Source organism: Rutidosis leptorrhynchoides, chromosome 5, assembly GCF_046630445.1.
Source record: "Rutidosis leptorrhynchoides isolate AG116_Rl617_1_P2 chromosome 5, CSIRO_AGI_Rlap_v1, whole genome shotgun sequence".
Classification (NCBI taxonomy): domain Eukaryota; kingdom Viridiplantae; phylum Streptophyta; class Magnoliopsida; order Asterales; family Asteraceae; genus Rutidosis; species Rutidosis leptorrhynchoides.
Window position 1 is genome coordinate 227,736,331 of NC_092337.1, and position 72,089 is coordinate 227,808,419.

General features: G+C 34.5%; 1 long non-coding RNA gene across 1 annotated transcript; it reads left to right on the top strand.

Annotated features, from left to right (window-relative positions):
* The first annotated feature begins 27,983 nt into the window (after positions 1 to 27,983).
* LOC139847928 (uncharacterized) lies at positions 27,984 to 29,781 on the top strand. Its single transcript, XR_011759745.1, has 3 exons — positions 27,984 to 28,110; positions 29,194 to 29,260; positions 29,725 to 29,781. It is a non-coding gene; the product is annotated as an uncharacterized lncRNA (long non-coding RNA).
* The last annotated feature ends 42,308 nt before the right edge of the window (positions 29,782 to 72,089 follow it).

The following is a 72,089-nucleotide window of genomic DNA, read 5'->3' on the forward strand; positions in this document are numbered from 1 at the left end:
CCATGGTGATGTACTTGGTCGTATAAAACCACGCTCTAAAATTTCTTGTAGTTGGCTTTGGAGTTCTTTCATTTCACTGGGTGTGAGTCTGTATGGAGCACGAGTTATTGGTGCAGCTCCTGGTATGAGATCTATTTGAAATTCAACAGATCGATGTGGAGGTAGTCCCGGTAATTCTTTCGAAAATACATCGGGAAATTCTTTTGCGACAGGAACATCATTAATGTTCTTTTCTTCGGGTTTGACTTCTTCGATGTGTGCTAGAACGACATAGAAACCTTTTCTTATTAGTTTTTGCGCCTTCAAATTAATAATAAGATTTAGCTTCGCGTTGTTCTTTTCTCCGTACACCATTATAGGTTTTCCTTTTTCTCGTACAATGCGAATTGCATTTTTGTAACATACGATTTCCGCTCTCTCCTTTTTCAACCAGTCCATGCCGATTATCACATCAAAACTCCCTAACTCTACTGGTATCAAATCGATCTTAAACGTTTTGTTAACCAGTTTAATTTCTCGATTCCGACATATTTTATCTGCCGAAATTAATTTACCGTTTGCTAATTCGAGTAAAAATTTATTATTCATAGGCGTCAATGGACCACTTAATTTATCACAAAAATCTCTACTCATATAACTTCTATCCGCACCCGAATCAAATAAAACATAAGCATGTTTTTCATCGATAAGAAACGTACCCGTAACAAGCTCCGGGTCTTCCTGCGCTTCTTCCGCATTAATATTAAAAACTCTCCCACGGCTTTTCCCATTATTATTTCCCTGGTTTGGACATGCAGTTTTTTAGTGGCCCTTCTTCCCGCATCCATAACAAATAATGTGGGCATTACTTGTTTCTTTACCCGATGGTCCATAAATTTCACACTTCGTTGTATCATGACCCTTTCTATTACAATTAGTACATGTTACTGGACAAAAAGTAGTTGGATGGTACCCTTAACACCTCAGACACGGAACTTTTTGATTTTGATAACCAGTGTTGTTATTGAGATTGTTGTTGTGATTTTTATTGTTGCGGTTGGTATTATTGTTGGGATGATTGTTGTAGTTGTTGTTGTTGGAATGGTTTTTGTTGCATTTGTTGTTGCGAAAAATGGTGCGATTGTGGTTGTGATTGTGGTGTTGATTGTTGAAATTGTGACTCTTGTCACTGGGTTCTTCCCACTTTCTCTTGACTTGTTTCATTTTGGCCTCCTCGGCCGCCTGCTCTTTAATCATTCCCTCGATCTAGTTTATAAGTTTGTGAGCCATTCGGCTTGCCATTTACATTGAAGTGGGCGCGCTTGCACTCACATCCTCCTGAATTCTCTCTGGTAACCCCTTTACAAATGCATCGATCTGCTCTTCTTCATATTCGAACACTCTTGGGCACAATAAACACAACTCGGTGAATCGTCGTTCATATGTGGTGATATCGAATCCCTTCGTTCGTAATTCTCTAAGCTCTGTCTTGAGCTTATTGACTTCATTTATGGGACGGTACTGCTCGTTCATCAAGTGTTTGAATGCTGACCACGGTAGTGCGTAAGCAGCATCTTGTCCCACTTATTCGAGATAGGTATTCCACCATGTTAATGCAGTACCTGAGAAGGTATGCGTGGCGTACTTTACCTTATCTTCCTCAGCACATTTGCTTATAGCAAACACAGATTCGACCTTTTTGGTCCATCGTTTCAGTTCGACTGGTCCTTCAGTTCCATCGAATTCCAGAGGTTTACAGGCAGTGAAAGCCTTGTAGGAGCATCCTGTGATGACCCGGAGATTTCCAACCAAATCTAAACTTAAACTTTATATGATCTCGACACGATAACCAAAGTCTATTAAATTGAGTCTCAAAACATTTGAACTGTTTACATTGATGCATTTGACCTTGACCACTTCCGACGATTCAACGACAATTGTGTGTAAATAAATATGTAAATATATATAAAAAGTTTATATATTAAATATTCAATATATGTCACATATAATTAATAGTGATTACTAAGTAATAATATTAGTATATTTAATTACAATATAAAAATATGAATGTTATATTATTTATTTTCACTATTAATATTAGTATTAAAATTAATATTAATATTAGTAAATCATTATAATTGATACATCTAATTTGTGATATCATTATAATTAGTAGTAAAATTTATAATTTTAAGTTGTTATTATTATTAACTTTATCAATATTATTATTATAATTATTATTATAAAATAATACAAATTATTAATAGAATTATTAATAATAACTTTATAAACACTATTATAACTATTAGTATTATAATCTTAAATATTATTATGATAATTATTATTATCGGTATTAATATGCTATTATTATTAGTAATATTTTAGTATTTTTATTTTTAATATAATTATTATTAATATTAAACAAATATATAAAAGATTATATACAGAGAATTTGGAATCAAATCTTTACATGTAACTATCTAACTGTGTTTAATTTGTCCTTCAATCACTAACTAGTACAAATTACAAATTCAATCATCAACTCAATTCCAAAATCAGTTAAATGTCTGTTTCACTTTTACTTTTTTATTTGTTTCTTCTGCTTAGAATTGTCTGATCGAATATTTACTTGACAACCTTTAATTACAATAAAATACGATTACATACATGATTAGATAAACTCTACGACACTCTATCATAGACAATGAATCATATCCACTACATAATTCATATTCATATATATAAATTCATAGTACATACACAGCCTGGACGAAACCGAAACCCACTTCCTCACTTTTAATTATCTATCTTTATCTATCTACATTCTATATATAAACTTGTACATATTTGCATTTGGAGAGAAAACCACACATCAAGACCACCTTGCATTATCAAACAACGTTCTTCATAATCATCAAAGCTAACCATCTGCTATCACCCTTATATCTCTACACCATTGAAGACTCATATTACTGTTTTAATGATTCAAACCACCACCTTGATCACAATCATCGAACCATTTATAACCTACTCAAACCAACCTGCTATACTTCTGTTCAATCACGACTATCACCTTTCATTACTATAACTATAATCCATTGATCATCATCAACATCATGTTACCATTCGATCACCATTAACCCACTTCGTTCCTTCTATTTTTCCATGAACCAAATAACCACCTCTCCTTCCACCATCCTACAACCACCATCAACAACTCGATCACCATATCATTCAAACTATCGTGACTATTATTACTCGCTCGTATTTTTGTTATGATAGATACAACCCATAAGCCACGCACCACAAACCAAACCTAAACAACCACTCTCTCTCTCTCTATATACAACCTCTCTTCTTTGTTTGAAGAAACACCATCACCAACCGTATTAGTTAATATTTTTTCTCCTTTCCTTTCGAACAGCAATTTCTGCTCTCTATCTGCGTTCAACAAAACGCTCTCTTCTGTTCTACCTTGTTTTTCTAATTTGATCAGTTACTATTCGATTTTTAGAGAATGAAGATGACAAAGGAAAAGAGAATGATGATGATAATTATGTTGGAGAGTAATATGATAACCAAAGACCCCACCTTTTTTTTTCTACCTAAATCACGCTATCAGATATTGATATTAAATCAATTGAGATAATTTTTTTTAATGAATAATTATATTATGAACCGAAAACCCCACCACTATTGCTGGTCGACTGATTTAATACAAATCTGAACAATAAATCGTTGTATACATGTTCTTGGACGGTCACAATAGCATGGAAGTGGACAGCTGTACAGAAACCTTTATAGGCCACCCGTTATTTATTTTCTTTTCATTGGGCCGAATACAAATTGCTTATACTATAGTTGGGTCGAGCAATTCAGTTGCAGTTGGGCTGTGATCAAGTTACTATACTTGGGCCGAAATCCTAATTGTATCGTTGGGCCATGAACCGGTTAGAGTAGCTGCTGAACGACAATAATGATGACTGTAATAATACATGATTAGATTAGGATGAAGATGATGATTGATGATGTTTATGTTGATGATGATGAGGATAGTTATATATATAATTTTTTTAATATATTCAACGATGATGATGAATTTTTTTTAAAACGAATGGTATGATGATTATGATTATGATTATGACTATGATTATGATAATCATGGTGACCATGATACGAATGATATGATTATGGTAGTAATGATGTTGATGAATGGAAACAGTTACGATGTTGCAGAGAAGGAAGAAAGTGATGTTCTAATTGATTTATTATGATGAGGAAGATGGTAACAGAAAACGTATTAAAAGAAATTAGGATCCTATATAAATAAGAAATATAACAGATGGAGTAATGGTTGGAAGAGTGTGGTTGTTTATCGGGAGGTCGCGGGTTCGATCCCGGGCAGTGGCATTTTTTTTAGAAACTGCAACCCACTTAATTCTTAAGCTATTATTATTATTATTATTATTATTATTATTATTATTATTATTATTATTATTATTATTATTATTATTATTATTATTATTATTATTATTATTGTTATTATTATCATTACTATTATCATTATTAAGTAAAAGCATTATTATTATAAATACTATAACTATTATTATACATATTTTATTATCATAAAAATTATCATCATTATTAGGATTATCATGATTTTTATCATAATTAGTATTATTTTTATCATTTTTATTATTAACATATCACATAAAGATTTTCTATATTAAAATATATTTACTATATAAAACATAACCATACTAATATTTTTGTAATAAATATTATTTAGTAATTTAAAGTATATAAAAATAAATACATCTAATTAAGTTACTAATGAAATATATAATTTATCAAAATAACATTTATATTCTTAATAATATGAAAATTTGTTCGATTACAATTATATGTGTTAATCTATACATAAATGATATAGGTTCGTGAATCCGAGGCCAACCCTACACTTGTTCATTGTCGTCATATGTATTTTTACTACAAAATACATTAGGTGAGTTTCATTACTCCCTTTTTAAATGATTTTGCAATATATATTTTTGGGACTGAGAATACATGCGCTGTTTTTATAACTGTTTTACGAAATAGACACAAGTAATTGAAACTACATTATATGGTTGAATGATCAAAATCGAATATGCCCCTTTTAGTCTGGTAATCTAAGAATTAGGGAACTGACACCCTAATTGACGCGAATCCTAAAGATAGATCTATCGGGCCCAACAAGCCCCATCCAAAGTACCGGATGCTTTAGTACTTCGAAATTTATATCATGTCCGAAGGAGGATCCCGGAATGATGGGGATATTCTTATATGCATATTGTGAATGTCGGTTACTAGGTGTTCAATCCATATGAATGATATTTTTGTCTCTATGCATGGGACGTATGTTTATGAGAAATGGATATATGAAATCTTGTGGTCTATTAAAATTATGAAATGATTATTTATGTTAAACTAATGAACTCACCAACCTTTTGGTTGACACTTTAAAGCATGTTTATTCTCAGGTATGAAAGAAATCTTCCGCTGTGCATTTGCTTTTCTTAGAGATATTACTTGGAGTCATTCATGACATATTTCAAAAGACGTTGCATTCGAGTCGTAGAGTTCATCAAGATTATTATTAAGTCAATTATAGTAAGATATATTACGAAATGGTATGCATGTTGTCAACTTTTGATGTAATGAAAGATTGTCTTTTCAAAAATGAATGCAATGTTTGTAAAATGTATCATATAGAGGTCAAGTACCTCGCGATGAAATCAACTGTTGTGAATCGTTCATAATCGATATGGACTTTGTCCGGTTGGATTAGGACGGGGTATGACATGTGGTATCAGAGCGGTGGTCTTAACGAACCATGTCTGCATTAGTGTGTCTAACTGATAAGTCGTTAGGATGCATTAGTAAGTCTGGACTTCGACCGTGTCTGCATGTCAAAAGGTTTGCTTATCATTTTGTGTCAAAAATTACCTGCTTATCATTCTTAGAGAATCACTTGCGTATCATTCTTAGTCTAGACATGTTTTACTGCATTGACTGCATGAATAGTGTATAGAAAAAATTCATATCTTAGCGTATCTGCTACTTCATATCTTAGCGTATCTGTTACTGTAACTTTGCCTGACAACTTCCGTAGATTCCTCCGTAACTTATGGGATTTTAGTATTATATATGCATATGTAAATTATGTATTGCAGGGTACTAATCTACATCCTATAATCTATTTCTTATCGAAAATCCTTCATCTGATCGTACGAGATGAATCCTGCAACCAGTTCAAGTCCCTCAGATTCCGATAGCTATTCTGATAGCTATTCCGACAGCTATTCCGACATAGACGTTCACCTAAGCTCCGAAAACAGCGTCATCGGCATGAATCAACCAATCAGCCATTATCAATTCATCTGATGGGTTCGTAGTCGACTTAATTAATGGAAACGTGCAGAAGGTAATCCCTTCCACCAACCGAATTCACCTCTTGATAATGAACCTGAAGCGTTTACCGGCGAACCTGTTCGAGACACCATTTTCAGTCTCATTTCCAGGGTAACTCGACAAGATTATATTCTATCCACAATTTTGAACCTTATTCATCCGCTCGTTCCGACCGACAATCATCCTGGAGTAATAAGTCAACGAACTTCGCACTCGAATAATCAATTCGGAGAATATGGTGCAAAATGTACCAGCTCCAGCAACATCACCGGCACCAACAGTACCATCAATAACAGCACCAGTACCATCAACAATCCATGCTTCAATATCATCATCTGTACTTTGAGTATGATCTTCGTTCTACGTATCGTTCTACCTCATTTATCTTCATTCGACATGGTGAATATGTAATCTCTAAAGTTTTAGAGATTATTTATTCTAGTTCCAACCGAAAAGCAAATGAGTTTAATATCATATTAACTCATTAAATCCATGAATACATCTGAAGAAAATATATATGTATATATGTTTTCATAAAGATTGTAATTAAAAATTCTCTTGTACAAACTGTTAATGGTGAAAATATTTTAACGGGTAGGTAATACCCGAGGAATATTTAAATTTCACATTAATAAGTTACATTGTACGTTCTTCGAATCTGTTTCAACAGTCATATACTATCCTACTTACATCCACCGATATACAAATCCGTTCACCACAGAATAACCATATTCATCCAATTTCATATTTGGATTTTGATTTATCAGAATCCAACAAGTGGCATAATGAAGAAAACATTTGATAAAATAAAATTTGTTAGAAACAAACAAATTAACTATGAGTAATTTTGTTAAGAATCCACGCTAACTGTTCCTAGCTAATTATTCCTAGCTAATTGATTACATTTTATTTATCACAATTTATTTATCGCAATTTACATTCTCTCAATTTTATTTATCATCATTTAATTTCTGTTATTTACTTTACGCACATTATTTATCGTCATTTTATTTCTGTTATTTATTTTTACGCACTTTAAATATCGGGACACGTATGCAAGGTTTTGACATATCATATCGACACATCTATATATATTATTTGGAATCACCATAGACACTCTATATGCAGTAATGATCGAGTTCTCTATACAGGGTTGAGGTTGATTTTCAAATAATATATATACTTTGAGTTGTGATCGAGTCTGAGACATGTACACGGGTCACGATATGAATTAATTAATTTGAATATATATATTAAACTATGTATGAATTATTGAACTGTTAACTATGGACTATCGACTGTGGACTGCCAACATTGGACAATTAAAATGAATTAAAATACTGATTATAACATATGAAACTAAAAAATTCTTCAAGTTTGCCACTTGATTTCATCTTAAACCTCATTTGTATCTTGACAATTCTAATCTGCATTCAAACCTTTCATGGTTCTTAAAAACACCTCAATTGAAAGGATGAACCAACCGCACTTCATTTGCGGGAGAAAAGATTGATGCATATAGTTATGCACCTGAAAATACTCGGAACCTGAGTAAACATTTAACATGTAGCTGTGCTAATTCCTTTAGCGTTATTATTACCGAAAATAACTTTGCATCTGCTGTTCGAGATAGCCAGTTTTGTCACAGCTCCAGCAAGACAACTTCGACTTTTCGTACGAAACAACCTTATTATAACGTTGATATATACGCGTGCTATTTTAATGTTACCAGGGAACCTTTCATATTCCAACATATTACCATCAGCGTTTAATCATCTAAAAACACAATTTTCCTGAAACTACCTCGGATTAATAACCGATGATTCAGATATCATAGCATTAAATGCAGAGGAAACAGAAAAATAGTAGATGGTCTAAACGACCAAAAGTTTGATGATAAAGAAAGGAGTGTTAGGAACGCTCGATAGAAAATTGGGTATTGAAAAAACAGATTGAGCTACCCATGAAGGAGACCAAGGACAAATACAAGGACCAAACCCTATATTCAAAGGATTCAAGTAATTCTGGATCCGTTGAAATCTTTATAGAATATCTTGCTCCGAAGTCATGTTAAAATCTTGCGGAAAATCTTTCTCCATCAACCATCGAACTTAGAAATTCCAAAATATCATCATCAATATCTTCGATATTTCTGAGGATATTTTCATAAATATTCTCGTCCAAAATTATATAGCTCCTCGTGCTTCCTGTATATCATTATAGTGGAAACATTCAATAGAAAATTTAGTACCGAAAAGCAGATTATGCGAAACTAGGAAGAAAGCCGTGGACAAATCACAAAGAATAAGTTTGACTTCAAAGAATCTAAATGATTCAATGTCTGCTAAAGTCTTTAGTGAATATCTTGCTCCTTACTCTAAACCCTTGCAGATAATAGTTTCTATCATCCTCTGATCTTAGATATTCCGAGATATTATCGTATCTTTCATTATAAATATCCTCCATATTTCTGGAGATATTTTTATAACTATTCTTATCTGAAATCATTAATCTCTTCGTGCTATCAGTATTACATCATATAGAAACTGTTAGTCTCTATATTCTATAAACTTTCGAGCTTAAAATATGAATGTTATTGAAGTAATGTTGGGAACTGATGCATGAGTTAGTATAATATAATGACACTTGATCAACTTGATTATATTACAGTAAGTCATGCTGAGTTTCTAAATGGAACATGATGATTCACAGATTATAACATCATCATGTGTCATGTTACACAACTCTTTCATTCTGCTTAATCTCTGAACGTATCAAGAAATTATATTCTTGATAGTTCCATTCTCAGTAATTCTAGTAATTTACCAAATCAAATCGTGCTATTTCGTTCCTTCTTTCTTAGAACAGGATGATCAATCAAAACTTCATACCTACGAATTCTGGACCATTATTCGCTTGATTCGAAGTCGGGAAGGGAAAACGAGAGTATGAAACTCCGAAATATAAGGGAAGATATAAAGCCCGATAACAGCGTATAAATTACAAACCGTATAGCAATATAAAGACACGGGAAAATTAAAAACATTATAACCCCAAAGGGCGAAGTAGAAGAAAACAGATTCCTCCGGTGGTAATTGGAAAAGGAGAATGATTGCTGCGATAGTGAGGATCAGAACAAGAATCAGAACTGGATTAAGCATTTTCACAATCTTTTAGATGTATGAACTAAGGAAGAAAGTATAGGAATGGTGAGAATAATGGAACGGAAGAGCTTAATTTATAATAGACATATCAGACAGAGTAATCAAGGCAGATCACCGTATTTAAATATAGAGATCTTAATTTCCTTATTCGCCAAAGAATCAAATCTTTTATATTTCGAAGATTTTCTTTAAATCCCTTGAATTCCGGAATTCAACCTAGATAACGTCTAAAGTTAAGACGCACCTTACTATCTAAATTCAATCGCGACTACGTCAAAAGTTATGAAAAATCTCCATTTCTTCATCTCGATCTTTTGTGATAGCTTCATTCACACGCTTCGATTAATCGAATTGTTTTATCTATATTACTCAATAATGATAAAACTCTATTATCAACTCATATTCGTCATGAAAACATTTTTATAGTTAGCCATGACGACCTCGAACAAATTTTGGGAGGAAATTTCTTTTAACGGGTAGGTACTGTGATGACCCGGAGATTTCCAACCAAATCTAAACTTAAACTTTATATGATCTAGACACGATAAGCAAAGTCTATTAAATTGAGTCTCAAAACATTTGAACTGTTTACATTGATGCATTTGACCTTGACCACTTCCGACGATTCACGGACAATTGTGTGTAAATAAATATGTAAATATATATAAAAAGTTTAAATATTAAATATTCAATATATGTCACATATAATTAATAGTGATTACTAAGTAATAATATTAATATATTTAATTACAATATAAAAATATGAATGTTATATTATTTATTTTCACTATTAATATTAGTATTAAAATTAATATTAATATTAGTAAATCATTATAATTGATACATCTAATTTGTGATATCATTATAATTAGTAGTAAAATTTATAATTTTAAGTTGTTATTATTATTAACTTTATCAATATTATTATTATAATTATTATTATAAAATAATACAAATTATTAATAGAATTATTAATAATAACTTTATAAACACTATTATAACTATTAGTATTATAATCTTAAATATTATTATGATAATTATTATTATCGGTATTAATATGCTATTATTATTAGTAATATTTCAGTATTTTTATTTTTAATATAATTATTATTAATATTAAACAAATATATAAAAGATTATATACAGAGAATTTGGAATCAAATCTTTACATGTAACTATCTAACTGTGTTTAATTTGTCCTTCAATCACTAACTAGTACAAATTACAAATTCAATCATCAACTCAATTCCAAAATCAGTTAAATGTCTGTTTCACTTTTGCTTTTTTATTTGTTTCTTCTGCTTAGAATTGTCTGATCAAATATTTACTTGACAACCTTTAATTACAATAAAATACGATTACATACAGGATTAGATAAACTCTATGACACCCTATCATAGACAATGAATCATATCCACTACATAATTCATATTCATATATATAAATTCATAGTACATACACAGCCTGGAGGAAACCGAAACCCACTTCCTCACTTTTAATTATCTATCTTTATCTATCTACATTCTATATATAAACTTGTACATATTTGCATTTGGAGAGAAAACCACACATCAAGACCACCTTGCATTATCAAACCACGTACTTCATAATCATCAAAGCTAACCATCTGCTATCACCCTTATATCTCTACACCATTAAAGACTCATATTACTGTTTTAATGATTCAAACCACCACCTTGATCACAATCATCGAACCATTTATAACCTACTCAAACCAACCTGCTATACTTCTGTTCAATCACGACCATCACCTTTCATTACCACAACTATAATCCATTGATCATCATCAATATCATGTTACCATTCGATCACCATTAACCCACTTCGTTCCTTCTATTTTTCCATGAACCAAATAACCACCTCTCCTTCTACCATCCTACAACCACCATCAACAACTCGATCACCATATCATTCAAACTATTGTGACTATTATTACTCGCTTGTATTTTTGTTATGATGGATACAACCCATAAGCCACGCACCATAAACCAAACCCAAACAACCACTCTATCTCTCTCTCTCTCTCTCTCTCTCTATACAACCTCTCTTCTTTGTTTGAAGAAACACCATCACCAACCGTATTAGTTAATATTTTTTTCTCCTTTCCTTTCGAACAGCAATTTCTGCTCTCTATCTGAGTTCAACAACACACTCTCTTCTGTTCTACCCTGTTTTTCTAATTCGATCAGTTACTATTCGATTTTTAGAGAATGAAGATGACAAAGGAAAAGAGAATGATGATGATAATTATGTTGGAGAGTAATATGATAACCAAAGACCCCACCTTTTTTTTTCTACCTAAATCACGCTATCAGATATTGATATTAAATCAATTGAGATAATGTTTTTTTAATGAATAATTATATTATGAACCGAAAACCCCACCACTATTGCTGGTCGACTGATTTAATACAAATATGAACAATAAATCGTTGTATACATGTTCTTGGACGGTCACAATAGCATAGAAGTGGACAGCTGTACAGAAACCTTTATAGGCCACCCGTTATTTATTTTCTTTTCATTGGGCTGAATACAAATTGCTTATACTATAGATGGGTCGAGTAATTCAGTTGCAGTTGGGCTGTGATCAAGTTACTATACTTGGGCCGAAATCCTAATTGTATCGTTGGGCCATGAACCGGTTAGGGTAGCTGCTGAATGATGATAATGATGACTGTAATAATACACGATTAGATTAGGATGAAGATGATGATTGATGATGTTTATGTTGATGATGATGAGGATAGTTATATATATAATTTTTTTATATATTCAACGATGATGATGAATTTTTTTTAAAACGAATGGTATGATGATTATGATTATGATTATGATTATGATTATGATTATGATTATGATTATGATTATTATTATGATAATCATGGTGACCAAGATAAGAATTATATGATTATGGTAGTGATGATGGTGATGAATGGAAACAGTTACGATGTTGCAGAGAAGGAAGAAAGTGATGTTCTAATCGATTTATTATGATGAGGAAGATGGTAACAGAAAATGTATTAAAAGAAATTAGGATCCTATATAAATAATAAATATAACAGATGGATTAATGGTTGGAAGTGTGGTTGTTTATTGAGAGGTCGCGGGTTCGATCCCGGGCAGTGGCATTTTTTATATAAACTGCAACCCACTTAATTCTTAAGGTATTATTATTATTATTATTATTATTATTATTATTATTATTATTATTATTATTATTATTATTATTATTATTATTATTATTATTATTATTATTATTATTATTATTATTATTATTATTATTATTATTATTATTATTATCATTACTATTATCATTATTAAGTAAAAGCATTATTATTATAAATACTATAACTATTATTATACATATTTTATTATCATAAAAATTATCATCATTATTAGGATTATCATGATTTTTATCATAATTAGTATTATTTTTATCATTTTTATTATTAACATATCACATCAAGATTTTCTATATTAAAATATATTTATTATATAAAACATAACCATACTAATATTTTTGTAATAAATATTATTTAGTAATTTAAAGTATATAAAAATAAATACATCTAATTAAGTTACTAATGAAATATATAATTTATTAAAATAACATTTATATTCTTAATAATATGAAAATTTATTCGATTACAATTATATGTGTTAATCATACATAAATGATATAGGTTCGTGAATCCGAGGCCAACCCTACACTTGTTCATTGTCGTCATATGTATTTTTACTACAAAATACATTAGGTGAGTTTCATTACTCCCTTTTTAAATGCTTTTGCAATATATATTTTTGGGACTGAGAATACATGCACTGTTTTTATAACTGTTTTACGAAATAGACACAAGTAATTGAAACTACATTATATGGTTGAATGATCAAAATCGAATATGCCTCTTTTAGTTTGGTAATCGAAGAATTAGGGAACAGACACCCTAATTGACGTGAATCCTAAAGATAGATCTATCGGGCCCAACAAGCCTCATCCAAAGTACCGGATGCTTTAGTACTTCGAAATTTATATCATGTCTGAAGGAGGATCCCGGAATGATGGGGATATTCTTATATGCATATTGTGAATGTCGGTTACCAGGTGTTCAATCCATATGAATGATATTTTTGTCTCTATGCATGGGACGTATGTTTATGAGAAATGGATATATGAAATCTTGTGGTCTATTAAAATTATGAAATGATTATTTATGTTAAACTAATGAACTCACCAACCTTTTGGTTGACACTTTAAAGCATGTTTATTCTCAGGTATGAAAGAAATCTTTCGCTGTGCATTTGCTCATCTTAGAGATATTACTTGGAGTCATTCATGACATATTTCAAAAGACATTGCATTCGAGTCTTTGAGTTCATCAAGATTATTATTATTAAGTCAATTATAGTAAGATATATTACAAAATGGTATGCATGTTGTCAACTTTCGATGTAATGAAAGATTGTCTTTTCAAAAACGAATGCAATGTTTGTAAAATGTATCATATAGAGGTCAAGTACCTCGTGATGAAATCAACTGTTGTGAATCATTTATAATCGATATGGACTTTGTCCGGTTAGATTAGGACGGGGTATGACACATCCTACACGGTTTCCTGTGGAGTTAACTCCACTGCTAGATGGTGAGTTATTGTTGTTTTGCATTGCAGCCTGTACTGCGGCTATATTTGCTGCAAGGAAAGCACGAAAGTCTTCCTCACTCATGTTCAAGTTCTGACGAGTAGTCGGGGCCATTTCCTTCAAAAATAGCCAAAAGAAATTAAGTTAATAATATAGAATATTAAGAGTAGTCAATAGTATTCCGTAGCATAATATGAACTCATTTATAAAAGCTTTTTCTTCATATTAGCATTTTATAAGTTTTTAATTCGGGTTATACCTACCCGTTAAGTTCATACTTAGTAGCTAACATACAATTCAACTACTACAATTCTATATGATAAACTGATTATAATAATATTTCACATTCAAACTTTTATACAATATTTTGCAAACTTACTATACCGCTATTTTACATATAGCATGAAATATAGCACATAAAAACTCTGATACAAAACAGTTGCGAAGACAATTCTAGTTAATACGCAAGTCGTTCAACAAAGGCAATAAAGACACGTAATTCATACGTCTAGAAACAAGTCATGCATTCTGGTTTTACTAAGACTACTTCCTATCTTTGGTCTTGTGGAACATAACCGTTGTGACCGTTGACAAGACAACATGTTGTAATGTCGTCAAAAGGATGAGGGTTTCGTAATGTCCAACAGCCCCGTAATAATCTAAAAACCTTGTTTCTCACCCCAACTACTGAATCTGTTACTTGTGGGAAGGTTTTATTTAAAAGTTGCAATCCGATGTTCTTTTTCTCACTTTGGTAAGAAGCGAACATCACTAACCCGTAAGCATAACATGCTTCTTTATGTTGCATGTTAGAAGCTCTTTCTAATTCACGAAATCCTATGTTGGGATATGTTGAGTCAAAATAGGTTCTTAAACCGTAGCGTAAAATTTCATTTGGGTTCCCCGCATTTAATGCTTTAAAGAAAACACGGCGTAACTTACGGTCTCCCCAATGTGATATACCCCACCTATCAAAGGAAAGCCTTTTATAAACTAAGGCATTTTTGGAAAGTCTTTCAAATGTTTGACAAGTTAATTTTGCCATAATTAATTGTGCTGATGAACTCTGACCGACTCTAGACAAGATTTCCTCAATCATATCCTCTGGTAGATCTTCTAAAATATTCGGTTGTCTACACTTAACGTCCATTTTGTTTTTATACTGTAAAATAGACAAGGATTAGATTCGTAAAAGATAATTAACAAACAATACAAGGAATTTTTACATAGAACATAAAAGTACAAGCACACTACAATACATATAATACACAACATGATTACAACCCTCTAATCTGAATCACTAGTTTCTTCTTCTTCGGACTTGGTTCATTTTCCTAATTTTCTAGGAATATATGGTGTTCCTCTAATACGAGTCATCGTTTTCTACAATGGTTTAGAAAAACCTGGTGGTTTAGAGGTTCCCGGGTCATTGTTACATTTTAGGAAATACGGATGTTGCCGATACATATAAAGTTCATCGGGGTTGGAATCGGATTTCTCTATTTTTATACCTTTACCCTTATTATTTTCTTTCGCTTTATTAAATTGGGTCGAGGTAATTTCTATAACATCATCAGAATCCTCATCGGGATCCGATTCATCGGAAAATTGGTAATCTTCCCAATATTTTGCTTTCTCGGCGGAAACACCATTGACCATTATTAACTTTGGTCCGTTGGTTGAGGATTTTCTTTTATTTAATCGATTTACTATAGATATCAATATTTCTTCCTCCGGAACCTCTTCTTCTTCCAGTTCCTCCTCTTTCGGTTCCTCTTCTTCCGGTTCCTCTTCGGGAATTTGTGAATCTTCCCAAAATATATTCGACTCTTCATTATTATTAGGTTAATCGATGGGATTTGTACTAGTGGTAGACATCTATCACACAATATCAAACACATTAAGAGGTTAATATATCACATAATATTTACATGTTAATAATATATAGTTTCCAACAAAAGTGTTAAGCAATCTTTTTTAAAGAAAACACGGTCGAAGTCCAGACTCACTAATGTATTCTAACAAACTCGATAAGACACACTAATGCAAATTTCTGGTTCTCTAAAACCAACGCTCGAATACCAACTGAAATGTCTCGTTCAAATTGATTATAAACGTTCCATATTAATTGATTTCTTTGCGAGGTTTTGACCTCTATATGAGACAATTTTTCAAAGACTGCATTCGATTTTAGAACAAACCATACCCTTTAAAATATTACGACGATTATCAAATAATGATAATCTAAAATATAGTGTTTTTCACACGACCATTACATAATGGTTTACAATAATATTACACGTCAACATAAGTCTTCGAATGCAGTTTTTAAACAATATTATACAAGCATGGACTCCAAATCTTGTCCTTAATTTAGTATGCAACAGCGGAAGCTCTTACTAATCACCTGAGAATAAACATGCTTAAAACGTCAACAAAATTATTGGTGAGTTATAGGTTTAACCTACATATTATCAAATCATAATAATAGACCACAAGATTTCATTTTTATAACACATCTCATATCAGGCATTTCGCAAACTGTATAGAGATAAAAATCATTCATATGTTGAGCACCTGGTAACTGACCTTAACAAGATGCATATAGAATATCCCTATCATTCCGGGACTCTCATCGGATATGATAAATCGAAGTACTAAAGCATCTGTAACTCGAATGAGGCTTGTTGGGCCAAATAGATCTATCTTTAGGATTCGCGTCAATTAGGGGCCATTTCCCTAATTCTTAGGCTAACAAGCTAACAAGAGGCAAATTCGGTTCGATAATCCAACATAGAAAGTATTTTCGATTACTTGTGTCTATTTTGTAAAACTTTATAAAACTGCATGTATTCTCATCCCAAAAATAATAGATTTTTAAAAGTGGGACTATAACTCACTTTCACATATTTTTACTTCGTCGGGAAGTAAGACTTGGCCACTGGTCGATTCACGAACCTATAACAAATATGTACATATATATCAAAATATGTTCAAAATATATTTACAACATTTTTAATATGTTTTAATGTTTTAAGTTTATTAAGTCAGCTGTCCTCGTTAGTAACCTACAACTAGTTGTCCACAGTTAGATGTACAGAAATAAATCGATATATATTATCTTGAATCAATCCATGAGCCAGTGTATACACGTCTCAGGCTAGATCACACCTCAAAGTATATATATATTTGGAATCAACCTCAACCCTGTATAGCTAACTCCAACATTACTGCATATAGAGTGTGTATGGTTGTTCCAAATAATATATATACATGGGTTGATATGATATGTCAAAACATTTGCATACGTGTCTATGGTATCCCAAGATTACATAATATATTAGAATACATGTAATACAATATAAGTTAGCTAGGATATGATTAATATAGATTTGTTACCAATTTTCACGTAGCTACAACAAGAAAAAGTATCCAATCTTGTTTTACCCATAACTTCTTCGTTTTAAATCCGTTTTGAGTGTTTCAAGTTGCTATGGTTTTATATTGAACTTAAGTTTATGAATCTAAACAGAAAAAGTATAAGTTTTAGTCAGAAATACAGGTTACAAGTCGTTTTTGTAAAGGTAGTCATTTCAGTCGAAAGAACGACGTCTAGATGACCATTTTGGAAAACATACTTCTACTTTGAGTTTAACCATGATTTTTGGATATAGTTTCATGTTCATAAGAAAAATCATTTTCCCAGAAGAACAACTTTTAAATCAAAGTTTATCATAGTTTTTAATTAACTAACCCAAAACAGCCCGCGGTGTTACTACGACGGCGTATATCCGGTTTTACGGTGTTTTTCGTGTTTACCGGTTTTAAATCATTAAGTTAGCATATCATAAAGATATAGAACATGTGTTTAGTTGATTTTAAAAGTCAAGTTAGAAGGATTAACTTTTGTTTGAGAACAAGTTTAGAATTAACTAAACTATGTTCTAGTGATTTCAAGTTTAAACCTTCGAATAAGGTAGTTTTATATATATGAATCGAATGATGTTATGAACATCATTACTACCTCAAATTTAGTAGGTAAACCTACTGGAAGTGACAAGAAATGATCTAGCTTCAAAGGATCTTGGATGGCTTGAAAGTTCTTGAAGCAGAATCATGACACGAAAACAAGTTCAAGTAAGATTATCACTCGAATTAAGATAGTTATAGTTATCGGAATTGAATCAAAGTTTGTATATGAGTATTACCTTGATTTAGAACGATATATTACTGTAAAAAACAAGGATTTCTTGAGATTGGATGATCAATTTACAAGATTGGAAGTAAGCTAGTAAACTTGGAAGTATTCTTGATTTTATGAAACTAGAACTTGTAGAATTTATGAAGAACACTTAGAACTTGAAGATAGAACTTGAGAGAGATCACTTAGATAAAGAAAATTGAAGAATGAAAGTGTTTGTATGTGTTTTTGGTCGTTGGTATATGGATTAGATATAAAGGATGTGTAATTTTGTTTACATGTAAATAAGTCATGAATGATTACTAATATTTTTGTAATTTTATGAGATATTTCATGCTAGTTTCCAAATGATGGTTCCCACATGTGTTAGGTGACTCACATGGGCTACTAAGAGCTAATCATTGGAGTGTATATACCAATAGTACATACATCTAAAAGCTGTGTATTGTACGAGTACGAATACGGGTGCATACGAGTAGAATTGTTGATGAAACTGAACGAGGATGTAATTGTAAGCATTTTCATTAAGTAGAAGTATTTTGATAAGTGTCTTGAAGTCTTTCAAAAGTGTATGAATACATATTAAAACACTACATGTATATACATCTTAACTGAGTCGTTAAGTCATTGTTAGTCGTTACATGTAAATGTTGTTTTGAAACCTTTAAGTTAACGATCTCATTTAATGTTGTTAACCCATTGTTTATTATATCTAATGAGATGTTAAATTATTACATTATCATGACATTAATATGTATGAATATATCTTACTATGATATATATACATTAAAATGTCGTTACAACGATAATCGTTACATATATGCCTCGATTCAAAATTCTTAAGTTAGTAGTCTTGTTGTATATATGTAGTTCATTGTTAACATACTTAATGATATATATAATTATCATTTTATCATGTTAAATATAGTGTAACAATATCTTAATATGATACAAATGTATTTAGTAAAACGTTGTAATAACGATAATCGTTATATATATCGTTTCGAGTTTCTTAACTTAGTAGTCTCATTTTTATGTATATAACTCATTGTTAATATACATATGGAGATACTTACTTATCTTAATCTCATGTTAACTATATGTATATCCATAAATATATTGTCATATCGTTTTTACAAGTTTTAACGTTCGTGAATCGCCGGTCAACTTGGTTGGTCAATTGTCTACATGAAACTCATTTCAAATAATCAAATCTTAATAAGTTTGATTGCTTAACATGTTGGAAACATTTAATCATGCAAATATAGTTTTCAATTAATATATAATCATTGAAAAGTTCGGGTCACTACAGTGAATACTCTCGGTAGAATTGAATCAGATTCGGTATTATTGAATTCGATAATCAGACGTTCAGATTCTTGTGATAACTTCAGTGAAGGTGTATTAGGTCTATTAGAAAGAGTTTCGATCATCATTACAGCTTTTTAACTTCAATTATGGAGAATCAAGTTGATTTTTAGAGTTCGTGGCTAAAACTCTCGGTATTGCTTAATTCAAGCTTGATTCTGGATTTTTGTGAAGATTTAAAGATTCAGTTGTGTTCGTGAGGTGTTAAATCACATTTCTGACTGTTCAATTTCTTCATTTCTTCAAGTTTTGAAGATTTGATCAACACTCGGTATCGTAACTGTCATACCGAGTCTGCTTCATTACTGGAAATTCATCTTAAGTGTTGCAGATTGTTGTGTGTTTGTGATTCTATCACATTCGGTTTGATTATACGCAGCTAATTGGTGTGGTTTGAGAAAGGATTCTGTTACATTTCTAAGTTTTAAACTTAGACTCGGTATTGTCAACTGCTACAGTTGACATTCGGTATCCTGAATCTTCGGTATCATTGATATTCTGTTTGTTACTAACTTGTTTTCTTGTGCAGTAAGGTTACCGAATCTATACCGAATCTACCGATTCATTTACCGAACCAGAATCTCTGTTTCATTTAATTCTTTGGTTTTAAGTGTTCTGAGGCTTCAAGTTGTGTGGTTACCGAATCCATACCGAATCTAGGTATATTACTTGTGATTCTTATCAGTTTCTGATACAGAATCTGATTTACCGAATCTATACCGAATCTGCTACAGTACCGAACCACTTGCTGAGTCTGCTACAGTATCGAATCTTTACTGAATTTGTCATTCTTGTTAGATTTTGTACTGAACCTTGATCCTAGATTGTGTTTAATACCGAATCCATAACGAATCTACCTCAATTTAAGATGTCTACTCAAGATACTCTTATCATTGGATCAGATTCCCGACCTCCAGTGTTGTTTGATGGCAAGTACACTCAGTGGCTTCATCGTATCACTCAGTACATAGACTATAAGGGTGAGAAAGCTAAACATATATGGGCTTCTTTGAGAGATGGTCCAGTTACAGAGTTTCATCCGGATAATGGTATGCCAATTCCAGTCTATGAACTTTCTGGTGATAAACGTGAAAGAGCTCAGGGTGACATAGAGGCTAAGAATATTGTCATGCAAGCTATCCCATATGAACTATTTGAAAATGTTGATAGCAACACTACTGCAAAAGATATATGGGATGAGATCAAACGACAACAAGAAGGTTATGACATGTCAGACGTTACTAAATTAAATAAGGCTCTTGGATTGTATGAAGATTTCAAGCAGGAACAAGAAGAACTACTCAAGGACACCTACCGTCATTTCAATGGTGTTCTCAATGAGTTGCAAAGGTGTAAGATTGTAAAGGTGAATGCAGAAGTCAACATGAAATTCCTCAAAAAGCTCAATGTTGATTGGCATCCGTATGGAACCATTGTTCGTTCAACCAAAGAGATTGACAAGATGACAATTCATGAGCTTGTTGGAGTTTTTATGCATTATCAACCTGAAGTGTCTAAACTTCAAGAGGGAAGGAAAGAGGTGTCTCTATGTAACATCCCGCGTTTTTCCGTTAAATTTATTTTTAACACCATCTTTTTCTTTTAAATAATACCTTTCGTTATTTAAATTCGTAGTTTCCGTTGACTAACGTTCATAATAATTCCGTCATTTAATTATAACATCTCTCGTTAACTTGCGTTTTAAAAATATTCGATCGGTTAAATCCCGCACCCGCTTTGAAACTCGAGGGACCGGAGTTGCCAAATGGGCAAACTAGTTGACTAGGTCAACTAGTCAACCCATTTCATCCATTCCATCATCTCCCTCATCCCTTTTCTCTCCATCTCAAGAACACACACACAAACCCATTCCATTCATTCATCATCTAAATTCAATCTTGGAAGCACACAACAAATCCGATTACATATTTGGAATCCTCTCTTCATCCTCTACAATTTGATACCAACTTCATCTCGTTTGGGTAAGATTTCTAAAACTCTAGATTTCTCTAAATTCGTGTTTTTGATTTGAAATGGTGTTAGTTAGTGTCTATGGCTCGAGTCTAACATGAATATATGTTTGGTTTGCTCGATTTGTTGTTTTTGGAGTAACTAGCATGAACTTGAAATGGGTGTGCTTAATCCTTGATTTTGGATGAGTTAATGTTGTTAGATTGTTAAAGTGCATGTTTTAATTGTGTTACTAGTATCACTAGCTTCGTTTTGATGCGTAGGTTGATTAAGAAAACTTCAAAAACATGAATATTGATTTTGTGATGTTTGACTAGGGTTTGATAGTTCTTGACATGAATTTTTGGATGCTTGAATGCCATGGAATGTTAATTATTAGTGTTTAGTTGTAATGTATGTTTCATTACCTTCAAAACGGCATATTATATGTGTGAATTGGTTTCCCGAAACTCAAATTGCATTTGAAGAACTTGAAACCTTAAAAATGAACGTTTAATGATCACTTGATGAGTTTTCGGCTATTATAAATGATGTTTTTGTTTGGTGAAACATGTTTAGTTGTGTTCCTTGTCAAAAGAGCTTTCCAACGGTATAAGATACGTCTTCTAGTTGTTTACGGTTTGAGTTTTGCGTTTGTTTGAAAATTGACCAAGTCTTGAACAAGTGAAACAGGCCTGGGACCAGGCCACGGCCATTGTCGCGGCGCGACAGGCCTGGCCGCGGCGCGGCATAAGCCGTGCCCAGCTTCTGTCTCCAATGTCCGTTTCACGTGAAATGTTTGCCATGTTTTAGACTTCCAATTCGCATGCAACTTGTTCTAACATGCTTATATATGAATAACTAGCATAGAAAATTTGTCCGAGACCCGACCCGAACATGATGACTTTTTCGTTGACTTTGACCAAGTTTGACTTTTTGTCAAACTTAACCAATTAATTATGCAATCTTTCTAACATGATTCTATACTTGTATCTTGCATGAAACTTGACAATTTGACTCACATGCTTCATAATCGAGTCGTAACGAGCCATAGGACTAATTGAACATCTTTGACCGTTTGTGTTTACCGTTATTGATATAACCTATATGTTTAGGTCAAGACTAGCCTTGTCCTTGCACACGGTTACTTGTTGAAGTACTTTATTAACTCTTGTACTCAAGGTGAGATCATAGTCCCACTTTTACTCTTTTTGAACTTATATTTGGGATGAGAAAACATAAACGATTCTTTTGAACTAAGTGAACACAAGAACGGGAAAACAAACATTCTACATACGAGTTTAGAACAAAAATCCTCAATTCGATTATCATTAGTTACACTTGCCGGGTGTAAGCGAGAACTTATGTTATATGGCCATATGGGTTGACAACCCTCATCCTTGACGGTTCGCTACCGTCTACGGATGAAATATATTTTCGAGAATCAGTGTTTGTTCTAGCACTAAGTGATGGGGTATACAATGGAAGGAATGTTAAGCTTTGATAATTGGGTGCTCGTGAAACAAACTTTTGGAATGTATTACTATTATTTCATTGATGCAAATCTTGTGGTTCACTTGTACTTACTTACTTAAACCTATGATTTCACCAACGTTTTCGTTGACAGATTTCTATGTTTTTCTCAGGTCTTGCACGATATGTGAAACATGCTTCCGCTTACTATTTGATACTTGCATCCAATGTCGAGTATACATGCATTTCATGGAGCGTCTTTTGACTTTACTTTAAACCGTGTCGCCTCGATTTCAATCGTATCTATAACGTTGTAACTTAACTTTTGGTTGAACAATTCTTGTAAACTTTGAAACAATCTTTATTTTGAAATGAAGGCGACATATTTTGGTCAAACGTTATCTTAAAGACTTATAATCAGGTAATGGGACCCACGTAGCCGACGCCGTCACTTGACGATTTGTCGGGGTCGCTACAGGTGGTATCAGAGCCTTGGTTGTAGGGATTTAGAGTTCATTTGTGTTCACCCCGAGTCATAGGGTACATAGGTGAATCTAGACTACAACCGGCATATAGACTGAAGTAGGAATTATTTGACTAATTGTGCATTTATACTCGAACTCTTCTATCATATCTAACTCGTATTCGATCTTGATCTTACGTTGATAAATTTTGTTGGTGCGCCACTTTGACTTTATGAAGTAATGTTAAATGCACATGAGAATCAGGGTAATATAATTTCCGGGATTATATTACGGTGATTCACATGGACGTTCCGACATTATGACATAGAGAATTTAAGGCGAGTCAAGGAAAAATTTTCTCTCTATCCTTATTCCATGTCACGGTTAGTATTGTTGAAAATACTAACCAACGATATTCTTGTCTCATGAAGGAACAATGGCTCACCAAGGTCAACACAATACTCCTCTCGAAACTCTAAAACAAGCTCTTCAACGAATGATAACCACCGCCGTGGGTACGGCCGTGGCCGATCACTTTTCTAACAACAACAATCATGGAGCCGGTAATTCAATCGAAGGTTGCTCCTACAAGAACTTCATGAAGTACAATCCTCCCACTTTCGATGGAATCGGGGGACCGGTTACTCTCACCCGATGGTTTGAACAAATGGAGACCGTTTTTAACACAAGCGGTTGTCGAGACCAAGATAAGGTCAAGTTTTCCACCCTCACTTTCACCGGTATTGCTCTCTCATGGTGGAACACGTATGTACAATTAGTGGGAAGCGATGAAGCCCACACACTCTCTTGGACCGAATTAAGAGAAAGAATGATCACCGAATACTTCCCGCGCGACGAGACTCGAAGGCTCGAACAGGGTCTAAGGAATTTAAAAACGGCCGGAAATGACCTCAAGGCTTATAATCAACGGTTTACCGAACTAGTCTCGATGTGTCCAATTCTCATGACTCCCGAATCCCTAAGAGTCGAACTTTACATGGATGGCCTCCCTAAGAGCATTCAACACAAGGTAATGACATCTCAACCCACTAACCTACAAGAGGCTTTAACAATGGCCCGCCAAGCCTTAGAAACAGTGAATGAAATGGAAGCACCGGCACCAATGGTCGAGAACCACCCGAGTAACAACAAAAGAACATGGGAAGCCTCTCAATCAAGCAACCGCAACAATAACAACAACCCCGCCAAGAAGCCTTTTACCTCCAACGACAAGAAAGGCTATGCCGGAAAGCTGCCTTTTTGTGACGAATGCCACAAGCATCACTTTGAAGGATGTGGCAGGTTTCGCCACCGGCGCCAAGGACCCGTCGCTCGAAAGATGCCCAACGCACACAGAACGGGTGCTTGCTTCGAATGTGGCCAACTGGGTCATTTTAGGAATGTGTGCCCAAATAAGAAAATCAACCCCAACGCACGCCGTTGAACCTTCAACATCGACACCAAGGATGCCCGGAACGACGATGGGCTAGTAACGGGTACGTTTCTTCACAACAAACCGTATACTTCATACTTATTCGATTTCATTACCGTTAGACGTTTTATAACCAAGTCTTTGACTCGTGCTCTTTGCACTCTACTTTTTTTTCCCTAGACACTACTTAGGCAATTTAAGCGACCAACGGAAAAATATTGTGTGCCTATAAATGTTATTGGAGGAAATACGTTAAGACTTTTGACTTGACACCTATAGAACTAGGGAGCTCGGAACCTATTCGTAAAAAAAAAATAAAAATAAAAAAAAAAAAAAAAAAAATTTAAAAAAATAAAAAAAAAAAAAATGTTTCCCCATCATCTTGTATAGATTATTGTGAACTGAGTAATTTTCAGTTGGAAACCGATACCCTCTTCCTCGCATCCATGACCTCATGATTATTTGCACGAATCCCGTATGTTCCAAATCGACCTCCGTTCCGGTTATCATCAATTGGGGGTTAAGTGAGACGATGTCTCCTAAGCCACTTTCCGAACTCGCAACGTTAGTTGTAAATCTCTCTTAGTACCGCTTGATTTATTTAGGGCTCGCCCGTATTCATAAACCTCTTGAACCGCGTATGCAAATTCATATAGACTAATCTGTTATCGTATTTATAGATGACATCTTAACTTATTTAAGTAAAGAAGGAAAACGAACAACATCACCATCTTACGCTCGAACTTTTGAGAAAAGAGCAACTTTATACCAAATTCTCCGAGTGAGAATTTCTGTTGAACGAAGTACAATTTTCTAGACCATGATGTTAATGGTCAAGGCATTACAATCAATCTCGAAATCAAGCCACATGTAATCAGGAAACTCTCCCAACTCAGACTTGTATTCGTAAAATCTTAGATCTCGCCTGTTATCACCGAAGATTCATTTCTGACTTTTCTCGTGTTACCCGACTTTTAAACTCGTTAACTCACTAAGGGAAAACTTTAAACCTCTCCGTGTTCGAACCTTGAGCGTGATTCTTCACACCAACATTTCTAGTTAAAATCGTATAGTAACAGATGGAACTCAAACATGGAAATATTTCTACATGAACGCCGAAAGGCATACTCTCTCGACTCAAAAATTAACGTAACTAAAATTCGTTATTTTGCACGAAGAAGTCGAATACTAAATTGTGGATCCGATCAATTTTCTCGTCATCACGTACCACACTACACACCTCTGATATTTCACCGTTACCGTCTGATATTACTGGAACTTAAGATAACACACAATCCAATGATACTTCACTCTTCTTTGACTTAATGTCATTGTGTTCCTGATAATCGGCCAACTATTATTCAACCCCGAACTATACAACTACGTGTACTATCTCGTTTCTATTTCAGACTTCAACTTTTGACAACTAGAGGCACGTTATGGCAACCTCGAGATGTAAGCTCATCCTATTCTAAGTCCTCATTTCACCCCTATCTTTATCGCTCGCATTTCCATTTAAAGAAACTCCTTGTAACATTTCTCCATGGACAGAGAAATTCCTCATATTACATTAGTATTCGCCACGAGGGTGGATAGCCCTAACGAACACTTACGAACCCTAACTATCTTGTTCAAGCACATCTTAAAGAGATTCTATTCCAACACGGTGTATCTTTGTCAATTATTCCGTATCGAAATACTCGCTTCACTTCTAGAAATCTTGGAAACCTGCTTAGACATGAGTACCGCGTACCACCCACAAACTGACGAACCGAGCAAACGAACGATTTACGTCTTGGAAAGACATCTCACAAACTCGTATTGTCACCTTTAGTAGATCACTCTTACAACAGTAGTTACCACTCGTGTGTTCACGCGCACTTTTCGAAACCTTATATGACCGCTAATGTCATACCCCTGTTCATTTAACCAAAGCATCAACCACCGAAATCTGAACTCCATCAAGAAACAACAATTGAGATCGTTCAAGTCCGAGAAGGGCTCGAGACAACCCATTGTCGCCAGAAGAGTTATACCAAACTTAGAGGAGAACCTCACAAATCCCAGTGTGTAACCGCGTAATATTGAGAACCCGCACCTTGGAAGGGTGTAATCCGTTTCGGGAATCAGGGAAAGTTAAACCCGCGACATGTTAACCCTTTTGAAACCTTGGGGCGTATTGGAACCGCTCCCTACCGTTTAGAACTTCCGACTCAATTAAGTTTCCGTTTACCCTACATTTCGTGTAACAAACTTAGAAACGTGTCCTGCGGAACAGGAACGTGTAATCCTGCTGGATACATCAACTATCGATGACAAACTTCTCTTCATAGGAAAACCAGTTGAAACTGGGGATCGTAAAAACCGAACCTTAATGCAACGTAAAACCCTGACTATCCAAATTCATGAGAACCCTCAAGAACGTACTTTCACTTATTCATAGCATTGACAACGTAAAGTCTCGAGTAAGAGATATCGACTACTACTTCCAACTAAATTTCGGGACGAAATTTCTTTTGAGTTGTGGATAATGTAACATCCCGCGTTTTTCCGTTAAATTTATTTTTAACACCGTCTTTTTCTTTTAAATAATACCTTTCGTTATTTAAATTCGTAGTTTCCGTTGACTAACGTTCATAATAATTCCGTCATTTAATTATAACATCTCTCGTTAACTTGCGTTTTAAAAATATTCGATCGGTTAAATCCCGCACCCGCTTTGAAACTCGAGGGACCGGAGTTGCCAAATGGGCAAACTAGTTGACTAGGTCAACTAGTCAACCCATTTCATCCATTCCATCATCTCCCTCATCCCTTTTCTCTCCATCTCAAGAACACACACACAAACCCATTCCATTCATTCATCATCTAAATTCAATCTTGGAAGCTCACAACAAATCCGATTACATATTTGGAATCCTCTCTTCATCCTCTACAATTTGATACCAACTTCATCTCGTTTGGGTAACATTTCTAAAACTCTAGATTTCTCTAAATTCGTGTTTTTGATTTGAAATGGTGTTAGTTAGTGTCTATGGCTCGAGTCTAACATGAATATATGTTTGGTTTGCTCGATTTGTTGTTTTTGGAGTAACTAGCATGAACTTGAAATGGGTGTGCTTAATCCTTGATTTTGGATGAGTTAATGTTGTTAGATTGTTAAAGTGCATGTTTTAATTGTGTTACTAGTATCACTAGCTTCGTTTTGATGCGTAGGTTGATTAAGAAAACATCAAAAACATGAATATTGATTTTGTGATGTTTGACTAGGGTTTGATAGTTCTTGACATGAATTTTTGGATGCTTGAATGCCATGGAATGTTAATTATTAGTGTTTAGTTGTAATGTATGTTTCATTACCTTCAAAACGGCATATTATATGTGTGAATTGGTTTCCCGAAACTCAAATTGCATTTGAAGAACTTGAAACCTTAAAAATGAACGTTTAATGATCACTTGATGAGTTTTCGGCTATTATAAATGATGTTTTTGTTTGGTGAAACATGTTTAGTTGTGTTCCTTGTCAAAAGAGCTTTCCAACGGTATAAGATACGTCTTCTAGTTGTTTACGGTTTGAGTTTTGCGTTTGTTTGAAAATTGACCAAGTCTTGAACAAGTGAAACAGGCCTGGGACCAGGCCACGGCCATTGTCGCGGCGCGACAGGCCTGGCCGCGGCGCGGCATAAGCCATGCCCAGCTTCTGTCTCCAATGTCCGTTTCACGTGAAATGTTTGCCATGTTTTAGACTTCCAATTCGCATGCAACTTGTTCTAACATGCTTATATATGAATAACTAGCATAGAAAATTTGTCCGAGACCCGACCCGAACATGATGACTTTTTCGTTGACTTTGACCAAGTTTGACTTTTTGTCAAACTTAACCAATTAATTATGCAATCTTTCTAACATGATTCTATACTTGTATCTTGCATGAAACTTGACAATTTGACTCACATGCTTCATAATCGAGTCGTAACGAGCCATAGGACTAATTGAACATCTTTGACCGTTTGTGTTTACCGTTATTGATATAACCTATATGTTTAGGTCAAGACTAGCCTTGTCCTTGCACACGGTTACTTGTTGAAGTACTTTATTAACTCTTGTACTCAAGGTGAGATCATAGTCCCACTTTTACTCTTTTTGAACTTATATTTGGGATGAGAAAACATAAACGATTCTTTTGAACTAAGTGAACACAAGAACGGGAAAACAAACATTCTACATACGAGTTTAGAACAAAAATCCTCAATTCGATTATCATTAGTTACACTTGCCGGGTGTAAGCGAGAACTTATGTTATATGGCCATATGGGTTGACAACCCTCATCCTTGACGGTTCGCTACCGTCTACGGATGAAATATATTTTCGAGAATCAGTGTTTGTTCTAGCACTAAGTGATGGGGTATACAATGGAAGGAATGTTAAGCTTTGATAATTGGGTGCTCGTGAAACAAACTTTTGGAATGTATTACTATTATTTCATTGATGCAAATCTTGTGGTTCACTTGTACTTACTTACTTAAACCTATGATTTCACCAACGTTTTCGTTGACAGATTTCTATGTTTTTCTCAGGTCTTGCACGATATGTGAAACATGCTTCCGCTTACTATTTGATACTTGCATCCGATGTCGAGTATACATGCATTTCATGGAGCGTCTTTTGACTTTACTTTAAACCGTGTCGCCTAGATTTCAATCGTATCTATAACGTTGTAACTTAACTTTTGGTTGAACAATTCTTGTAAACTTTGAAACAATCTTTATTTTGAAATGAAGGCGACATATTTTGGTCAAACGTTATCTTAAAGACTTATAATCAGGTAATGGGACCCACGTAGCCGACGCCGTCACTTGACGATTTGTCGGGGTCGCTACACTCTAAGTGATCTTCTTGCTTTAATTGCCAAAAGGAAGAGCAAATCATCTACTTCTTCTAAAAGTTTATCCAAGAAAGTTCTTGTTGAAGAATCTTATGATTCTGATGACTTGAATCTTTCTGATATTGATGATTCTCATCTTGACTTAGTCAAAATGGCTGCCATGTTCACGAAAGCCTTGAACAAACACAAGTTCAAAGGCAAATCAAGCCATCAACATAAAAACTCATCTTCTTCCTCCTACTACAAGAAACCTGATCAATCCAAACAACAACGTGCTGATGATTCCAAGAAGGAAGATTCAATCTGTTTCAATTGTGGTAAAACTGGACATTATGAAAGGACCCGTTCATATACATTATAAACGATTCACAATAGTTGATTACATTGCGAGGTATTTGACCTCTATATCATACATTTTACAAACATTGCATTTGTTTTTAAAAGACAAACTTTCTTTACATCGAAAATTGACAGGCATGTATACCATTTCATAATATCCACTATTCAACTATAAATTGACTTAATAATAATAATCTTTAATGAACTCAATGACTTGAATGCAACATTCTTCGAAATATGCCATGAAAGACTCCAATTAATATCTTTAAAATGAGCAAATGCACAGTTGAAGATTTCTTTAATACCTGAGAATAAACATGCTTTAAAGTGTCAACCAAAAGGTTGGTGAGTTCATTAGTTTATCATAATCATTCATTTTCATCATTTTAATAGACCACAAGAATTTCATTTCCAGTTCTCATAAATATACGTTCCATGCATAGAGACAAAAATCATTCATATGGATTGAACACCTGGTAACCGACATTCACAATATGCATATAAGAATATCCCCATCATTCCGGGATCCTCCTTCAGACATGATATAAATTTCGAAGTACTAAAGCATCCGGTACTTTGGATGGGGCTTGTTGGTCCCAATAGATCTATCTTTAGGATTTGCCTCAATTAGGGTGTCTGTTCCCTAATTCTTAGATTACCAGACTTAATAAAAAGGGGCATATTCGATTTCGATAATTCAACCATATAATGTAGTTTCGATTACTTGTGTCTATTTCGTAAAACATTTATAAAAATTGCGCATGTATTCTCAGCCCAAAAATATAAAGGGTAAAAAGGCAAATGAAACTCACCATACTGTATTTCGTAGTGAAAATACATATAACGTCATTGAACTAGTGCAAGGTTGACCTCAGATTCACGAACCTAAATTAATTATATATAATTATATGTTGGTCAATATTTGTCTAACAATTAGGTCAGGTCATAGTGTACCACAATCCTAATGCTCGAGACTAATATGCAAAAGTCAACAAAAGTCAGTTTGACTCAAAATGATTTCCAAAATTTATACATGATTATAATATATTTTTAAATATTTTTAAAAGATTTATTAGAGTAAATAATATAATTCATTTATTAATAAATAAAATTTTATATTAAAATTTATATAATAAAATATACTTTTATATATATTAAGTAATAAAATTTATAGGGTTCATTTAATATCATAAAGATAATATGATAGGTATTATTAAAGTAATTTGTTACACGTAGTAAAATATGTTTGTATTACATAATTATTTGATAAAATAATATCTATAATGTTAGTAAGTAAAAGTTGTATTATTTTGTAATAATAATTATTATTATAAAAATATCAATATTTATAATTACTAAGATGATATTATGATAAAACGATAATTAATTATGATAACTTTAATATTTACAATAATTTTTAATATTATCTTTAAAATAATAATTCTATTTAAAATGATAATAAAAATGATATTTTATAGTAACAATGACATTTCTATTAAAATGATAATTTTTGTTAAAATGATAATTTTTGTTAAAATGATAATTTTTGTTAAAATGATAGTTTTGATACTAACGATACTTTTAATAATAATAGTAATGATAAAAATAATAAGAACGATAATTTTATCTAAATCAATATCTTATAATATTTTAATTTTATCATGATACTCTTACTCATTATTTCCTAATCGTTTCGTTTAATAGCTTCTAATCGTCTTTTATATCGTGTTCATAATAATGATAATAATAGTAATCAAAATAATTAGGTGTTACTAATATTAGTTTTAATTACAATAATACTAATAATGATAATTACTATGACATTATTAACGATAATGATAATATAATAATAATAATAACAATAACCATTTTTAAATAATGATATATATATTAATAATGATAATAATAACAATAATAATTAGATAATAATAATAAATAGATAATAATAATAATAATACTAATTATAACTTTAATGATAATAACAATTTTTAATGATAAATCCTTTTATTGATAAAGATAATAATAATAATAATAATAATAATAATAATAATAATAATAATAATAATAATAATAATAATAATAATAATAATAATAATAATAAGATAAAACTAGAACGACGATAATAACGACGATAATAATAATCATTTTTAATAATAATACAAAAATTCGATGGACTATAACTTCAAATCCGTTCATCGAAATCATTCGATATCTAAATAAAAAGTTCTTAATTTTTCGCTAGCTTTCCAACGACATGCATATCTTATACCTTATCTCAGTCGCATATATAACTAATTCAGGATTCAACATAATCTAACTAAAGGCAATATCAAAAGTACAAACATGCATAATCCTATATACTCGAGCACTAGTCAGGGATACACTATTAGTATGTAAAAGTTAAATTATGAGTACTCACGTATCAATATTGAGATTCAATATTGCAGGAAAGGTACGTAGACGCAACGGAGATGATAAACACTATATTGACCTCATGAGCATACCCATGAACCATACCCAATCACCTCCATAGCTATAACCCATAATTTCCTTAATCCAATCCCACTCGAAAAACAATTTCGAAATCACCCGGACCGCACTCTGACGTAATATTTTATGTATACTAATAATATCTTGAAATAATACGGAGTAAATATATATATGTAAATCGATTGAGAGAGTTTAGAGAAAAATATTTTCAAGTTTCTATGAAATAATGAAACCTATTGAATTCTATTTATAATAGATTTTTGAATTATTAAAGTGAATTATTAAAGTACGAATTATTAAAGTGAATTATTAAAGTATGAATTATTAAAGTATGAATTATTAAAGTGAATTATTAAAGTATGAATTATTAAAGTGAATTATTAAAGTATGAATTATTAAAGTGAATTATTAAAGTTAAAGTAAAGTAAAAATAAAGTAAAGGTAAAGTTTAAGTATAGTAAAAGTATAAAACTATGTACGTATAATACGCGTATAAATATATATAATATTAATTTAAATCGTTATATATATTTAATAAAATAAAATATAAATATCGTTATCTTTATCATACTGGTTAAGTAATGAGTTGTCAAAAGTGGTTCTAGATATTTATAAAAGTTATATACGTTTTAATAATAAAGTTCTTTTTAAACTGAAAACGTTTTTGTACGTTTGAAACTAAATCAAATAAATATAATAATTTTGTTTTCCAAAACCAAATATATTTTTAAGAATCATTTTGTTTAAAGGTTAAAATAATGAAAATCGTTATATCATAAAACGTTTTAGAAAAGTAGAATCATATATATTCATAATAGGTTTCAAGTTTTTTAAATTACAGTCTGTTGGTGAAGCATGGGATAAAGTTCAAAGGTTAAATAAACGTATGAAATCATCTTAATGAAAAATGTTGAGTTACTTACTTGTCGATATCCAACATCTAAGTTAGTTACACTTCACGTTCTTACTTATAAATCACTTTACCATTTTCCGAATGTTGTAAAAAAGAATAGATTTCTTAAATCACAGTGGACCTCATAACATAGACCCGTAATCATATCACAATGTATCTGATAAATTAATCATTTGATATTATCTTCTAATTCCATCGATAAACATATTGAAACAAATACGTTCATGTAAAGTATTATACGTTTAATACTTTATTAATATTCTCAAGTTATAATATATATACATATATATACATATTTATTTATATATAACGGTTCGTGAATCGTTGGAATTTGGTCGAGGTTATAATGAATGCATGAACACAATTTAAAATTCTTGAGATTTAACTTAACAAACTTTGCTTATCGTGTTGGAATAATATAAAGATAAAGTTTAAATTTGGTTGGAAATTTCCGGGTTGTCACAGTACCTACCCGTTAAAGAAATTTCGTCCCGAAATTTGAGTGGAAAGGTCGTGAATGATAATAAGTATGTTTTCATGATGCATACAGGCTGAAAATTAGAGTTTTATCATCAGCGAATAATTTGAATAAACAATCCATTTATATGAAGAGTACGAATGAAGCTAACATAGAAGAGTGAAATGAGTAAGTGTAGATTCATCTTATCATTTGACGTAGATATGATTGATTTCCAGATTTCAAGGGATTTGAAGAAAATCTTTGTAATAAGATATGATTCTCCAGTAACAAAGGGAATTATGATCCGCTTTAAATGCGATCGTCCATTTTAATTGTTCTGTCGGAAATTTTCTTATAAATTCACCTCCTTCGTTTTCTTACAACTCACACCTTCTGTTGATGCATTTTATGCAAGTCCCTAGACATCTACCCACGTCCATTGCAGGTACAACAGTTTACAGGCCACCATGATCGTTCGTTATTATTCTATCCGTGTTTGTATGTGGTTACAGGAACTACAGGAACGAGATTTGGATGTTTGACTATGTTAGACTTAGTCAGACGTCCGAGTGAAGCCTCACTCGTACGGCTGACAGGCTCATAAGCACGGTTGATGCTGAGCTAAGTCACAATTACAACCTAAATGAGAAGACACGAGTGAGTGATCACCCGTACGGCTGATGAAGCCAACTCATATGTGTGATGGATGAATCGTGCGGGTGAGTCAATAGCAGGGGTATATAAAGTCTTATGTTCTTCATTTTAGGTTAAGCCTCTCATTTGTTACACACACTCAGATCTGGTGATCTCCTCTGATTCTCTCTCAACCCAAATCACTCAGGTGGTGAATAATAGCTCTAAGTGTTGATCTAATCACAATTGATTTAGTTATGGTATGACTAAATTAATCCCAAAAAGCTTAACCTATTCACTAGAGGGTTTGATTCACTTATTCCGTCATTGTGTGAGTTAAATCTGTTGATTTCTAAGTTCCTAGTCATGTTTCATCACATTCTATTCTTTCCCCCTCAACTCATATTTTAAAGTATTCATCAATATGCTCCATCCAGTTCTGATTCTCGATATACTTCTAACTTTCATATCGGTCATTCTTCTTTTTCATCTACCGCCGGAAGAATCTATTTACTTCTACTATACTCTTGGGTTTATAGTGTTTCTAGTTCTCCCGTGTCTTTATATTGCTATATGCATCGATATGTATGGTTTATAACTTTTGGTTTGTCATTGGGCTTTATATCTTCCCTTATATTTCAAAGTCTCTGTTTCTATCTTCTATAATCATTGTCATCCACAGTTAATGCTCTCTTTTATTTGCTGCAATTTATACCCCAATTTCTATTTCGGAGTTTTGTCCTTTCGTTTCTTCTTCTTGCGATTAAGCACCGCTTGTAATGGTCCAGAATTTGCAGATGTGAATTTTGGAATGAACATTGTTAATGTTCTAGGAAGAAAATTGTAATGGCACGATCTTGACTTGTCAAATTACCAGAATACCTCAGAAAAAGCCGAATCATCAAGAAATATTTTCTTGATATTTTAGAGGTTAAATAGAATACAAGAGTCGTATAACATGGCAAATGATGATGTTATGATCTGTGAATCATCACGTTCCATTTAGAAACTCAGCATGAATTACTGTAATATAATCACGTTGATCAAGTGTCATTATATTATACTAACTCATGCTTCAGTTTCCAACACTACTTCAAAAATATTCATATTTTAAACTCAAAGGTTTACAGAGTATAGGAACTAAACAGTTTCCTTTTTGATGTAATACAGATAGCGCAAAGAGATAAATGATTCCAGATAAGAATAGTTATGGAAATATCTTCAGAAATATGGAGGATATTTATAATGAAAGATACGATGATATCTTAGAATTTCTAATATCAGAGGATGATGAAGTATGTTGTCTGTAAGGGTTTAGTGTCAGGAGCAAGGTATTCGTTAATGACTTCAACAGACACTGAATCATTTGGATTCTTTGAAGGCAAGTTCAGTCTTTGTGATTTGTCCACAGCCTCCTTCATACTTTGCTCAATCCGTTTTCCAGTTTCAAAACTTCTCTATTTCTGAGCTTTGCTAATACACTAATCTTTATCATCAAACTTTTTACTGCTAAGGTCATTTACAGTTTTTGTTACTTCATCAGCATTTCGAGAACTAGTTCGCGGTTCAGAGTGTTTTTCAGAAACTTCACATTCGAAGTATGTAAGCCTTGGAAATAGACGTTATGTATAACTGTTGGCGTCAACATGCTGTGAGATTTCAAAATACTGATTTCTAATTCCCAATGATTCATATGGCAATTCTCGTTACAAGAGGCAGATGAGTAAATGATGAGGTTTCGATAAATATAATGATTCTTCGGAATGCCCAAGATCAGTGAAGTTGTTGGTAAGTTTATTGCTAATGTGGTGGAATATGAAAGGTTCTCCGGTAACAAAAGGGTAATTACATATATCAAAATTATGATAAGGCTACTCCGAATGAAAAAATCGAAGTTGTCTTGCTGGAGCTGTGATATAATTTGCTACTTTGCAAAGGAATTGCAAGGTTATTTTTGCTAATAAATGCCAAAAGATCTGACACAGATATGTGTTGAATTATGACTTTGGTTTCGAGAGCTTTTTAAGTACATAACTGTGGGTAATATGTGGTTGGATCATCATCTCGATTGCTCATTATTTGAAGTGTCTTCAGAGATTTTCGAAGGGTTTGAACACAGATTGTAATTGTTTGTATACATTTGATGTTCTAACACACTTTTGAAGTCAAAGTATAGCTTTGAAAGATGTAGGAATCTAAAAGTGATGGTACCGGTTATATCTCAAATTGAATTCTGAGATTTTAAAATCAGAATATGTAATTGGGTTTGAATGAGTATGGTTGTTTTGATTTCTATGAAAGAATGTATATTATTGTGAAAGTAGGAAGTATAATTGATAATTTGCTTAATCTGATTCGAAGAATGTAACATATAAATTGTGAATTTATATATATCTCTTGGGTATTACCTACCCGTTAAAAAAATTTCACAATTAATATTTTGTACATAAGAATTTTGTTACAGTCTTTATGAAAATATATATGTATATATTCTTCTCAGATGTAACATAGATTTTAATGAGTTAATACTAAATTAAACTCATTCAATTTACGGTTGGAACTAGAATTGAATAATTCCTTTAAGGCTTTAGAGGTTACATAAGTATTTCTTCAATAATATTGAAATTATGAATCAATACTTCTTATTTGTTGAGATGTGATGATGGTTTTTGTTAAATTCTTGTGAACTTCGCAAAGTACGAATGATGTTATCTGAAAAGTTTCGGTTACATCAATGATGAAGTGTAAAATCAAATATATACTTGATTTATTAGGAATTGGAATTTGTTGATTTGAGACAGAGATTGTAGTTAACGATGGTTAAGTTGCGGGTGAGGGACGTACATTATTGCATATTTGTAATATGAATTAACTGAGTAGTTAAGATTCACACACAATAGCTTTAACACGGAAAGATTTATTTTTTTTATTTCAAAATATACATATATATAAAATATATATATAATTTCTTCAGAGGGAATGAGTTAATTCTTCATAACTTGTTGATACAATATACACGTTATTGATTCGTAATGATGTCCACAGTGATTCTTGAACTGACGGAGTTTGTGATGTTATAAGTGTTGTTGATTCTGATGTTGACTGTACTGACGATGCTGGTGACGTTGACGGTACTGTTGATGCTATTGGTAAAACAAGTTTAACTTGTTAATCACACACCATTTTTGTCAGGGTTTCTACTCTTCCTTCTATCATTTTGGTTCGCTTAACTGATTTATGGTTAGGGCTAGATTAGATAATCTCTAAGACTTTAGAGATTATATAATCGCCGCGGAATGTTTCTCCAATGAAGTTATGAATTAATACTTCGTCAGTTATTGTTGTTGGTACTCCTTGGTATCTATGGTGCGTATGACGTTGATGCTCGTGGGACAGATTGTGAAGTTGAGGTTTACAACGTGGTTGTGGTTGGAGGTGGTAATGGTACTGTTGGCGTTGATGATGGTGGTACTGGTTATGCTGCTGGTGCTGCTGCTGGTGTTTGTAATCTCTGCACCATATTCTCTAAAGCCACTACCCGAGCGCGAAGTTCGTTGACTTCTTCTATTATTCCAGGATGATTGTCGGTCGGAACGAGCGGATAAATAAAATCTAGAATTTGATGTAGTATATAATCGTGATGCGATACCCTGGAAATGAGAGAGAAAATGGTGTCTCGAACAGGTTCGCCGGTAAGTGCTTCAGGTTCTTCGCCAAGAGGGCAATGTGGTGGATGGAAAGGATCGCCTTCTTCTTGTTTCCAATGATTGAGGAGGCTACGAACCCATCCCCAATTTATCCAGAATAGGTGATGACTGATTGGTTGATTCATTCCGGTCACACTGCTTTCGAAGCTTGAGTGAGATTCCATTTTGGAATCCGAGTGACTTGAACTGATGACAAATTCCATTTCATACGATTGGATAAAGGATTTTTTCGATATAAAATGATTTTTCGGCTATCGGGTGGTATTGTACTTACATAGGATATCTATATATAGAGATCAAAAGATTTCATAGATTACGGAGGAATTTGCGGGATATGTCAGGCAAAGTTTAAAGTAACAGATACGATAAGATATGATTTAGTAGATACGCTAAGATATGAATTTTATCCATACACTACTCATGCAATTAATGTAGCAAGACGTGTCTAGACTAATAATGATAAGCAGGTAATTTACTATAGATGATAAGCAGATGATTTCTGACTAGAAATGATAAGCAAAACTTTTGACATGCAGACACGGTCGAAGTCCAGACTCACTAATGCATCCTATCGACTTATTAGTTTGACACACTAATGCAGACCTGGTTCGCTAAGACCACCGCTCTGATACCAACTGAAAGGACCCGTTCATATACATTATAAACGATTCACAATAGTTGATTACATCGCGAGGTATTTGACCTCTATATGATACATTTTACAAACATTGCATTTGTTTTTAAAAGACAAACTTTCTTTACATCGAAAATTGACAGGCATGTATACCATTTCATAATATACTATTCAACTATAAATTGACTTAATAATAATAATCTTTAATGAACTCAATGACTTGAATGCAACATTCTTCGAAATATGCCATGAAAGACTCCAATTAATATCTTTAAAATGAGCAAATGTACAACGGAAGAATTCTTTAATACCTGAGAATAAACATGCTTTAAAGTGTCAACCAAAAGGTTGGTGAGTTCATTAGTTTATCATAATCATTCATTTTCATCATTTTAATAGACCACAAGAATTTCATTTCCAGTTCTCATAAATATACGTCCCATTCATAGAGACAAAAATCATTCATATGGATTGAGCACCTGGTAACCGACATTCACAATATGCATATAAGAATATCCCCATCATTCCGGGATCCTCCTTCGGACATGATATAAATTTCGAAGTACTAAAGCATCCGGTACTTTGGATGGGGCTTGTTGGTGAAATGTCCCGTTCTTATTGATTAAAAACGTTCCATATTAATTGATTTCGTTGCGAGGTTTTGACCTCTATATGAGACGTTTTTCAAAGACTGCATTCATTTTAAAACAAACCATAACCTTTATTTCATCAATAAAGGTTTTAAAAAAAAAAAACTTTACGTAGATTATCAAATAATGATAATCTAAAATATCCTGTTTACACACGACCATTACATAATGGTTTACAATACAAATATGTTACAACAAAATAAGTTTCTTGAATGCAGTTTTTACACAATATCATACAAGCATGGACTCCAAATCTCGTCCTTATTTAAGTATACGACAGCGGAAGCTCTTAATAATCACCTGAGAATAAATATGCTTAAAACGTCAACAAAAATGTTGGTGAGTTATAGGTTTAACCTATATATATCAAATCATAATAATAGACCACAAGATTTCATATTTCAATACACATCCCATACATAGAGATAAAAATCATTCATATGGTGAACACCTGGTAACCGACATTAACAAGATGCATAGATAAGAATATCCCCATCATTCCGGGACACCCTTCGGATATGATATAAATTTCGAAGTACTAAAGCATCCGGTACTTTGGATGGGGTTTGTTAGGCCCAATAGATCTATCTTTAGGATTCGCGTCAATTAGGGTGTCTGTTCCCTAATTCTTAGATTACCAGACTTAATAAAAAGGGGCATATTCGATTTTGATAATTCAACCATAGAATGTAGTTTCACGTACTTGTGTCTATTTTGTAAATCATTTATAAAACCTGCATGTATTCTCATCCCAAAAATATTAGATTTTAAAAGTGGGACTATAACTCACTTTCACAGATTTTTACTTCGTCGGGAAGTAAGACTTGGCCACTGGTTGATTCACGAACCTATAACAATATATACATATATATCAAAGTATGTTCAAAATATATTTACAACACTTTTAATATATTTTGATGTTTTAAGTTTATTAAGTCAGCTGTCCTCGTTAGTAACCTACAACTAGTTGTCCACAGTTAGATGTACAGAAATAAATCGATAAATATTATCTTGAATCAATCCACGACCCAGTGTATACGTATCTCAGTATTGATCACAACTCAAACTATATATATTTTGGAATCAACCTCAACCCTGTATAGCTAACTCCAACATTCACATATAGAGTGTCTATGGTTGATCCGAAATATATATAGATGTGTCGACATGATAGGTCGAAACATTGTATACGTGTCTTTGGTATCTCAAGATTACATAATATACAATACAAGTTGATTAAGTTATGGTTGGAATAGATTTGTTACCAATTTTCACGTAGCTAAAATGAGAAAAATTATCCAATCTTATTTTACCCATAACTTCTTCATTTTAAATCCGTTTTGAGTGAATCAAATTGCTATGGTTTCATATTGAACTCTATTTTATGAATCTAAACAGAAAAAGTATAGGTTTATAGTCGGAAAAATAAGTTACAAGTCGTTTTTGTAAAGGTAGTCATTTCAGTCGAAAGAACGACGTCTAGATGACCATTTTAGAAAACATACTTCCACTTTGAGTTTAACCATAATTTTTGGATATAGTTTCATGTTCATAATAAAAATCATTTTCTCAGAATAACAACTTTTAAATCAAAGTTTATCATAGTTTTTAATTAACTAACCCAAAACAGCCCGCGGTGTTACTACGACGGCGTAAATCCGGTTTTACGGTGTTTTTCGTGTTTCCAGGTTTTAAATCATTAAGTTAGCATATCATATAGATATAGAACATGTGTTTAGTTGATTTTAAAAGTCAAGTTAGAAGGATTAACTTTTGTTTGCGAACAAGTTTAGAATTAACTAAACTATGTTCTAGTGATTACAAGTTTAAACCTTCGAATAAGATAGCTTTATATGTATGAATCGAATGATGTTATGAACATAATTACTACCTTAAGTTCCTTGGATAAACCTACTGGAAAAGAGAAAAATGGATCTAGCTTCAACGGATCCTTGGATGGCTCGAAGTTCTTGAAGCAGAATCATGAAACGAAAACAAGTTCAAGTAAGATCATCACTTGAAATAAGATTGTTATAGTTATAGAAATTAAACCAAAGTTTGAATATGATTATTACCTTGTATTAGAATGATAACCTACTGTAAGAAACAAAGATTTCTTGAGGTTGGATGATCACCTTACAAGATTGGAAGTGAGCTAGCAAACTTGAAAGTATTCTTGATTTTATGAAACTAGAACTTTTGGAATTTATGAAGAACACTTAGAACTTGAAGATAGAACTTGAGAGAGATCAATTAGATGAAGAAAATTGAAGAATGAAAGTGTTTGTGGGTGTTTTTGGTCGTTGGTGTATGGATTAGATATAAAGGATATGTAATTTTTTTTTCATGTAAATAAGTCATGAATGATTACTCATATTTTTGTAATTTTATGAGATATTTCATGCTAGTTGCCAAATGATGGTTCCCACATCTGTTAGGTGACTCACATGGGCTGCTAAGAGCTGATCATTGGAGTGTATATACCAATAGTACATACATCTAAAAGCTGTGTATTGTACGAGTACGAATACGGGTGCATACGAGTAGAATTGTTGATGAAACTGAACGAGGATGTAATTGTAAGCATTTTTGTTAAGTAGAAGTATTTTGATAAGTGTCTTGAAGTCTTTCAAAAGTGTATGAATACATATTAAAACACTACATGTATATACATTTTAACTGAGTCGTTAAGTCATCGTTAGTCGTTACATGTAAATGTTGTTTTGAAACCTTTAGGTTAACGATCTTGTTGAATGTTGTTAACCCATCGTTTATTATAACAAATGAGATGTTAAATTATTATATTATCATGATATTATGATATATAATATATCTTAGTATGATGTATATACAGTTAAATGTCGTTACAACGATAATCGTTACATATATGTCTCGTTTCGAAATCATTAAGTTAGTAGCCTTATTTTTACATATGTATTTCATTGTTAATACACTTAATAATATATTTACTTATAATTTAACATAATTAACCAAGTGTATCAATATCTTAATATGATTCATATGTACCTAGTAAGACGTTGTTATAACGATAATCGTTATATATATCGTTTTTGAGTTTCTTAAATTAATAGTCTCATTTTTATGTATATAACTCATTGTTAAAATACCTAATGAGATACATACTTATAATAAAAACATGTTAACTATATATATAACCATATATATGTCATCGTATAGTTTTTATAAGTTTTAACGTTCGTGAATCACCGGTCAACTTGGGTGGTCAATTGTCTATATGAAACATATTTCAATTAACCAAGTCTTAACAAGTTTGATTGCTTAACATGTTGGAAACATTTAATCATGTAAATATCAATCTCAATTAATATATATAAACATGGAAAAGTTCGGGTCACTACAGTACCTACCCGTTAAATAAATTTCGTCCCGAAATTTTAAGCTGTTGAAGGTGTTGACGAATCTTCTGGAAATAGATGCGGGTATTTCTTCTTCATCTGATCTTCATGCTCCCAGGTGAACTCGGGTCCTCTACGAGCATTCCATCGAACCTTAACAATTGGTATCTTGTTTTGCTTAAGTCTTTTAACCTCACGATCCATTATTTCGACGGGTTCTTCGATGAATTGGAGTTTTTCGTTGATTTGGATTTCATCTAACGGAATAGTGAGATCTTCTTTAGCAAAACATTTCTTCAAATTTGAGACGTGGAAAGTGTTATGTACAGCCGCGAGTTGTTGAGGTAACTCAAGTCGGTAAGCTACTGGTCCGACACGATCAATAATCTTGAATGGTCCAATATACCTTGGATTTAATTTCCCTCGTTTACCAAATCGAACAACGCCTTTCCAAGGTGCAACTTTAAGCATGACCATCTCTCCAATTTCAAATTCTATATCTTTTCTTTTAATGTCAGCGTAGCTCTTTTGTCGACTTTGGGCGGTTTTCAACCGTTGTTGAATTTGGATGATCTTCTCGGTAGTTTCTTGTATAATCTCCGGACCCGTAATCTGTCTATCCCCCACTTCACTCCAACAAATCGGAGACCTGCACTTTCTACCATAAAGTGCTTCAAACGGCGCCATCTCAATGCTTGAATGGTAGCTGTTGTTGTAGGAAAATTCTGCTAACGGTAGATGTCGATCCCAACTGTTTCCGAAATCAATAACACATGCTCGTAGCATGTCTTCCAGCGTTTGTATCGTCCTTTCGCTCTGCCCATCAGTTTGTGTATGATAGGCAGTACTCATGTCTATACGAGTTCCTAATGCTTGCTGTAATGTCTGCCAGAATCTTGAAATAAATCTGCCATCCCTATCAGAGATAATAGAGATTGGTATTCCATGTCTGGAGACGACTTCCTTCAAATACAGTCGTGCTAACTTCTCCATCTTGTCATCTTCTCTTATTGGTAGGAAGTGTGCTGATTTGGTGAGACGATCAACTATTACCCAAATAGTATCAAAACCACTTGCAGTCCTTGGCAATTTAGTGATGAAATCCATTGTAATGTTTTCCCATTTCCATTCCGGGATTTCGGGTTGTTGAAGTAGACCTGATGGTTTCTGATGCTCAGCTTTGACCTTAGAACACGTCAAACATTCTCCTACGTATTTAGCAACATCGGCTTTCATACCCGGCCATCAAAAATGTTTCTTGAGAACCTTGTACATCTTCCCCGTTCCAGGATGTATTGAGTATCTGGTTTTATGAGCTTCTCTAAGTACCATTTCTCTCATATCTCCAAATTTTGGTACCCAAATCCTTTCAGCCCTATACCGGGTTCCGTCTTCCCGAATATTAAGATGCTTCTTCGATCCTTTGGGTATTTCATCCTTTAAATTTCCCTCTTTTAAAACTCCTTGTTGCGCCTCCTTTATTTGAGTAGTAAGGTTATTATGAATCATTATATTCATAGATTTTACTCGAATGGGTTCTCTGTCCTTCCTGCTCAAGGCATCGGCTACCACATTTGCCTTCCCCGGGTGGTAACGAATCTCAAAGTCATAATCATTCAACAATTCAATCCACCTACGCTGCCTCATATTCAGTTGTTTCTGATTAAATATGTGTTGAAGACTTTTGTGGTCAGTATATATAATACTTTTGACCCCATATAAGTAGTGCCTCCAAGTCTTTAATGCAAAAACAACCGCGCCTAATTCCAAATCATGCGTCGTATAATTTTGCTCGTGAATCTTCAATTGTCTAGATGCATAAGCAATCACCTTCATTCGTTGCATTAATACACAACCGAGACCTTGCTTTGATGCGTCACAATAAATCACAAAATCATCATTCCCTTCAGGCAATGACAATATAGGTGCCGTAGTTAGCTTTTTCTTCAATAACTGAAACGCTTTCTCTTGTTCATCCTTCCATTCAAATTTCTTCCCTTTATGCGTTAATGCAGTCAAGGGTTTTGCTATTCTGGAAAAGTCTTGGATGAACCTTCTGTAGTAACCAGCTAGTCCTAAAAACTGGCGTATGTGTTTCGGAGTTTTCGGGGTTTCCCACTTTTCAACAGTTTCTATCTTTGCCGGATCCACCTTAATACCTTCTTTGTTCACTATGTGACCGAGGAATTGAACTTCTTCCAACCAAAATGCACACTTTGAAAACTTAGCGTACAATTCTTCCTTCCTCAATACTTCTAACACCTTTCTCAAATGTTCACCGTGTTCTTGGTCATTCTTTGAGTAAATAAGTATGTCATCAATGAAAACAATGACAAACTTGTCAAGGTATGGTCCACACACTCGGTTCATAAGGTCCATGAACACAGCTGGTGCATTAGTTAAACCAAACGGCATGACCATAAACTCGTAATGACCGTAACGTGTTCTGAAAGCAGTCTTTGGGATATCATCTTCTTTCACCCGCATTTGATGATACCCGGAACGTAAGTCAATCTTTGAATAAACAGACGAGCCTTGTAGTTGATCAAATAAGTCGTCGATTCTCGGTAGTGGGTAGCGGTTCTTGATGGTAAGTTTGTTCAACTCTCGGTAGTCGATACACAACCTGAATGTACCATCTTTCTTCTTGACAAACAAAACAGGAGCTCCCCACGGTGATGTGCTTGGTCGAATGAAACCACGCTCTAAAAGTTCTTGTAATTGGCTTTGTAGTTCTTTCATCTAGCTGGGTGCGAGTCTGTAAGGAGCACGAGCTATTGGTGCAGCTCCTGGTACAAGATCTATTTGAAATTCAACGGATCGATGTGGGGGTAATCCCGGTAATTCTTTCGGAAATACATCGGGAAATTCTTTTGCAATGGGAACATCATTGATGCTCTTTTCTTCAGTTTGTACTTTCTCGACGTGTGCTAGAACAGCATAGCAACCTTTTCTTATTAGTTTTTGTGCCTTCAAATTACTAATAAGATGTAGCTTCGTGTTGCCCTTTTCTCCGTACACCATTAAGGGTTTTCCTTTTTCTCGTATAATGCGAATTGCATTTTTGTAACAAACGATCTCTGCTTTCACTTCTTTCAACCAGTCCATACCGATTATCACATCAAAACTCCCTAACTCTACTGGTATCAAATCAATCTTAAATGTTTCGCTAACCAGTTTAAGTTCTCGATTCTGACATATATTATCTGCTGAAATTAATTTACCATTTGCTAATTAGAGTAAAAATTTACTATCCAAAGGCGTCAATGGAGAACTTAATTTAGCATAAAAATCTCTACTCATATAGCTTCTATCCGCACCCGAATCAAATAAAACGTAAGCAGGTTTATTGTCAATAAGAAACGTACCCGTAACAAGCTCCGGGTCTTCCTGTGCCTCTGCCGCATTAATATTGAAAACTCTTCCGCGGCCTTGTCCATTCGTGTTCTCCTGGTTCGGGCAATTTCTAATAATGTGGCCCGGTTTTCCACATTTATAACAAACTACATTGGCATAACTTGCTCCGACACTACTTGCTCCGCCATTACTCGTTCCGACACCATTTGTTCCTTTCGTTCTATTAACCCCTGGTCCGTAGACCTCACACTTCGCCGCGCTATGACCATTTCTTTTACACTTGTTGCAAAATTTGGTGCAGAACCCCGAGTGATTCTTTTCACACCTTTGGCATAGCTGCTTCTGATTGTTGTTGTTGTTGCGATTATTATTGTTTTTGGGATGATTGTTGTAGTTGTTGTTGTTGTTGTTGTTGTTGTTGTTGTTGTTGTTGGGCCGTTTGTTGTAGTTGCGATTGATGTTGCGATTGTTGGGATAATTGTTGCGATTATTGTTGTAATTGCTGTTGTTGTTGTATTGGTGAGTCTTATCACCGTTTTCCTCCCACTTTCTTTTGACTTGCTTCACATTGGCCTCTTCAGCAGTCTGTTCTTTAATTCTTTCTTCAATCTGGTTCACTAGTTTGTGAGCCATTCTACATGCCTGTTGTATGGAGGCGGGCTCGTGTGAACTTATATCTTCTTGGATTCTTTCCGGTAATCCTTTCACAAACGCGTCGATCTTCTCTTCCTCATCTTCGAATGCTCCCGGACACAATAGGCACAATTCTGTGAATCGTCTTTCGTACGTGGTAATATCAAATCCTTGGGTTCGTAACCCTCTAAGTTCTGTCTTGAGCTTATTGACCTCGGTTCTGGGACGGTACTTCTCGTTCATCAAGTTCTTGAATGCTGACCACGGTAGTGCGTACGCATCATCTTGTCCCACTTGCTCTAGATAGGTATTCCACCATGTTAACGCAGAACCTGTGAAGGTATGCGTAGCGTACTTCACTTTGTCCTCTTCGGTACACTTACTTATGGCAAACACCGATTCAACCTTCTCGGTCCACCGTTTCAATCCGATCGGTCCTTCGGTTCCATCAAATTCCAAAGGTTTGCAGGCAGTGAATTCTTTGTAGGTACATCCTACACGATTTCCTGTACTGCTAGATCCAAGGTTATTGTTGGTATGTAGCGCAGCCTGTACTGCGGCTATGTTTGAAGCTAGAAAAGTACGGAATTCCTCTTCATTCAAATTCACGGTGTGTCGAGTAGTCGGTGCCATTTCCTTCAAAATAGTGAAATGGAACAAGTTAATCATACAGAATATTAAGAGTAGTTAATAGTATTTCGTAGCATAATATGAACTCATTTATAAAAGCTTTTTCTTCATATTAGCGTTTTATAAGTTTAAATTCGGGTAGCACCTACCCGTTAAGTTCATACTTAGTAGCTAATATACAATTCAACTACTACAATTCTATATGAAAAACTGATTATAATAATATTTCGCGTTCAAACTTTTATACAATATTTTACAAACTTACAATACCGCTTATTTTACATAAAGCATGAAATATATGTAACATCCCGCCTTTTTCCGTTTACTTTTCCGTTTAACTATTTAAGTTCCGTTATAGGTTTATAACACATCCCGTTATTTTTGCGTTGAATTATCTCGTTTAGGTAATTTCCGCACCCGGTTTAAAGTTGAGGGACCAAACTTGCCAAGGGTTGAAACTTTTGACTAGGTCAAAGAGTCAACCCTCATTCTCATCCATTCAATCCCATCTTTTTCACTCTTACTACTTCAACTTTTCTCTCAACTTCCATACAAAGATTCATCATCCAAAATCGAGCTAGCGGTCGTCTTGCCAAACAAATTACATATTTGAACTCCTCGTGATCTCCTCTTCGATTCCATACCAACTTCATCTCATTTGGGTAACTTTCTAAAATCACTAGATTTTGTGTTCTTGATGTTTTTAACTTATAAAAGTGTTAATTAGTGTCTATGGCTCAAGTCTAACACGAATATATGATTTATATGCTCGATCTCGTTGTTTTAGTGTAACTAGCCTGAACTTGAATTTTGGTGTGTGGTTCTTGAATTTTGGATGATCATATGTTGTTTGATGATGAAAGTTCATGTTTAAATTGTGTTCCTAACATCACTAGCTTCAAATTGGTATGTAGGTTGACATGGATTAGTTTCATAATCATGATTGTTGAATTTGTGATTTTGGGTTAGGGTTTGATAGAAGTAAATTGAATCTTGATGCATTAAATGCTTGATAATGTTAATTGTAAGTGTTAGGTTGTGTTGTATGCTTAATTACCTTCGAAACGGCATACCGTTCATGTAATTTGGTTGCCAAATCATTTAATTTCATTTATGACTTGTATGCATTGAATGAGGAACATTAATTGCGGGTTTTGGTTGTTGCAAGTGGAAGTTTGATTGATGATATGTGTTTAGTTGTTTTACTCGTCAAGATACCTTTCCAACGATGTATGATAGGCGTTATAAGAGTTTGCGGGTCAAGAGTTGTGTTAGAAAAGGTTTTGGTTCGTGCACACTTTGAAAAACTGCCAGAATTCTCTGCACAGGTACCCGCGCGGTGCGCCATATACCCGCGCAGCGCGCCGTTTGGGTCTGTCCAACTTGGGCAATTTTCAAATAATGTTCGCTATGCTACGCACCTCCGATTCACATGTAACTTGTCCTAGCATGCTCATACATGATTAAAAACCTCAGAAAAATAGTTCGGGACACGACCCGAACGTGTTGACTTTTTCGTTGACTTTGACCGACCAAAGTTTGACTTTTTGTCAAACTTAACCAAATGATTTTTGCAACCTTCCTAACTTGTTTATATACTTGTATCTTGCATGAAACTTGACAATTTGCTTCACATGCTATATTAATCGAGTCGTAACGAGCCATAGGACTAATTGAACATCTTTGACCCTTCGTGACTATCGTTATTGATACAACCTATTTGTTTAGGTCAAGACTAGCATTATTCTTTGCACACGTGACTTTTCGAAGTACTTTTTGGTTCGTGCATACAAGGTGAGATCATAGTCCCACTTTTACTCTTTTAAACTTACTTTTGGGATGAGAAAGCATAAACGATTCTTTTGAACTAAGTGAACACAAGAACGGGAAAACAAACATTCTACATACGAGTTTAGAACGAAAATCCTCAATCCGATTATCATTAGTTACATCAGATGGTGTAAGCGAGAACTTATGTTATATGGCCATATGGGTTTGACAAACCCTCATTCAAACGGTTCGCTACCGTTTACGAATGAAATATATTTTCGGGAACAGTGTTGTTCTAGCACTAATTGATGGGGTATTCAACGGACGGAACGTTAAGCTTTGATAATTGGGTGCTCGTGAATATTAACTTTTAGAATGTACTATGGCTTTATCGATGTTGCAAATCTTGTGGTTCAACTTACTATTACTATTTTACTTATTTAAACCTATGATTTCACCAACGTTTTCGTTGACAGATTCTCTATGTTTTTCTCAGGTCCTTGAACTTAGGTGATACATGCTTCCGCTCATACTATTTGATACTTGCATTGGATGTCGAGTATACTTGCATACGTGGAGCGTCTTTTTGACTACTTTTAATCGTGTTGCATGTGTTTCATACAAACTTTAACATTGTTATGTACTTGTTATGGAAACTACTTTTGTAAACTTTGAAACACCCTTATTTATGAAATGAATGCGACATACTTTTCGGTCAAACTTTGTTATAAAGACTTACGACCATGTAATGGGACCATACGTAGATGACGCCGTCATTTGACGATTTGTCGGGGTCGCTACAAGTGGTATCAGAGCTTTGGTTGTAGGGATTTAGAGTTCATTGGTGTCAACCCCGAGTCTTAGGGTACATTGGTGAGTCTAGACTACAACCGGCATATAGACTTGACGTAGGAATTACTTGACTATTTGTGCATTTATACTCGAACTCTCTTACTCATATCTACTCTTATCCTATTCAAATCTTGCGTTGTATAATTTAATTGACACGCCACCTTGACTATATGATGTAATGTCGAATGCACATATGAATTAGGGTAATATAATTCCCGGAAATTATATTACGGTGACTCATATGAACATACCGACATTATGACATAAAGAATTTAAGGCGGGTCAAGGATAATTTTCTCTCTATCTTTATCCCATATCACGGTTAGTATCATTTAGAATACTAACCAACGGTATTCTTTTGTTTTGAAGGAACAATGGCTCCTCGTCGTGTACGCCGCAATGAAACTCCCGAACAAGCTCTCGAACGGATGATAGCTACCGCCGTAGATGCGGCCATGGCCGGTCACTCTTCCAACAACAATAACAATAACAACAACCACAACAACAATAAAAACAATGGGGCCGGTAACTCAAACGAGGGATGCTCCTACAAAGCTTTCATGGGGTGCAAACCTCACACTTACGATGGAACCGGTGGACCGGTTGTGCTTACTCGTTGGTTTGAACAAACCGAGGCCGTCTTTAGCATAAGCGGTTGTCGGGATCAAGACAAGGTCAAATACTCCACCCACACGTTCTCCGGTGTTGCTCTCACTTGGTGGAACACCTATGTTCAATCGGTGGGTACCGATGAAGCTCATGCCCTCTCTTGGGCCGATTTGAAGGAAAAGATGATTGTCGAATACTTTCCGCGCGAAGAAACCCGAAAGCTCGAGGAAGAACTAAGAGCTTTGAAAGCGGTCGGAAACGATCTTAAGGCTTATAATCAACGCTTCGCCGAACTATCCTTGATGTGTCCTAATCTTGTTAACCCCGAATCTCAAAGGATTGAGCTCTACATGCTCGGTCTTCCAAAAAGCATCAAACAAGGGGTGATGTCATCCAAACCCACTACTCATCAAGCCGCTATGAACATGGCTCGCCAATTAATTGAAACGGTTGACGAAATCGTAGTACCGGCTCCTAAGGCCGAGGACAAGTCGGGTGGCAACAAAAGGAAATGGGAAGCCACTCCCTCAACTAACTACAACGACAACACCTTCACCAAAAAGCCCTTCAACAACGACGGCAAGAAGGGTTATGTCGGAAACTTACCTTTGTGCAACAAGTGCCACAAACATCATTACGGCGAATGTAACAAGCTAATTTGTCACCGTTGCCAAGGGGTTGGTCATAGGGCCAACAATTGCACAAGCACCGCCCCCGTCGCTCGAAAGGGGCCCAATCCTCCAAAAACGGTCACTTGTTACGAATGTGGCCAAACGGGCCATTATAAGAACGAATGCCCGAAAAAGAAAACCAACCCCAACAACCGAGGCCGAGCCTTTAACATCAACACCGAGGAAGCCCGAGATGACAATGAACTAGTCACGGGTACGTTTCTTCTCAACAACTCTTATGTTACTTGCTTATTCGATTCGGGTGCCGATAAATGTTTTGTGTCCAAGACTTTAGCTCCTACCCTTTGCACTCCACCACACCCTTTAGATACTACTTATTCCATCGAAGTGGCCGACGGAAAACTCTTAAGTGCCGACACATATTACCGGGGGTGTACTTTGAACATTTTGGGTAAGGAATTTGAAATTGACTTGATACCCATGGAACTAGGAAGCTTTGATGTAATAATCGGTATGAATTGGTTAGTCAAAACGAAAACTCACATTCTTTGTGATCTTAACGCAATCCGAATTCCTATCGAGAATGGTGAACCTTTGATCGTCTATGGCGATAAGAGTTGCACCGGACTCAACCTCGTTTCGAGTATTAAAGTTAGAAAACTACTCCGTAAAGGTTGTTTAGCGATCCTTGCTCACGTTAAGAAAGTCGAGTCCGATGAGAAACACATCGATGATGTGCCAATTTTTAGTGACTATTCCGATGTATTTCCCGACGAATTACCGGGTCTTCCACCTCATCGACCGGTTGAATTTCAAATCGATCTTATTCCAGGAGCCGCACCCGTAGCGCGTGCACCATATAGACTCGCTCCATCTGAAATGCAAGAATTGCAAAGTCAAATCCAAGAACTACTTGATCGTGGTTTTATCCAACCTAGCCATTCACCTTGGGGCGCTCCGATTTTGTTTGTTAAAAAGAAAGACGGATCCCTACGAATGTGCATTGATTATCGTGAACTAAATAAATTGACGGTTAAGAACCGATATCCTCTTCCTCGCATCGATGACCTCTTTGATCAACTACAAGGGTCTTGTGTATATTCGAAAATCGATCTCCGCTCGGGTTATCATCAATTGAGGGTTAAGGGGGAAGATGTCTCCAAAACCGCTTTCCGAACTCGTTATGGTAGTTATGAATTCCTTGTCATGCCATTTGGTCTCACTAACGCACCGGCGGTGTTCATGGATCTTATGAACCGCGTGTGCAAACCGTATCTCGATAAATTCGTTATTGTGTTCATCGATGATATATTGATCTATTCTAAAAATGAAGAAGAGCACGAACAACATCTCCGACTTGTGCTTGAACTTTTAAGACAAGAACAACTCTATGCCAAATTCTCCAAGTGTGAATTTTGGTTAAAGGAAGTTCAATTTCTTGGTCATGTTGTAAGTGACCAAGGTATTAAAGTCGATCCCACGAAAATCGAAGCCATTAGCAAATGGGAAACTCCTACTACTCCTACTCACATTCGTCAATTTTTGGGTCTCGCCGGGTACTATCGTAGATTCATCGAAAATTTCTCTTTGGTTGCACGTCCTCTAACCGCATTGACTCACAAGGGAAAGAAATTCATTTGGGCGACCGAACATGAATCCGCATTCCAAATCTTGAAAACGAAGCTAACCACCGCTCCTATCTTGTCACTTCCCGAAGGCAATGATGACTTTGTTGTATATTGCGATGCCTCAAAACATGGTTTTGGGTGTGTATTGATGCAACGAACGAAAGTCATTGCTTATGCTTCTCGACAACTCAAAATTCATGAACGAAACTATACGACACATGATCTCGAACTCGGAGCCGTTGTCTTTGCACTTAAAATGTGGAGACACTATCTTTATGGAACCAAGAGTACTATCTTCACCGATCACAAAAGCCTTCAACACATTTTCGATCAAAAGCAACTAAACATGAGACAACGAAGGTGGATTGAAACCTTAAACGATTACGATTGCGAGCTTCGTTACCATCCTGGGAAGGCAAATGTAGTAGCCGATGCCTTAAGTCGAAAAGAAAGAGCGGTGCCTCTTCGTGTCCGAGCCTTAAACATCACCATCCACACAAACCTTAATAGCCAAATTCGGGTAGCCCAAGATGAGGCTCTCAAGGATGAAAACATCTCTCTCGAACACTTGAACGTCCTCACCTCTCGATTCGAAGTTAAAGAAACCGGACTCCGATATTTCGCCGGAAGAATTTGGGTGCCTAGTTATGGAGATCTACGAAGCCTTATTTTAGATGAAGCCCATAAGTCACGATACTCGATTCACCCCGGTGCCAATAAGATGTACCACGATCTTAAACAACTATATTGGTGGCCGAACATCAAAAGGGACGTAGCCACGTATGTTTCCAAGTGTTTGACATGTTCCAAGGTCAAAGCCGAACACCAAAGACCGTCCGGACTACTTCAACAACCCGAGATCCCGCAATGGAAGTGGGAAGGGATAACGATGGATTTTATCACCAAGCTACCAAAAACGACGGGCGGTTTTGATACCATTTGGGTTATTGTTGACCGTCTCACCAAATCCGCACACTTCCTTGCCATGAAAGAAACGGACAAAATGGAGAAACTTGCACAACTTTACATTAAGGAGATCGTAGCCCGACACGGTGTACCATTATCAATTATCTCCGACCGAGATGGCCGTTTCGTTTCTAGATTTTGGCGTACATTGCAAGAAGCGTTGGGAACGCGTTTAGACATGAGCACCGCATATCATCCTCAAACCGATGGACAAAGCGAACGTACAATTCAAACCTTAGAGGACATGTTACGAGCTTGCGTGGTTGATTTCGGAAAAGCTTGGGACAAGCACTTACCCCTCGCCGAGTTCTCTTACAACAATAGTTATCACGCGAGTATTAAAGCCGCACCTTTTGAAGCGCTATATGGCCGCAAATGTCGTTCACCTCTTTGTTGGGCCGAGGTAGGCGACGTGCAAATCACCGGACCCGAACTCATTCACGAAACCATCGAGAAAATCGTTCAAATCCGAGATAGGCTTAGGACGGCCCGAAGTCGTCAAAAGAGCTATACCGACAAACGACGCAACGATCTTGAATTTCAAGTCGGTGACCGAGTAATGTTAAAAGTCGCACCTTGGAAGGGTGTAATCCGTTTTGGGAAACGCGGGAAGCTAAATCCGCGGTATATTGGTCCTTTCGAAATCTTGGAGCGTATTGGAACCGTTGCTTATCGTTTAGATCTTCCGCCTCAATTGAACTCCGTTCATCCTACCTTCCATGTATCTAACTTGAAAAAGTGTCTTGCCGAACCCGATATCGTCATCCCTCTCGAAGAACTTACTATTGATGACAAACTTCATTTTGTGGAGGAACCGGTTGCAATTGTGGACACCTCCGTCAAGACATTGAAACAAAGCCGAATTCCGATTGTCAAGGTTCGTTGGAATGCCAAAAGAGGACCCGAGTTTACTTGGGAAAGACAAGATCAAATGCAAAGGAAGTATCCTCATCTATTCGTGAATTCGGAAACGCAAGATCTCGAGGAAGAAACAACGACTACTACGCCTACTTAAATTTCGGGACGAAATTTCTTTTAAGGTGTAGGTAATGTAACATCCCGCCTTTTTCCGTTTACTTTTCCGTTTAACTATTTAAGTTCCGTTATAGGTTTATAACACATCCCGTTATTTTTGCGTTGAATTATCTCGTTTAGGTAATTTCCGCACCCGGTTTAAAGTTGAGGGACCAAACTTGCCAAGGGTTGAAACTTTTGACTAGGTCAAAGAGTCAACCCTCATTCTCATCCATTCAATCCCATCTCTTTCACTCTTACTACTTCAACTTTTCTCTCAACTTCCATACAAAGATTCATCATCCAAAATCGAGCTAGCGGTCGTCTTGCCAAACAAATTACATATTTGAACTCCTCGTGATCTCCTCTTCGATTCCATACCAACTTCATCTCATTTGGGTAACTTTCTAAAATCACTAGATTTTGTGTTCTTGATGTTTTTAACTTATAAAAGTGTTAATTAGTGTCTATGGCTCAAGTCTAACACGAATATATGATTTATATGCTCGATCTCGTTGTTTTAGTGTAACTAGCCTGAACTTGAATTTTGGTGTGTGGTTCTTGAATTTTGGATGATCATATGTTGTTTGATGATGAAAGTTCATGTTTAAATTGTGTTCCTAACATCACTAGCTTCAAATTGGTATGTAGGTTGACATGGATTAGTTTCATAATCATGATTGTTGAATTTGTGATTTTGGGTTAGGGTTTGATAGAAGTAAATTGAATCTTGATGCATTAAATGCTTGATAATGTTAATTGTAAGTGTTAGGTTGTGTTGTATGCTTAATTACCTTCGAAACGGCATACCGTTCATGTAATTTGGTTGCCAAATCATTTAATTTCATTTATGACTTGTATGCATTGAATGAGGAACATTAATTGCGGGTTTTGGTTGTTGCAAGTGGAAGTTTGATTGATGATATGTGTTTAGTTGTTTTACTCGTCAAGATACCTTTCCAACGATGTATGATAGGCGTTATAAGAGTTTGCGGGTCAAGAGTTGTGTTAGAAAAGGTTTTGGTTCGTGCACACTTTGAAAAACTGCCAGAATTCTCTGCACAGGTACCCGCGCGGCGCGCCATATACCCGCGTGGCGCGCCGTTTGGGTCTGTCCAACTTGGGCAATTTTCGAATAATGTTCGCTATGCTACGCACCTCCGATTCACATGTAACTTGTCCTAGCATGCTCATACATGATTAAAAACCTCAGAAAAATAGTTCGGGACACGACCCGAACGTGTTGACTTTTTCGTTGACTTTGACCGACCAAAGTTTGACTTTTTGTCAAACTTAACCAAATGATTTTTGCAACCTTCCTAACTTGTTTATATACTTGTATCTTGCATGAAACTTGACAATTTGCTTCACATGCTATATTAATCGAGTCGTAACGAGCCATAGGACTAATTGAACATCTTTGACCCTTCGTGACTATCGTTATTGATACAACCTATTTGTTTAGGTCAAGACTAGCATTATTCTTTGCACACGTGACTTGTCGAAGTACTTTTTGGTTCGTGCATACAAGGTGAGATCATAGTCCCACTTTTACTCTTTTAAACTTACTTTTGGGATGAGAAAGCATAAACGATTCTTTTGAACTAAGTGAACACAAGAACGGGAAAACAAACATTCTACATACGAGTTTAGAACGAAAATCCTCAATCCGATTATCATTAGTTACATCAGATGGTGTAAGCGAGAACTTATGTTATATGGCCATATGGGTTTGACAAACCCTCATTCAAACGGTTCGCTACCGTTTACGAATGAAATATATTTTCGGGAACAGTGTTGTTCTAGCACTAATTGATGGGGTATTCAACGGACGGAACGTTAAGCTTTGATAATTGGGTGCTCGTGAATATTAACTTTTAGAATGTACTATGGCTTTATCGATGTTGCAAATCTTGTGGTTGAACTTACTATTACTATTTTACTTATTTAAACCTATGATTTCACCAACGTTTTCGTTGACAGATTCTCTATGTTTTTCTCAGGTCCTTGAACTTAGGTGATACATGCTTCCGCTCATACTATTTGATACTTGCATTGGATGTCGAGTATACTTGCATACGTGGAGCGTCTTTTTGACTACTTTTAATCGTGTCGCATGTGTTTCATACAAACTTTAACATTGTTATGTACTTGTTATGGAAACTACTTTTGTAAACTTTGAAACACCCTTATTTATGAAATGAATGCGACATACTTTTCGGTCAAACTTTGTTATAAAGACTTACGACCATGTAATGGGACCATATGTAGATGACGCCGTCATTTGACGATTTGTCGGGGTCGCTACAATATAGCACACAATAACTTTGATACAAGATAGTTGTGAAGATAATTCTAGCTAGTACACAAGTCGTTCAGCAAAGGCAATAAAGACACGTAATTCATACGTCCAGAAACAAGTCATGCATTCTGGTTTTACTAGGACTACTTCCCATCCTTGGTCTTGTGGAACATAACCGTTATGGCCGTTGATAAGACAGCGTGTTGTAACGTCGTCAAAGGGACGAGGGTTACGTAATGTCCAACAGTCCCGTAACAATCTAAAAACCTCATTTCTTACCCCAATTACCGACTCCGTCACTTGTGGAAACATTTTGTTTAATAGTTGTAGCCCGATGTTCTTGTTCTCACTTTGGTGAGAAGCGAACATTACTAATCCGTAAGCATAACATGCTTCTTTATGTTGCATGTTAGCCGCTTTTTCTAAATCACGAAGTCCAATATTCGGATATATTGAGTCAAAATAATTTCTTAACCCGTTGCGTAAAATAGCATTTGGGTTCCCCGCAATATATGTGTCAAAGTAAACACATCGTAACTTATGGGTTTCCCAATGTGATATCCCCCATCTTTCAAATGAAAGTCTCTTATAAACCAAGACATTCTTGGAACGTTCTTCGAATGTCTTACAAACTGATCTCGCCTTAAATAGTTGTGCCGAAGAATTCTGACCGACTTTAGACAAGATTTCATCAATCATGTCTCCGGGTAGGTCTCTTAAAATATTGGTTTGTCTATCCATTTTGTGTTTTTATACTGTAAAATAGACAAGAGTTAGATTCATAAAAAAAAATAATACTTATTAATACAAGCAATTTTTACATATATCATAAAGCATAAGCACACTATATTACATATATTACACCACACGAATACAACTATCTTATTCCGACTCGCTTGTTTCTTCTTCTTCGGTTTTGGTTCATTTTGCCAAGTTTCTAGGGATATATGATGTTCCCCTAATACGAGCTGTCGTTATCCACATTGGTTTAGAAAAACCTGGTGGTTTAGAGGTTCCCGGGTCATTGTTACAACTTAAGGACTTCGGGGGTTGACGATACATATAAAGTTCATCGGGGTTGGAATTAGATTTCTCTATTTTTATGCCCTTTCCCTTATTATTTTCTTTTGCCTTTTTAAATTCAGTTGGGGTAATTTCTATAACATCATCGGAATTCTCGTCAGAATCCGATTCATCGGAGAATTGGTAATCCTCCCAATATTTTGCTTCCTTGGCGGAAACACCATTGACCATAATTAACCTTGGTCGGTTGGTTGAGGATTTTCTTTTACTTAACCGTTTTATTATTTCCCCCACCGGTTCTACTTCTTCATCCGGTTCCGATTCTTCTTCCGGTTCCGATTCTTCTTCCGGTTCCGACTCTTCTTCCGGTTCCTCTTCGGGAACTTGTGAATCAGTCCACGAATCATTCCAATTTACATTTGACTCTTCATTATTATTAGGTGAGTCAATGGGACCTGTTCTAGAGGTAGACATCTATCACATAATATCAAACACGTTAAGAGATTAATATATCACATAATATTCATATGTTAAAAATATATAGTTTCCAACAAAAATGTTAAGCAATCATTTTTAAAGAAAACACGGTCGAAGTCCAGACTCACTAATGCATCCTAACAAACTCGATAAGACACACTAATGCAAATTTTCTGGTTCTCTAAGACCAACGCTCTGATACCAACTGAAATGTCCCGTTCTTATTGATTAAAAACGTTCCATATTAATTGATTTCGTTGCGAGGTTTTGACCTCTATATGAGACGTTTTTCAAAGACTGCATTCATTTTAAAACAAACCATAACCTTTATTTCATCAATAAAGGTTTTTAAAAAAAAAACTTTACGTAGATTATCAAATAATGATAATCTAAAATATCCTGTTTACACACGACCATTACATAATGGTTTACAATACAAATATGTTACAACAAAATAAGTTTCTTGAATGCAGTTTTTACACAATATCATACAAGCATGGACTCCAAATCTCGTCCTTATTTAAGTATGCGACAGCGGAAGCTCTTAATAATCACCTGAGAATAAACATGCTTAAAACATCAACAAAAATGTTGGTGAGTTATAGGTTTAACCTATATATATCAAATCATAATAATAGACCACAAGATTTCATATTTCAATACACATCCCATACATAGAGATAAAAATCATTCATATGGTGAACACCTGGTAACCGACATTAACAAGATGCATATATAAGAATATCCCCATCATTCCGGGACACCCTTCGGATATGATATAAATTTCGAAGTACTAAAGCATCCGGTACTTTGGATGGGGTTTGTTAGGCCCAATAGATCTATCTTTAGGATTCGCGTCAATTAGGGTGTCTGTTCCCTAATTCTTAAATTACCAGACTTAATAAAAAGGGGCATATTCGATTTTGATAATTCAACCATAGAATGTAGTTTCACGTACTTGTGTCTATTTTGTAAATCATTTATAAAACCTGCATGTATTCTCATCCCAAAAATATTAGATTTTAAAAGTGGGACTATAACTCACTTTCACAGATTTTTACTTCGTCGCGAAGTAAGACTTGGCCACTGGTTGATTCACGAACCTATAACAATATATACATATATATCAAAGTATGTTCAAAATATATTTACAACACTTTTAATATATTTTGATGTTTTAAGTTTATTAAGTCAGCTGTCCTCGTTAGTAACCTACAACTAGTTGTCCACAGTTAGATGTACAGAAATAAATCGATAAATATTATCTTGAATCAATCCACGACCCAGTGTATACGTATCTCAGTATTGATCACAACTCAAACTATATATATTTTGGAATCAACCTCAACCCTGTATAGCTAACTCCAACATTCACATATAGAGTGTCTATGGTTGTTCCGAAATATATATAGATGTGTCGACATGATAGGTCGAAACATTGTATACGTGTCTATGGTATCTCAAGATTACATAATATACAATACAAGTTGATTAAGTTATGGTTGGAATAGATTTGTTACCAATTTTCACGTAGCTAAAATGAGAAAAATTATCCAATCTTATTTTACCCATAACTTCTTCATTTTAAATCCGTTTTGAGTGAATCAAATTGCTATGGTTTCATATTGAACTCTATTTTATGAATCTAAACAGAAAAAGTATAGGTTTATAGTCATAAAAATAAGTTACAAGTCGTTTTTGTAAAGGTAGTCATTTCAGTCGAAAGAACGACGTCTAGATGACCATTTTAGAAAACATACTTCCACTTTGAGTTTAACCATAATTTTTGGATATAGTTTCTTGTTCATAATAAAAATCATTTTCTCAGAATAACAACTTTTAAATCAAAGTTTATCATAGTTTTTAATTAACTAACCCAAAACAGCCCGCGGTGTTACTACGACGGCGTAAATCCGGTTTTACGGTGTTTTTCGTGTTTCCAGGTTTTAAATCATTAAGTTAGCATATCATATAGATATAGAACATATGTTTAGTTGATTTTAAAAGTCAAGTTAGAAGGATTAACTTTTGTTTGCGAACAAGTTTAGAATTAACTAAACTATGTTCTAGTGATTACAAGTTTAAACCTTCGAATAAGATAGCTTTATATGTATGAATCGAATGATGTTATGAACATCATTACTACCTTAAGTTCCTTGGATAAACCTACTGGAAAAGAGAAAAATGGATCTAGCTTCAACGGATCCTTGGATGGCTCGAAGTTCTTGAAGCAGAATCATGACACGAAAACAAGTTCAAGTAAGATCATCACTTGAAATAAGATTGTTATAGTTATAGAAATTGAACCAAAGTTTGAATATGATTATTACCTTGTATTAGAATGATAAACTACTGTAAGAAACAAAGATTTCTTGAGGTTGGATGATCACCTTACAAGATTGGAAGTGAGCTAGCAAACTTGAAAGTATTCTTGATTTTATGAAACTAGAACTTTTGGAATTTATGAAGAACACTTAGAACTTGAAGATAGAACTTGAGAGAGATCAATTAGATGAAGAAAATTGAAGAATGAAAGTGTTTATAGGTGTTTTTGGTCGTTGGTGTATGGATTAGATATAAAGGATATGTAATTTTGTTTTCATATAAATAAGTCATGAATGATTACTCATATTTTTGTAATTTTATGAGATATTTCATGCTAGTTGCCAAATGATGGTTCCCACATGTGTTAGGTGACTCACATGGGCTGCTAAGAGCTGATCATTGGAGTGTATATACCAATAGTACATACATCTAAAAGCTGTGTATTGTACGAGTACGAATACGGGTGCATACGAGTAGAATTGTTGATGAAACTGAACGAGGATGTAATTGTAAGCATTTTTGTTAAGTAGAAGTATTTTGATAAGTGTCTTGAAGTCTTTCAAAAGTGTATGAATACATATTAAAACACTACATGTATATACATTTTAACTGAGTCGTTAAGTCATCGTTAGTCGTTACATGTAAATGTTGTTTTGAAACCTTTAGGTTAACGATCTTGTTGAATGTTGTTAACCCATCGTTTATTATAACAAATGAGATGTTAAATTATTATATTATCATGATATTATGATATATAATATATCTTAGTATGATGTATATACAGTTAAATGTCGTTACAACGATAATCGTTACATATATGTCTCGTTTCGAAATCATTAAGTTAGTAGCCTTATTTTTACATATGTATTTCATTGTTAATACACTTAATAATATATTTACTTATCATTTAACATAATTAACCAAGTGTATCAATATCTTAATATGATTCATATGTACCTAGTAAGACGTTGTTATAACGATAATCGTTATATATATCTTTTTCGAGTTTCTTAAATTAATAGTCTCATTTTTATGTATATAACTCATTGTTAAAATACCTAATGAGATACATACTTATAATAAAAACATGTTAACTATATATATAACCATATATATGTCATCGTATAGTTTTTATAAGTTTTAACGTTCGTGAATCACCGGTCAACTTGGGTGGTCAATTGTCTATATGAAACATATTTCAATTAATCAAGTCTTAACAAGTTTGATTGCTTAACATGTTGGAAACATTTAATCATGTAAATATCAATCTCAATTAATATATATAAACATGGAAAAGTTCGGGTCACTACAGTTGGGCCCAATAGATCTATCTTTAGGATTCGCGTCAATTAGGGTGTCTGTTCCCTAATTCTTAGATTACCAGACTTAATAAAAAGGGGCATATTCGATTTCGATAATTCAACCATATAATGTAGTTTCGATTACTTGTGTCTATTTCGTAAAACATTTATAAAAATTGCGCATGTATTCTCAGCCCAAAAATATAAAGGGAAAAAAGGCAAATGAAACTCACCATACTGTATTTCGTAGTGAAAATACATATAACGTCATTGAACTAGTGCAAGGTTGACCTCGGATTCACGAACCTAAATTAATTATATATAATTATATGTTGGTCAATATTTGTCTAACAATTGTAGTGACCCGAACTTTTCCATGTTTATATATGTTAATTGAGATTGATATTTACATGATTAAATGTTTCCAACATGTTAAGCAATCAAACTTGTTAAGACTTGATTAATTGAAATATGTTTCATATAGACAATTGACCACCCAAGTTGACCGGTGATTCACGAACGTTAAAACTTGTAAAAACTATATGATGACATATATATAGATATATATATAGTTAACATGATACTATGATAAGTAAACATATCATTAAGTATATTAACAATGAACTACATATGTAAAAACAAGACTACTAACTTAATGATTTTTAAACGAGACATATATGTAACGATTATCGTTGTAAAGACATTTAATGTATATATATCATATTAAGAGATATTCATACATGATAATATCATGATAATATAATAATTTAAAATCTCATTTGATATTATAAACATTGGGTTAACAACATTTAACAAGATCGTTAACCTAAAGGTTTCAAAACAACACTTACATGTAACGACTAACGATGACTTAACGACTCAGTTAAAATGCATATACATGTAGTGTTTTAATATGTATTTATACACTTTTGAAAGACTTCAATACACTTATCAAAATACTTCTACTTAACAAAAATGCTTACAATTACATCCTCGTTCAGTTTCATCAACAATTCTACTCGTATGCACCCGTATTCGTACTCGTACAATACACAGCTTTTAGATGTATGTACTATTGGTATATATACTCCAATGATCAGCTCTTAGCAGCCCATGTGAGTCACCTAACACATGTGGGAACCATCATTTGGCAACTAGCATGAAATATCTCATAAAATTATAAAAATATGAGTAATCATTCATGACTTATTTACATGAAAACAAAATTACATATCCTTTATATCTAATCCATACACCAATGACCAAAAACACCTACAAACACTTTCATTCTTCAATTTTCTTCATCTAATTGATCTCACTCAAGTTCTATCTTCAAGTTCTAAGTGTTCTTCATATATTCTACAAGTTCTAGTTACATAAAATCAAGAATACTTTCAAGTTTGCTAGCTCACTTCCAATCTTGTAAGGTGATCATCCAACCTCAAGAAATCTTTGTTTCTTACAGTAGGCTATCATTCTAATACAAGGTAATAATCATATTCAAACTTTGGTTCAATTTCTATAACTATAACAATCTTATTTCAAGTGATGATCTTACTTGAACTTGTTTTCGTGTCATGATTCTGCTTCAAGAACTTCGAGCCATCCAAGGATCCGTTGAAGCTAGATCCATTTTTATATTTTCCAGTAGGTTTATCCAAGGAACTTAAGGTAGTAATGATGTTCATAACATCATTCGATTCATACATATAAAGCTATCTTATTCGAAGGTTTAAACTTGTAATTACTAGAACATAGTTTAGTTAATTCTAAACTTGTTCGCAAACAAAAGTTAATCCTTCTAACTTGACTTTTAAAATCAACTAAACACATGTTCTATATCTATATGATATGCTAACTTAATGATTTAAAACCTGGAAACACGAAAAACACCGTAAAACCGGATTTACGCCGTCGTAGTAACACCGCGGGCTGTTTTGGGTTAGTTAATTAAAAACTATGATAAACTTTAATTTAAAAGTTGTTATTCTGAGAAAGTGATTTTTATTATGAACATGAAACTATATCCAAAAATTATGGTTAAACTCAAAGTGGAAGTATGTTTTCTAAAATGGTCATCTAGACGTCGTTCTTTTGACTGAAATGACTACCTTTACAAAAATGACTTGTAACTTATTTTTCCGACTATAAACCTATACTTTTTCTGTTTAGATTCATAAAATAGAGTTCAATATGAAACCAAAGCAATTTGATTCACTCAAAACGGATTTAAAATGAAGAAGTTATGGGTAAAACAAGATTGGATAATTTTTCTCATTTTAGCTACGTGAAAATTGGTAACAAATCTACTCCAACCATAACTTAATCAACTTGTATTGTATATTATGTAATCTTGAGATACCATAGACACGTATACAATGTTTCGACCTATCATGTCGACACATCTATATATATTTCGGAACAACCATAGACACTCTATATGTGAATGTTGGAGTTAGCTATACAGGGTTGAGGTTGATTCCAAAATATATATAGTTTGAGTTGTGATTAATACTGAGATACATATACACTGGGTCGTGGATTGATTCAAGATAATATTTATCGATTTATTTCTGTACATCTAACTGTGGACAACTAGTTGTAGGTTACTAACGAGGACAGCTGACTTAATAAACTTAAAACATCAAAATATATTAAAAGTGTTGTAAATATATTTTGAACATACTTTGATATATATGTATATATTGTTATAGGTTCGTGAATCAACCAGTGGCCAAGTCTTACTTCCCGACGAAGTAAAAATATGTGAAAGTGAGTTATAGTCCCACTTTTAAAATCTAATATTTTTGGGATGAGAATACATGTAGGTTTTATAAATGATTTACAAAATAGACACAAGTACGTGAAACTACATTCTATGGTTGAATTATCGAAATCGAATATGCCCCTTTTTATTAAGTCTGGTAATCTAAGAATTAGGGAACAGACACCCTAATTGACGCGAATCCTAATGATAGATCTATTGGGTCTAACAAACCCCATCCAAAGTACCAGATGCTTTAGTACTTCGAAATTTATATCATATCCGAAGGGTGTCCCGGAATGATGGGGATATTCTTATATATGCATCTTGTTAATGTCGGTTACCAGGTGTTCACCATATGAATGATTTTTATCTCTATGTATGGGATGTGTATTGAAATATGAAATCTTGTGGTCTATTATTATGATTTGATATATATAGGTTAAACCTATAACTCACCAACATTTTTGTTGACGTTTTAAGCATGTTTATTCTCAGGTGATTATTAAGAGCTTCCGCTGTCGCATACTTAAATAAGGACGAGATTTGGAGTCCATGCTTGTATGATATTGTGTAAAAACTGCATTCAAGAAACTTATTTTGTTGTAACATATTTGTATTGTAAACCATTATGTAATGGTCGTGTGTAAACAGGATATTTTAGATTATCATTATTTGATAATCTACGTAAAGTTTTTTTTAAACCTTTATTGATGAAATAAAGGTTATGGTTTGTTTTAAAATGAATGCAGTCTTTGAAAAACGTCTCATATAGAGGTCAAAACCTCGCAACGAAATCAATTAATATGGAACGTTTTTAATCAATAAGAACGGGACATTTCAGTTGGTATCAGAGCGTTGGTCTTAGAGAACCAGAATTTTGCATTAGTGTGTCTTATCGAGTTTGTTAGGATGCATTAGTGAGTCTGGACTTCGACCGTGTTTACTTGAAAAATGATTGCATAACAAATTTTGTTGGAAACTATATATTTTTAACATGTGAATATTATGTGATATATTAATCTCTTAACGCGTTTGATATTATATGATGGATGTCTACCTCTAGAACAAGTCCCATTGACTCACCTAATAATAATGAAGAGTCAAATGTAAATTGGAATGATTCGTGGACTGATTCACAAGTTCCCGAAGAGGAACCGGAAGAAGAGTCGGAACCAGAAGAAGAATTGGAACCGGAAGAAGAATCGGAACCGGATGAAGAAATAGAACCGGTGGGGGAAATAATAAAACGATTAAGTAAAAGAAAATCCTCAACCAACCGACCAAGGTTAATTATGGTCAATGGTGTTTCCGCTAAGGAAGCAAAATATTGGGAGGATTACCAATTCTCCGATGAATCGGATTCTGACAAGAATTCTGATGATGTTATAGAAATTACCCCAACTGAATTTAAAAAGGCAAAAGAAAATAATAAGGGAAAGGGCATAAAAATAGAGAAATCTAATTCCAACCCCGATGAACTTTATATGTATCGTCAACCCCCGAAGTCCTTAAATTGTAACAATGACCCGGGAACCTCTAAACCACCAGGTTTTTCTAAACCAATGTGAAAAACGACGACTCGTATTAGGGGAACATCATATATCCCTAGAAACTTGGCAAAACGAACCAAAACCGAAGAAGAAGAAGAAACAAGCGAGTCGGAATAAGATAGTTGTATTCGTGTGGTGTAATATATGTAATATAGTGTGCTTATGCTTTATGATATATGTAAAAATTGCTTGTATTAATAAGTATTTTTTTTATGAATCTAACTCTTGTCTATTTTACAGTATAAAAACACAAAATGAATAGACAACCCAATATTTTAAGAGACCTACCCGGAGACATGATTGATGAAATCTTGTCTAGAGTCGGTCAGAATTCTTCGGCACAACTATTTTAGGCGAGATCAGTTTGTAAGACATTCGAAGAACGTTCCAAGAATGTCTTGGTTTATAAAAGGCTTTTGTTCGAAAGATGGGGGATATCACATTGGGAAATCCATAAGTTACGATGTGTTTACTTTGACGCATATATTGCAGGGAACCCAAATGCTATTTTACGCAATGGGTTAAGAAATTATTTTGACTCAATATATCCGAATATTGGACTTCGTGATTTAGAAAAAGCGGCTAACATGCAACATAAAGAAGCATGTTATGCTTACGGATTAGTAATGTTCACTTCTCACCAAAGTGAGAACAAGAACATCGGGCTACAACTATTAAACAAAACGTTCCCACAAGTGACGGAGTCGGTAATTGGGGTAAGAAATGAGGTTTTTAGATTGTTACAGGACTGTTGGACATTACGTAACCCTCGTCCCTTTGACGACGTTACAACACGCTGTCTTATCAACGGCCATAACGGTTATGTTCCACAAGACCAAGGATGGGAAGTAATCCTAGTAAAACCAGAATGCATGACTTGTTTCTGGACGTATGAATTACGTGTCTTTATTGCCTTTGCTGAACGACTTGTGTACTAGCTAGAATTATCTTCACAACCATCTTGTATCAAATTTATTGTGTGCTATATTTCATGCTATATGTAAAATAAGCGGTATTGTAAGTTCGTAAAATATTGTGTAAAAGTTTGAACGCGAAATATTATTATAATCAGTTTTTCATATAGAATTGTAGTAGTTGAATTGTATATTAGCTACTAAGTATGAACTTAACGGGTAGGTACTACCCGAATTTAAACTTATAAAACGCTAATATGAAGAAAAAGCTTTTATAAATGAGTTCATATTATGCTACGAAATACTATTAACTACTCTTAATATTCTGTATGATTAACTTGTTCCATTTGACTATTTTGAAGGAAATGGCACCGACTACTCGACACACCGTGAATATGAATGAAGAGGAATTCCGTACTTTTCTAGCTTCAAACATAGCCGCAGTACAGGCTGCGCTACATACCAACAATAACCTTGGATCTAGCAGTACAGGAAATCGTGTAGGATGCACCTACAAAGAATTCACTGCCTGCAAACCTTTGGAATTTGATGGAACCGAAGGACCGATCGGATTGAAACGGTGGACCGAGAAGGTCAAATCGGTGTTTGCCATAAGTAAGTGTACTGAAGAGGACAAAGTGAAGTACGCTACACATACCTTCACAGGTTCTGCGTTAACATGGTGGAATACCTATCTAGAGCAAGTGGGACAAGACGATGCGTACGTACTACCGTGGTCAGCATTCAAGCACTTGATGAACGAGAAGTACCGTCCCAGAACCGAGGTCAATAAGCTCAAGACAGAACTTAGAGGGTTACGAACCCAAGGATTTGATATTACCACGTACGAAAGACGATTCACAGAATTGTGCCTATTGTGTCCGGGAGCATTCGAAGATGAGGAAGAGAAGATCGACGCATTTGTGAAAGGATTACCGGAAAGAATCCAAGAAGATATAAGTTCACACGAGCCCGCCTCTATACAACAGGCATGTAGAATGGCTCACAAACTAGTGAACCAGATTGAAGAAAGAATTAAAGAACAGACTGCTGAAGAGGCCAATGTGAAGCAAGTCAAAAGAAAGTGGGAGGAAAACGGTGATAAGAATCACCAATACAACAACAACAGCAATTACAACAATAATCGCAACAATTATCCCAACAATCGCAACATCAATCGCAAATACAACAAATGGCCCAACAACAACAACAACAACAACAACAACAACAGCAACTACAACAATCATCCCAACAAGAATAATAACCGCAACAACAACAACAATCAGAAGCAGCTATGCCAAAGGTGTGAAAAGTATCACTCTGGGTTCTGCACCAAATTTTGCAACAAGTGTAAAAGAAATGGTCATAGCGCGGCGAAGTGTGAGGTCTACGAACCAGGGGTTAATAGAACGAAAGGAACAAATGATGTCGAAACGAGTAATGGCGGAGCAAGTAGTGTCGGAGCAAGTTATGCCAATGTAGTTTGTTATAAATGTGGAAAACCGGGCCACATTATTAGAAATTGCCCGAACCAGGAGAACACGAATGGACAAGGCCGCGAAAGAGTTTTCAATGTTAATGCGGCAGAGGCACAGGAAGACCCGGAGCTTGTTACGGGTACGTTTCTTATTGACAATAAATCTGCTTACGTTTTATTTGATTCGGGTGCGGATAGAAGCTATATGAATAGAGATTTTTGTGCTAAATTAAGTTGTCCATTGACGCCTTTGGATAGTAAATTTTTACTCGAATTAGCAAATGGTAAATTAATTTCAGCAGATAATATATGTCGGAATCGAGAAATTAAACTGGTTAGCGAAACATTTAAGATTGATTTGATACCAGTAGAGTTAGGGAGTTTTGATGTGATAATCGGTATGGACTGGTTGAAAGAAGTGAAAGCAGAGATCGTTTGTTACAAAAATGCAATTCGCATTATACGAGAAAAAGGAAAACCCTTAATGGTGTACGGAGAAAAGGGCAACACGAAGCTACATCTTATTAGTAATTTGAAGGCACAAAAACTAATAAGAAAAGGTTGCTATGCTGTTCTAGCACACGTCGAGAAAGTACAAACTGAAGAAAAGAGCATCAATGATGTTCCCGTCGCAAAAGAATTTCCCGATGTATTTCCGAAAGAATTACCGGGATTACCCCCACATCGATCCGTTGAATTTCAAATAGATCTTGTACCAGGAGCTGCATCAATAGCTCGTGCTCCTTACAGACTCGCACCCAGCGAGATGAAAGAACTGCAAAGCCAATTACAAGAACTTTTAGAGCATGGTTTCATTCGACCAAGCACATCACCGTGGGGAGCTCCTGTTTTGTTTGTCAAGAAGAAAGATGGTACATTCAGGTTGTGTATCGACTACCGAGAGTTGAACAAACTTACCATCAAGAACCGCTACCCACTACCGAGAATCGACGACTTATTTGATCAACTACAAGGCTCGTCTGTTTATTCAAAGATTGACTTACGTTCCGGGTATCATCAAATGCGGGTGAAAGAAGATGATATTCCAAAGACTGGTTTCAGAACACGTTACGGTCATTACGAGTTTATGGTCATGCCGTTTGGTTTAACTAATGCACCAGCTGTGTTCATGGACCTTATGAACCGAGTGTGTGGAACATACCTTGACAAGTTTGTCATTGTTTTCATTGATGACATACTTATTTACTCAAAGAATGACCAAGAACACGGTGAACATTTGAGAAAGGTGTTAGAAGTATTGAGGAAGGAAGAATTGTACGCTAAGTTTTCAAAGTGTGCATTTTGGTTGGAAGAAGTTCAATTCCTCGGTCACATAGTGAACAAAGAAGGTATTAAGGTGGATCCGGCAAAGATAGAAACTGTTGAAAAGTGGGAAACCCCGAAAACTCCAAAACACATAGCCAGTTTTTAGTACTAGCTTGTTACTACAGAAGGTTCATCCAAGACTTTTCCAGAATAGCAAAACCCTTGACTGCATTAACGCATAAAGGGAAGAAATTTGAATGGAATGATGAACAAGAGAAAACGTTTCAGTTATTGAAGAAAAAGCTAACTACGGCACCTATATTGTCATTGCCTGAAGGGAATGATGATTTTGTGATTTATTGTGACGCATCAAAGCAAGTTCTCGGTTGTGTATTAATGCAACGAACGAAGGTGATTGCTTATGCGTCTAGACAATTGAAGATTCACGAACAAAATTATACGACGCATGATTTGGAATTAGGAGCGGTTGTTTTTGCATTAAAGACTTGGAGGCACTACTTATATGGGGTCAAAAGTATTATATATACCGACCACAAAAGTCTTTAACACATATTTAATCAGAAACAACTGAATATGAGGCAGCGTAGGTGGATTGAATTATTGAATGATTAAGACTTTGAGATTCGTTACCACCCGGGGAAGGAAAATGTGGTAGCCGATGCCTTGAGCAGGAAGGACAGAGAACCCATTCGAGTAAAATCTATGAATATAATGATTCATAATAACCTTACTACTCAAATAAAGGAGGCGCAACAAGGAGTTTTAAAAGAGGGAAATTTAAAGGATGAAATACCCAAAGGATCGGAGAAGCATCTTAATATTCGGGAAGACGGAACCCGGTATAGGGCTGAAAGGATTTGGGTACCAAAATTTGGAGATATGAGAGAAATGGTACTTAGAGAAGCTAATAAAACCAGATACTCAATACATCCTGGAACGGGGAAGATGTACAAGGATCTCAAGAAACATTTTTGGTGGCCGGGTATGAAAGCCGATGTTGCTAAATACGTAGGAGAATGTTTGACGTGTTCTAAGGTCAAAGCTGAGCATTAGAAACCATCAGGTCTACTTCAACAACCCGAAATCCCGGAATGGAAATGGGAAAACATTACCATGGATTTCATCACTAAATTGCCAAGGACTGCAAGTGGTTTTGATACTATTTGGGTAATAGTTGATCGTCTCACCAAATCAGCACACTTCCTGCCAATAAGAGAAGATGACAAGATGGAGAAGTTAGCACGACTGTATTTGAAGGAAGTCGTCTCCAGACATTGAATACCAATCTCTATTATCTCTGATAGGGATGGCAGATTTATTTCAAGATTCTGGCAGACATT